The sequence below is a fragment of the Cherax quadricarinatus genome, chromosome 65, assembly GCF_038502225.1.
Source record: "Cherax quadricarinatus isolate ZL_2023a chromosome 65, ASM3850222v1, whole genome shotgun sequence".
Lineage (NCBI taxonomy): Eukaryota > Metazoa > Arthropoda > Malacostraca > Decapoda > Parastacidae > Cherax > Cherax quadricarinatus.
The window spans coordinates 15,431,229-15,503,317 of NC_091356.1; positions in this window are offsets into that span (position 1 = coordinate 15,431,229).

A 72,089-nucleotide genomic window follows, 5' to 3' on the forward strand; every position below is an offset into this window, starting at 1 on the left:
TTCAGGACCCTGTACACCGTGTACGTTAGGCCCATATTGGAGTATGCGGCACCAGTTTGGAACCCACACCTAGCCAAGCACGTAAAGAAACTAGAGAAAGTGCAAAGGTTTGCAACAAGACTAGTCCCAGAGTTAAGAGGTATGTCCTATGAGGAGAGGGTAAGGGAAATCAACCTGACGACACTGGAGGACAGGAGAGATAGGGGGGACATGATAACGACTTACAAAATACTGAGGAATTGACAAGGTGGACAAAGACAGGATGTTCCAGAGACTGGACACAACAACACGGGGACACAGTTGGAAGCTGAAGACACAGATGAATCAAAGGGATGTTACGAAGTATTTCTTCAGCCACAGAGTAGTCAGGAAGTGGAATAGTTTGGGAAGCGATGTAGTGGAGGCAGGATCCATACATAGCTTTAAGCAGAGGTACGATAAAGCTCATGGTTCAGGGAGAGTGACCTAGTAGCGACCAGTGAAGAGGCAGGGCCAGGAGCTTTGACTCGACCCCTGCAACCTCAACTAGGTGAGTACAACTAGGTGAGTACCCACACACACACACACACACACACACACACACCCACACACACACCCACACACACACCCACACACACACCCACACACACACCCACACACACACCCACACACACACCCACACACACACCCACACACACACCCACACACACACCCACACACACACCCACACACACCCACACACCCACATCCACACACACCCACACACACACCCACACACACACCCACACACCCACATCCACACATGTCAAAGACATTTCTGGATAAATCTTGGCTTGTTTTTGAGGCAGAAATATCACAAGTTTCAAGAGAATTGGATATCAAATCATATTTTCAGAATATGAGAAAATGATTTAGAGAAACTGTTTAGAGAGACTGAGTCACTGTCCCGTGATGTAACAAGACCGAGTCACTGTCCCGTGATGTAACAAGACTAAGTCACTTTCCAGTGATATAACAAGAGTCACTGTCCATTGATGTAACACGACTGAGTCACTGTTCAGTGATGTAACAAGAGTGAGTCACTGTCCCGTGATGTAAAAAGAGTCACTGTCCATTGATGTAATACGACTGAGTCACTGTCCCGTGATAAAACGTGACTGAGTCACTGTCCAGTGATGTAACAAGACTGAGTCACTGTCCAGTGATGTAACAAGACTGAGTCACTGTCCAGTGATGTAACAAGACTGAGTCACTGTCCAGTGACGTAACAAGACTGGATCGCTGTCCAGTGATTTAACAAGACTACGTCACTGTCCAGTGACGTAAGAAGACTGCGCCACTGTCCAGTGATGTAACAAGACTACGTCACTGTCCAGTGATGTAACAAGACTACGTCACTGTCCAGTGATGTAACAAGACTGCGTCACTATCCAGTGACGTAAAAAGACTGCGTCACTATCCAGTGACGTAACAAGAAGGAAAATTCAGAAACTCGCATATCTCTTGTAGACTGTGTGTACACTTTCTGCTATGTATGCCATCAAGTGTACATCTTGCAGCAGGTATATTACCCCGTATACACGTCGTATCATGTATACAACCATCATACCATGTGCACAATTTGTGTCACATAAAGGTCAAAGTCTGTCACTATAATACTAACACTAAATATGTGCACATTTTCCGATTTTCACTTGGCTTCTGTGCACATTCAGTAAGCCGATTTATCTGTTACAATCATGTTCCTGGTCTCCAATTAAAAATTTACGCTGTTGAACAACGGCCGGTGTTGCTGTTGCTATTGTTTATACTGTGAGTTTGTCTGCCTTTGGAAATGGGACGTAATCAAGTCCGATCCGTGGACTGAGAGGGTAGGTCCAATTTCTTGGCTGAAGAGCTACCTTCTTTCACTGGAGATCCTTTGAAAGGCCAGTTGTTGGGTCAACCCATCAATGTTACAACCTCAGTAAGTATGTGGTTACAAGGAAGGAATCAGGAGGCAGGAGGCTCGAATCAGGAGGAAGGATGAAATCAAGAGGGAGCAGGATGCTATTAGGAGGCAGGAATCGGAAGAGAGGAGGATGGAATGAGAAGGCAAGATGGAATTAGAAGGCAGGATGATGGAATGACGAGACAAGAGGAAGAAATGAGAAGGCAGAATGAAATGAGGAGGCAGGATGATAGAATGAGGAGGTAGGAGGATAGAATGAGGAGGTAGGAGGATAGAATGAGGAGGTAGGAGGATGGAATGAGGAGGTAGGAGGATGGAATGAGGAGGTAGGAGGATGGAATGAGGAGGTAGGAGGATAGAATGAGGAGGTAGGAGGATAGAATGAGGAGGTAGGAGGATGGAATGAGGAGGTAGGAGGATAGAATGAGGAGGTAGGAGGATAGAATGAGGAGGTAGGAGGATAGAATGAGGAGGTAGGAGGATGGAATGAGGAGGTAGGAGGATGGAATGAGGAGGTAGGAGGATAGAATGAGGAGGTAGGAGGATGGAATGAGGAGGTAGGAGGATAGAATGAGGTAGGAGGATGGAATGAGGAGGTAGAAGGATAGAATGAGGAGGTAGGAGGATAGAATGAGGAGGTAGGAGGATGGAATGAGGAGGTAGGAGGATGGAATGAGGAGGTAGGAGGATAGAATGAGGTAGGAGGATGGAATGAGGAGGTAGAAGGATAGAATGAGGAGGTAGGAGGATAGAATGAGGAGGTAGGAGGATGGAATGAGGAGGTAGGAGGATAGAATGAGGAGGTAGGAGGATAGAATGAGGAGGTAGGAGGATAGAATGAGGAGGTAGGAGGATAGAATGAGGAGGTAGGAGGATGGAATGAGGAGGTAGGAGGATGGAATGAGGAGGTAGGAGGATGGAATGAGGAGGTAGGAGGATGGAATGAGGAGGTAGGAGGATGGAATGAGGAGGTAGGAGGATGGAATGAGGAGGTAGGAGGATGGAATGAGGAGGTAGGAGGATAGAATGAGGAGGTAGGAGGATAGAATGAGGAGGTAGGAGGATAGAATGAGGAGGTAGGAGGATAGAATGAGGAGGTAGGAGGATAGAATGAGGAGGTAGGAGGATAGAATGAGGAGGTAGGAGGATAGAATGAGGAGGTAGGAGGATAGAATGAGGAGGTAGGAGGATAGAATGAGGAGGTAGGAGGATGGAATGAGGAGGTAGGAGGATAGAATGAGGAGGTAGGAGGATGGAATGAGGAGGTAGGAGGATGGAATGAGGAGGTAGGAGGATAGAATGAGGTAGGAGGATGGAATGAGGAGGTAGGAGGATAGAATGAGGAGGTAGGAGGATAGAATGAGGAGGTAGGATAGAATGAGGAGGTAGGAGGATGGAATGAGGAGGTAGGAGGATGGAATGAGGAGGTAGGAGGATGGAATGAGGAGGTAGGAGGATGGAATGAGGAGGTAGGAGGATAGAATGAGGAGGTAGGAGGATAGAATGAGGAGGTAGGAGGATGGAATGAGGAGGTAGGAGGATGGAATGAGGAGGTAGGAGGATGGAATGAGGAGGTAGGAGGATGGAATGAGGAGGTAGGAGGATAGAATGAGGAGGTAGGAGGATGGAATGAGGAGGTAGGAGGATGGAATGAGGAGGTAGGAGGATAGAATGAGGAGGTAGGAGGATGGAATGAGGAGGTAGGAGGATGGAATGAGGAGGCAGGAGGCTTGAATCATGATCATTTTCAAAGGGACTTTCATAAACATGGCAGCGAGCTAGAAGAATTTTTTACCATGTCATTTAGAGGGAAGTAAGTCATAAAGAGGGAAGTCAGGTGAGGAAGGATGACCCTCTGCTGAAGCTGTAATGAAACACGAAGAAGCTTTGAAAACTCTTGAGGGAGATGAAAGGAAAGAGGGGCTGACTACCTCAGTCAAGTGACTGATATGAAGAAAAAAATAAAAGGTGCATAAGAGAGTGTTTCAAAAGAGATCGATGCGAGGTTTGCTGAGAGGTGTATCAACAACATATTGGGGAGAAAAAACGTGAGAGAGCTTTGATTTAACCTCCATGTAAAGTTTACAGGAGACGGGTATGTTCAGAGGAATGTGTGACCCACAAGTTTGGATGAGAGATATATAAGGAAAATAAATGTTAGTGGTGGTGATATGACAAGTTGGGGAACGAGGTTTGGACAAATTGCAGAATATAAGAACAAAAGCAAGAAGGAACACTGCAACAGGCCTACTGGCCTCTGCGAGGCAAGTCCAATTCTCCCATCGGCTTAGGCCAATGCCTTGACCTAGTCAGGTCAGTCAAGTCACTAAGAGAGGAGCACGGCATCCGACCTAGTAACACAAGCTAGTTAGGTCCAACTCACACCCACCCACACCCACTCATGTATTTATCCAACCTATTTTTAAAACCACACAACGTTTCAGCTTCTATGACGGTACTCAGGAGTTTGTTCCACTCATCCACAACTCTATTACCAAACCAGTGCTTTCCTATATCCTTTCTGAATCTGAATCTAACACTGGGCCTAAAATAACATTGATACAGTTGTTCCTCAACACCAGCAGATACTTACAAATTAAGAACACGAAAAGAAAGAATAACAATAAAGCAAATATTGTAACTAGTGCCAAATTAAACAACTTAACCTCCGATAAAAACTTCCTTCAATGGGTGAACGCTAAAAGAATTTTTAAAAAATAACTTGAGTGCCGACACTCACCTCGGTGATTATAGAAACCTTAATGCACGAGGCTGCAACCTTAAAGAAGTATACCTTAATGTTGTTAGTAACCTTAAAGAAGTATACCTTAATGTTGTTAGTAACCTTAAAGAAGTATACCTTAATGTTGTTAGTAACCTTAAAGAAGTATATCTTAATGTTGTTAGTAACCTTAAAGAAGTATACCTGAATGTTGTTAGTAACCTTAAAGAAGTATACCTTAATGTTGTTAGTAACCTTAAAGAAGTATACCTGAATGTTGTTAGTAACCTTAAAGAAGTATACCTTAATGTTATAAGTAGCCTTAAGGAAGTATACCTTAATGTTATTAGTAATCTTAAAGAAGTATACCTTAATGTTATTAGTAGCCTTAAAGAAGTATAATGTTATTAGTAACCTTAAAGTATACCTTAATGTTATTAGTAACCTTAAAGAAGTATGCCTTAAAGCTATTAGTAACCTTAAAGAAGTATACCTTAATGTAATTAGTAACCTTAAAGAAGTATACCTTAATGTTATTAGCAACCTTAAAGAAGTATACCTTAATGTTATTAGTAGCCTTAAAGAAGTATACCTTAATGTTATTAGTAACCTTAAGGAAGTATACCTTAATGTTACAAGTAGCCTAAGAGATGTTAATATTCCTTCACCGTAGACTACCAAAGAATATATCTTCCCTAATTTAGACAGTCTAAATCGTTCCTTGTAAACAAACTTGAAAATAATTCAACACAAAAGAAGATATTTCCATATTCTGTGATATGAGAGTTTCAAGTCCCCGGACAGTAAATAAAGTTAATTATATTAATTTACACTTCCTTGCTTATTTTATAAATGTAATTGTGGAGTCTTAAGAACATGTGAAGATATAAAAATGTTGGGCTTTTGAATTCACGTCACACTAACTTTTAATTATATAATTATGTGAAGTCTTCAAGTTAGTCCTTGAAGGATGTGGAGCTGAGGCCGCGACGCGTAGTCTTCAAGTTAGTCCTTGAAGGATGTGGAGCTGAGGCCGCAACGCGTAGTCTTCAAGTTAGTCCTTGAAGGATGTGGAGCTGAGGCCGCGATGCGTAGTCTTCAAGTTAGTCCTTGAAGGATGTGGAGCTGAGGCCGCGGCGCGTAGTCTTCAAGTTAGTCCTTGAAGGATGTGGAGCTGAGGCCGCGACGCGTAGTCTTCAAGTTAGTCCTTGAAGGATGTGGAGCTGAGGCCGCGACGCGTAGTCTTCAAGTTAGTCCTTGAAGGATGTGGAGCTGAGCCCGCGACGCGTAGTTTTCAAGTTAGTCCTTGAAGGATGTGGAGCTGAGGCCGCGACGCGTAGTCTTCAAGTTAGTCCTTGAAGGATGTGGAGCTGAGGCCGCGACGCGTAGTCTTCAAGTTAGTCCTTGAAGGATGTGGAGCTGAGGCCGCGACGCGTAGTCTTCAAGTTAGTCCTTGAAGGATGTGGAGCTGAGGCCGCGACGCGTAGTCTTCAAGTTAGTCCTTGAAGGATGTGGAGTTGAGGCCGCGACGCGTAGTCTTCAAGTTAGTCCTTGAAGGATGCTCACTTCCTGAAGTCTTAATATGGTGTTCCATACTTCTGAAAGCCTGTCATCCAGGATCGTGAAATAAGAGAAAATTCTGTTAAGATTTAGCAGACGAAACTGCAAAGGTCACTGAAATTATTTTATTTTGTGAAGATTCGAAAATGAGGGACACGATCACGTGAACAATGAAGGACAGCCAGCAGTAACAGTCTCACTGACCAGGAAGCCAAGTCTGAGACCAGGCCTCGGGGGTGGTAACCCAGAGACCATCTGGAGGTTGTCATCCACAGTTAACAGAATAGAGTCTTAAAATAGTCAAAAATAAGATTATCTTTTCCGGGGGAAACCTGATTAATTTAAAATTTGGCGAAGACACAGTTGAATGTAGGCCTTTATATTATAGTCTTTTTCAATTACCGCCACAAGCAATGAGAACATCATGGTAAATATGAGTTTAGAAAGTGGGAAGACGAGTACCTGCACTCTGGAGGGATGAGGATGCAGCAGTTCGGACTGTCATTTGAATTATATCCAAACACTTCTGGCAAGAGTGTAACTGAATGATGGTGAATGAGTTTCCCTCTTACTGCCTCGGTGGAAGATGGTCATGGTGTGTAAAAAATATACTTGTGGCTCAGCATACCCATGGTGTAACCAGCCAGGCACCTGGGTAATCGACATTGTACCTTCCTTTTCTGTAAGAATGTCTACCTGAGGGTGGAGGAGAGCGTCGAGTGCTGCCTCCCTCCAGTCACTGGAGTGTCACCTACTGCGTCGCTCTCATTGCTTCTCCTCCCCCTTGTCGGGAGCACTCTTGTCTCTTTGGAAGCTTCTGAATAGATGCCTCACGCCGCGACAGACTTTTACAGCGGCTGACTTCACACAAAGTGTCTTCGATTCCGGAGTCTCGAGGCTGAGGAAGTACCATTCTGTGCCTCCTCACTTTCAAAGTCAGTATCATCTTATCAGGTCGTCCTCGTTGGCTGAGTGACTAGTGGCGGTGGTGTCGTCCTAGGTGACTGAGTGACTGGTGGCGGTGGTGTCGTCCTAGGTGATTGAGTGACTGGCAGTAATCGACTCTTTCCCCCCTCAATGCGACGATTGTTACCACAGGCTTGCGGATATCTTTCTCCATCCTGCAGGCGACACTACCACTGAAGTCAAGGTTGTTGCCTTGAGGAACGAACAGGCGTGTGTGTGTATATATATATATATATATATATATATATATATATATATATATATATATATATATATATATATATATATATAGATATATATATTACTCTTAGTCATGCACTCACGGAAGGAATATTGGAGGCTTGTCCATCTGTCTTCAATATGTACTCCAGTAAACCAACTATCCACAATTTACACCTGTTGTGTAGACTTTATTTCCACCATGATTTGATTTAGACCCTTTAGACTGCTTAATTACCTCAGCAGCTTGAGGCTGGTGGCATTATCGGTGGAGGACAGCACCGTCGTTAGATGGAAACACTGCACCAGTCTACTTCAAGCACCGTCACTATTTACAAATACTGCACGAGTCTACTTCAAGCACTGTCATTATTTACAAATACTGCACGAGTCTACTTCAAGCACCGTCACTATTTACAAATACTCAGTGGTCAGTCGTCAGTACTCAGTGGTCAGTCGTCACGTGAGGTCACAGACCCTGAGCTGCTTTGGGGATTAGTGTGGACGGTTCCAAAGCATGGCTTGCTTCTGCAGTGTTTTAAAAATTGAGGTTGGAGAGTTGAAGGAGGAGGTCTTGCTTCTCCAGGAGGAGATTAGGAGGCTGAAGGTCCACCTCAATGGGTCTGGGAGAGAGTGTGAGGTGGCTGGAGTTGTGGGGAATGAGGCTTCTAGCAGTGAGGTGCAGTCTGTCTCTCGCTGTGAGGAGGCTGTAGCTGGGGAGGTAGCAACGGCTACCAGCAGTGAGGTGCAGTCCAGCACCTGCTACAAGTGGCGAGTGGTTCACAGTAATGGAAGGCGCATCAGAGTAAGGAAAGTTAAGAGTGAAGATCTGAAGGTAGGAAATCGCTTCTCTGTTCTTCAGGATGAATGTACTTCAGTGGCCAGTGAAGGTAAGGGTACTACTGCCCCTGCTAATGGAGGTAAGCGCATTCTTGTGGTTGGAGACTCTCAGGTAAGATACATTGACCGTGCTTTTTGTAATAGGAATAAGAAGATGAGAGATAGAGTGTGCTTCCCTGGAGCTGGTGTTGGGGACATTGTCAACAGGCTGGATAATATCATGTCAGGTAATGGGAACAAGCCCATTATCTGTCTCAGTGCTGGTGGAAATGATATTGGGAAGGGTAGGAGAGAAGAGCTGCTAGATAAGTACAGGTCAGCTATATATTTCATTAAGTCTAAGGGAGGGATCCCAATCATATGTAGCATCTTGCCTAGAAGGGGAGTAGGAAATGAATGGTTGTCTAGGGCAATTGGTGTAAATTGCTGGCTAGACAGATACTGCAAGGAACTTGCAATCCCATTCATTGACAACTGGAACAACTTTTATGGCAAACATGATATGTATGCAAGGGATGGGGTACATCTCTCTGGGGCTGGGGTGGTAGCACTTGCAGACTCGATTGAGAAGGCCATTGGTGAAATGCCTATGATTTTAAACTGATGGAAGATAGAGGTATGGGTGTGTGTGGGAAACAAGCAGGTTGCAACACTTGGGTTGGAAACAGTAAATGTATAAAAGGCATTCAGCATGAAGTTATCAATAAAGACAATAGATCAGGTCAGCAAACAAAGGGGGACAGCAGAGGGCAGCAAGGGACTAGCTCCCTTAAGGTTTACTATACTAATAGCAGGAGTGTAAGAAATAAGATAGATGAGCTAAGATTAATTGCAAGTGCAGGAAACATAGATATTATTGCTATAACAGAGACCTGGCTCAATCTGAAAGATAGAGAGATGCCCTCTGAATGTCACATACAAGGCTATAAATTATTCCACACTGACAGGGTCAACAGGAAAGGTGGTGGAGTAGCGATGTATGTCAGAGACAATTTAAATTGTTGTGTTAGACAAGATATTAAATTAGAAGCGTCAGCCACTGAATCTGTTTGGTTACAGCTTCTCGAGGGCCGAGAAAAACTAATTTTGGGTGTGATTTACAGGGCCCCAAATCTTGATAGGGAGTGCAGTAAACTTCTATGGGACGAAATTCGTAAGGCATCTACATACGAAAATGTTGTGCTAATGGGAGATTTCAACTATAGACAGATTGACTGGAACAATTTGACAGGAAATTTAGAGTCAGGTGACTTTCTTGATACGATCCAGGATTGTTTTTTAAAACAGTTTGTGACAGAGCCAACTAGAGGAAATAACCTCCTTGACTTGGTTCTTGCCAGTAGGGAAACACTAATTAATAATCTTGAGGTTAATGATGAGCTTGGGGAAAGTGATCACAAATCACTCAGTTTTAATATATCATGGAATTCCCCTAATAATGGCAATCAAGTCTCCGTCCCTGACTTTCGCTTGGCTGATTTCATAGGACTGAAAAATTACTTAGGTGGGCTGAACTGGAATGACCTGACTAAGGGTCAGGTAGGTGGTGATGGTTGCCGATATGATGCTTTCCAGGGCATAGTTCTAGCTGCTCAGTCAAATTATGTTCCAAATAGGGAAATCAGATCAAACAAAAATGATCCTAAATGGATGAACAATAGATTAAAATATCTGATTGGTCAAAAGAGAGGCATATATAGGCAAATCAAAAGAGGAGAGGGGCAATTGAGAAATCGATATATTCAGTTAAAGAGAGAAATAAAAAAGGGAATTAGAAAAGCAAAAAGAGATTATGAGGCTAAAGTTGCAAGAGAATCGAAGACTAACCCAAAAGGATTCTTTCAGGTATACAGAAGTAAGATCAGGGACAAGATAGGCCCACTCAAAAGTTCCTTGGGTCAGCTCACTGACAGTGATAAGGAAATGTGTAGAATTTTTAACACATACTTCCTCTCAGTTTTTACACAGGAGGATACCAGCGATATTCCAGTAATGATAAATTATGTAGAACAGGACGATAATAAACTGTGCACTATTAGGGTCACAAGTGACATGGTCCTTAGGCAAATAGATAAATTAAAACCTAACAAATCCCCAGGCCCTGATGAACTGTATGCAAGGGTTCTAAAGGAATGTAAAGAGGAGCTTAGCACACCTTTGGCTAATCTTTTCAACATATCACTACAAACTGGCATGGTGCCAGATAAGTGGAAAATGGCAAATGTGATACCTATTTTCAAAACAGGTGACAGGTCCTTAGCTTCGAACTATAGACCAATAAGCCTAACCTCCATAGTGGGAAAATTTATGGAATCAATAATTGCCGAGGCAGTTCGTAGCCACCTTGAAAAGCATAAATTAATCAACGAATCTCAGCATGGTTTTACAAAGGGGCGTTCCTGCCTTACGAATTTATTAACTTTTTTCACTAAGGTATTTGAGGAGGTAGATCATGGTAATGAATATGATATTGTGTATATGGACTTCAGTAAGGCTTTTGACAGGGTCCCACATCAGAGACTATTGAGGAAAATTAAAGCACATGGAATAGGAGGAGAGATTTTTTCCTGGATAGAGGCATGGTTGACAAATAGGCAGCAGAGAGTTTGCATAAATGGGGAGAAATCAGAGTGGGGAAGCGTCACGAGCGGTGTTCCACAGGGGTCAGTGTTGGGCCCCCTGCTGTTCACAATCTACATAAACGACATAGATGAGGGCATAAAGAGCGACATCGGCAAGTTTGCCGATGACACCAAAATAGGCCGTCGAATTCATTCTGACGAGGACATTCGAGCACTCCAGGAAGATTTGAATAGACTGATGCAGTGGTCGGAGAAGTGGCAGATGCAGTTTAATATAGACAAATGCAAAGTTCTAAATGTTGGACAGGACAATAACCATGCCACATATAAACTAAATAATGTAGATCTTAATATTACGGATTGCGAAAAAGATTTAGGAGTTCTGGTTAGCAGTAATCTGAAACCAAGACAACAGTGCATAAGTGTTCGCAATAAAGCTAATAGAATCCTTGGCTTCATAACAAGAAGCATAAATAATAGGAGTCCTCAGGTTGTTCTTCAACTCTATACATCCTTGGTTAGGCCTCATTTAGATTATGCTGCACAGTTTTGGTCACCGTATTACAGAATGGATATAAATTCTCTGGAAAATGTACAAAGGAGGATGACAAAGTTGATCCCATGTATCAGAAACCTTCCCTATGAGGATAGACTAAGGGCCCTGAAACTGCACTCTCTAGAAAGACGTAGAATTAGGGGGGATATGATTGAGGTGTATAAATGGAAGACAGGAATAAATAAAGGGGATGTAAATAGTGTGCTGAAAATATCTAGCCTAGACAGGACTCGCAGCAATGGTTTTAAGTTGGAAAAATTCAGATTCAGGAAGGATATAGGAAAGTACTGGTTTGGTAATAGAGTTGTGGATGAGTGGAACAAACTCCCAAGTACCGTTATAGAGGCCAGAACGTTGTGTAGCTTTAAAAATAGGTTGGATAAATACATGAGTAGATGTGGGTGGGTGTGAGTTAGACCTGATAGCTTGTGCTACCAGGTCGGTTGCCGTGTTCCTCCCTTAAGTCAATGTGACCTGACCTGACTAGGTTGGGTGCATTGGCTTAAGCCGGTAGGAGACTTGGACCTGCCTCGCATGGGCCAGTAGGCCTTCTGCAGTGTTCCATCGTTCTTATGTTCTTAAATACTGCACGAGTCTACTTCAAGCACCGTCACTATTTACAAATACTGCACGAGTCTACTTCAAGCACCGTCACTATTTACAAATACTGCACGAGTCTACTTCAAGCACTGTCACTATTTACAAATACTGCACGAGTCTACTTCAAGCACCGTCACTATTTACAAATACTGCAAGAAGATGGGAAGTAATAATGTTTGTCTGGAGGAAAGAGTGTAGTTGCAGTTGATTGGATCATACTACAACAAGGTAAATGCCTTAGAAAACCATCACTCTGAAGCTCTACTCTTGACACAGACTGCCAGACTAATATTAATCAGCAGCAAGATCATTATATTAAAAAGAGAAAGTATTAACTTCAGAGGCTTCTATCAGGGACATTTAAATTCAACAAATTCATTCTAGTAAAAGGCCCATAAGTTCAGACAAGTCAGTGATAAACGAGTTAAATACCCTCAGGGAACCACTGAATGGCGCCACCTACATTAATACTCAAAAAGAAAATACTTTCATCATTCAACACTTTCACCACACTCACACATAATCAATGTTTTTGCAGAGGTGCTCAGAACACAACAGTTTAGAAGCATATACGTATAAAGATACACAACATATCCCTCCAAACTGCCAATATCCCGAACCCCTCCTTTAGAGTGCAGGCATTGTACTTCCCATTTCCAGGACTCAAGTCCGGCTATATAAAAATAACCGGTTTCCCTGAATCCCTTCACTAAATATTACCCTGCTCACACTCCAGCAGATCGTCAGGTCCCAAATACCATTCGTCTCCATTCACTCCTTTCGAACATGCTCATGCACGCCTGCTGAAAGTCCATGCCCCTCGCCCACAAAACCTCTCTTTCCCCTTCCTTCCAACCTTCCTTCCCCTACAGATTTAAATGCTCTCCATGTCATTCTACTTTGATCCATTCTCTCTAATTGACCAAACCACTTCAACAACCCCTCTTCAGCGCTCTAACTTTTATTAACTCCACACCTTCTCCTAATTTCCAAACTCCGAATTTTCTGCATAATATTTACACCACACATTGCCCTTAGACAGGACATCTCCACTGCTTGCAACCGTCTCCTCGCTGCTGCATTCACAACCCAAGCTTCACACCCATATAAGAGTGTTGGTAATACTATACTGTCATACATTCCCTTTTTTTCCTCATAGATAACCTTTTTGTCTATACCTATACCTCAACGCACCACTCACCTTTTTTTCCCTCATCAATTCTATGATTAACCTCATCCTTCATAAATCCATCCGCCGACACGTCAACTCCCAAGCATCTGAAAACATTCACTTGTTCCATACTACTCCTCCCCAATTTGATATTCAATTTTTCTTTATCTAAATCATTTGATACCCTCAACACCTTACTCTTTTCTATATTCACTTTCAACTTTCTACGTTTACACACGCTTCCAAACTCATCCACTAACCTTTGCAATTTTTCTTTAGAATCTCCCATAAGCACAGTATGATCAGCAAAAAGCAACTGTCATTTCCCATTTTGTATTTAATTCCCCATAATTTAATCCCACCCCTCTCCCGAACACCCTAGCATTTACTTCTTTTACAACCCCATCTATAAATATATTAAACAACCATGGTGACATTACACATCCCTGTCTAAGACCTACTTTTACCGGGAAGTAGTCTCCCTCTCTTCTACACACCCTAACCTGAGCCTCACTATCCTCATAAAAACTCTTTACAGCATTTAGTAACTTACCACCTATTCCATATACTTGCAACATCTGCCACATTGCTCCCCTATTCACTCTATCATATGCCTTTTCTAAGTCCATAAATGCAATAAAAACTTCCCTACCTTTATCTAAATACTGTTCACATATATGCTTCAATGTAAACACTTGATCTACACATCCCCTACCCACTCTGAAATCTCCTTGCTCATCCGCAATCCAACTTTCTATCTTACCTCTGATTCTTTCAATTATAATCCTACCGTACACTTTTCCTGGTATACTCAGTAAATTTATTCCTCTATAATTTTTGCAGTCCCTTTTGTCCCCGTTCCCTTTATATAAAGGGACTATACATGCTCTCTGCCAATCCCTAGGGACCTTTCCCTCTTTCATACATTTATTAAACAAAAATACCAACCACTCCAACACTATATCCCCCCCCTGCTTTTAACATTTCTGTCACGATTCCGTCAGTTCCAACTGCTTTACCCCCTTTCATTCTACGTAATGCCTCACGGACCCCCCACCCCCCACACTCACATCCTGTTCTTCTTCACTCCTAAAAGATGGTAAACCTCACAGGCCAGTGCATGAAATTGCCGCTTCCCTTTCTTCGACGACATTTAAAAATTCCTCAAGATATTCTCGCCATCTACCCAAAACCTCCATCTCCCCATCTACTAACTTCCCTTCTGTTTTTAACTGACAAATCCATTCGTTCCCTAGGATTTCTTAACTTGTATAACTCACTCCAAAATTTTTTCTTATTTCTTAGTTCTTTCTTATTTCTTGACAGCACCTCTTCCACTATCATCTGATCTCCTTTTGCACTCTCTCATCACTCTCTTCACCTTTCTTTTACTCTCCATATACTCTACTCTTCTTATAACACTTCTGCTTTGTAAAAGCCTCTCATAAGCAACGTTTTTCTCTTTTATCACACCCTTTACTTCATCATTCCACCAATCACTCCTCTTTCCTCCTGCACCCACCCTCCTATAACCACAAACTTCTACCTCACATTCTAATACTGCATTTTTTTAAAATATTCCAACCTTCTTCAACCCCCCACTACTGATTCTTGCATCAGCCCACCTTCTGCCAATAGTCGCTTATATCTCACCCGAACTTCCTCCTCCCTTAGTTTATACACTTTCACCTCCCTCTTGCTTGTTGCCATTTTCCTCTTTTCACATCTACTTCTTACTCTAACTGTAGCTACAACTAAATAATGATCCGATATATCAGTTGCCCTTCTATAAACGTGTACATCCTGGAGCCTACCCATCAACCTTTTATCCACCCATCAATACATATTCTAACTACTTTTATTACGTGCCTTGTATATATATTTATCTTCCTCCTCATAAAATATGTATTACTTATTACCAAACCTCTTTCTACACAGCTCAATTATAGGCTCTCCATTTTTATTTACCCCTGACATCCCAAATTTACCTACTACTCCCTCCACAACATTTTTGCCCAATTTAGCATTGAAATCCCCAACTACCATTACTCTCACACTTGGTTCAAAACTCCCCACGCATTCACTCAACATTTCCCAAAATCTCTCTCTCTCCTCTACACTTCTCTCTTGTCCAGGTGCATATACGCTTACTATAACCCACTTTTCACATCCAACCTATATTTTACTACACATAATCCTTGAATTAATACATTTATAGTCCCTCTTTTCCTGCCATAACTTATCCTTCAACATTATTGCTAATTGTTTAGCTCTAACTCTATTTGAAACCCCTGACCTAATCCCTTTTATTCCTCTCCACTGAAACTCTCCCACTCCCTTCAGCTTCGCTTCACTTAAAGCCAGGACATCCAGCTTCTCATTCGTAACATACACAATCATCTGTTTCTTATCATTTGCATAACTTCCACGCACATTCAGACTTCCCACTTTGACAATTTTCTTCTCATTCTTTTTAGTAATTAAAGGAAAAGGGGTTACTAGCCCATTGTTACCGGTATATATATATATATATATATATATTTATGAATATAGGTAGTAGGTTGGTAGACAGCAACCGCCCAGGGAGGTACTACCGTCCTGCCAAGCGAGTGTAAAACAAAAGCCTGTAATTGTTTTACATGATGGTAGGATTGCTGGTGTCCTTTTTTCTGTCTCATAAACATGCAAGAATTCAGGTACGTCTTGCTACTTCTACTTACACTTAGGTCACACTACACATACATGTACAAGCATATATGTATAAACACACCCCTCTGGGTTTTCTTCCATTTTTCTTGCTAGTTCTTGTTCTTTTTTATTTCCTCTTACCTTCATGGGGAAGTGGAACAGAATTCTTCCTCCGTAAGCCATGCGTGTTGTAAGAGGCGACTAAAATGCCGGGAGCAAGGGGGTAGTAACCTCTTCTCCTGTATATATTACTAAATGTAAAAGGAGAAACTTTCGTTTTTCCTTTTGGGCCACCCTACCTCGGTGGGATACGCTAGCCAAGGATTCGAACCCATGTTGTACTGGCCTGCCTCATGGTAAGCGAGAACCACATGATGCTTTAAACCACAGGACCACCCAACCCTACAAGAATGGCGCAGCCAGCACACAGCTATCTGTTTGGCCGCCATCCGAGGGCATTCGGAGGTGTGGGAGCTTCTAAGCTAATTTCATTGTCATCTCATAAATGCTGCTCGTAAGGCTAGTACACCAAACAGGGATGAGAATGAAATTAGCAGTACACGTATTAATGCAGCCACGAACAAGTGGTATTTAAGCAGTAACACTGCGGCTAGCCTTGTTGTTTCAAACTGGGAGTAGAATGAAATTTTTATCTATTTCTACTAGTACATGTACAAGGTATACAGTCCTAGCTGACATCAATGACATACTACTATATAGAAAGCCGCTTGTTATGCTGAGGATTTGAGGCAAATTAGGTCAATTTTATCCCAGGATGCGACCCACACTAGTCCACTGACACCCAGGTACCCATTTATACCGATAGGTGAACATAGACAACTGATGTAAGGAAACACGACCAATGTTTTACCCTCGCCGGCAATCGAACCTGGACCCTCGGCGTGTGAAGCGTGAGCTTTGCCACCAGGCCACAAGCTCTGAGGTTGCCACACCAACGTATGTCCTCGTATCATGAAGCAAGCCTAGTTCGCTAGGCTCATGCTGTTTGTAGGATTGTACGGTCCAGCGGTTAAAGCATCATGAGATAAAACAACGCGGGTTCGAGCCCTTGGCTCGCCGCAGTGCGTTATTGCTTACATTATATATATATATATATATATTATATATATATATATATATATATATATGTCGTGCCGAATAGGCAGAACTTGCGATCTTGGCTTAAATAGCAACGCTCATCTTGCCATATAGAACAAGTGAAAATTTGTGTATGCAATAATTTCGTCAAAATCATTCTGAACCTAACGAAAAAAAAATATATTTCACTGTGTTTGTTTAGTATTAAATTATTGTAAAGAAATCTAAAATATATTTAGTTGGGTTAGGATAAAATAAATTGTACTTGTTATAATAAGGTTAGGTAAGTTTTCTAAGATTCTTTTGATGCAAAATTATAAATTTTTACATTAACATTAATGAAAAAAATATATCTTCAAACGTATAAGAGAAAATTTTAGAAAGAACTTAATTTTAAAAGAGTTCTTGCTAATTGACCAGTTTTACATATTCGGCACGACATATATATATGAAGCAAATTGTCTAAATGTAACGAGGACTGAACTAGTGGTTTGATGCAGGAGAATGTGGGAGGCCACTGGACAGGGCCATAAGCTGATGCAAATAATTTGTTAGTTGTGATGCTTGATCTCTGAGTTACTGAGTGTATAATTCCGTAATAATTGGTCATTGCCACTCAACTTACTGAATTCAAGTTGAGTGCTATGTCTGCGGTGTCCCGTAGTTCGATCGTTAGTGCACTCAGCTCACACAATGAGGTCCGGGGATAGATCCCTCGGTATGGCTGGAAAACTTTCGGACATATTTCCATAAGACACCTGCTGTCCCTGTTCACCCATCAGTAAAATGGGTACCTGAGTGTTAGTCAACTGGTGTGAGTGTCAGAGAAAATCGACCTAATTTGCCCGAAATGCTCAACATAACAAGCAGCTTTCTATATAGTAGTATGTCATTGACGTCAGCTAGGACTGTATACCTTGTACATGTACATGTACTCTGCTGTTTCTCACTCATTTGTGACTTGACAATGATCCTGAATTTACAAGAACGTCTTGATAAGCTTCCTCTGATAAGTACGTGTCGTGAATTGTGCTACGATATTGTGACTTTTATTCCCCGCCTTATTTATTCTGACTCTTGACCTGTGAATTTAAAATGATACACCAGTTCACTATACACACATGTTGCCTACTCTTTCCCAAGGAAACGAAATTATTAAACTCCAAGACCAGCAGTGCATTGTGCATCACCAGCACGCATACATCACCAGCACGCATGCATCACCAGCACGCATGCATCACCAGCACGCATACATCACCAGCACGCATGCATCACCAGCACGCATGCATCACCAGCACGCATACATCACCAGCACGCATACATCACCAGCACGCATGCATCACCGGCACGCATACATCACCGGCACGCATACATCACCAGCACGCATGCATCACCGGCACGCATACATCACCGGCACGCATACATCACCGGCACGCATACATCACCGGCACGCATACATCACCAGCACGCATACATCACCGGCACGCATACATCACCGGCACGCATACATCACCGGCACGCATACATCACCAGCACGCATACATCACCAGCACGCATACATCACCAGCACGCATGCATCACCGGCACGCATACATCACCGGCACGCATACATCACCGGCACGCATACATCACCAGCACGCATGCATCACCAGCACGCATACATCACCAGCACGCATGCATCACCAGCACGCATACATCACCAGCACGCATACATCACCAGCACGCATACATCACCAGCACGCATGCATCACCAGCACGCATACATCACCAGCACGCATGCATCACCAGCACGCATACATCACCAGCACGCATACATCACCAGCACGCATGCATCACCAGCACGCATACATCACCAGCACGCATACATCACCAGCACGCATACATCACCAGCACGCATGCATCACCAGCACGCATACATCACCGGCACGCATACATCACCAGCACGCATGCATCACCAGCACGCATACATCACCAGCACGCATGCATCACCAGCACGCATACATCACCAGCACGCATACATCACCAGCACGCATACATCACCAGCACGCATACATCACCAGCACGCATACATCACCAGCACGCATGCATCACCAGCACGCATACATCACCAGCACGCATACATCACCAGCACGCATACATCACCAGCACGCATGCATCACCAGCACGCATACATCACCAGCACGCATGCATCACCAGCACGCATACATCACCAGCACGCATACATCACCAGCACGCATGCATCACCAGCACGCATACATCACCAGCACGCATACATCACCAGCACGCATACATCACCAGCACGCATGCATCACCGGCACGCATACATCACCGGCACGCATACATCACCAGCACGCATGCATCACCAGCACGCATACATCACCAGCACGCATGCATCACCAGCACGCATACATCACCAGCACGCATACATCACCAGCACGCATACATCACCAGCACGCATACATCACCAGCACGCATACATCACCAGCACGCATGCATCACCAGCACGCATACATCACCAGCACGCATACATCACCAGCACGCATACATCACCAGCACGCATACATCACCGGCACGCATACATCACCAGCACGGATACATCACCAGCATGGATACATCACCAGCATGGATACATCACCACGGATACATCACCAGCATGGATACATCACCAGCATGGATACATCACCACGGATACATCACCACCACGGATACATCACCAGCATGGATACATCACCAGCATGGATACATCACCAGGACGCATACATCACCAGCATGGATACATCACCAGCATGGATACATCACCAGCATGGATACATCACCAGCATGGATACATCACCAGCATGGATACATCACCAGCATGGATACATCACCACCACGGATACATCACCAGCATGGATACATCACCAGCATGGATACATCACCAGCATGGATACATCACCAGCATGGATACATCACCAGCATGGATACATCACCAGCATGGATACATCACCAGCATGGATACATCACCAGCATGGATACATCACCACGGATACATCACCAGCATGGATACATCACCACGGATACATCACCAGCATGGATACATCACCAGCATGGATACATCACCACGGATACATCACCAGCATGGATACATCACCAGCATGGATACATCACCAGCACGGATACATCACCAGCATGGATACATCACCAGCACGGATACATCACCACGGATACATCACCAGCATGGATACATCACCAGCATGGATACATCACCAGCACGGATACATCACCACGGATACATCACCAGCATGGATACATCACCAGCACGGATACATCACCACGGATACATCACCAGCACGGATACATCACCACCATGGATACATCACCAGCATGGATACATCACCAGCATGGATACATCACCAGCATGGATACATCACCACGGATACATCACCAGCACGGATACATCACCAGCATGGATACATCACCAGCACGGATACATCACCACGGATACATCACCAGCACGGATACATCACCACCACGGATACATCACCACGGATACATCACCACGGATACATCACCACGGATACATCACCTGCATGGATACATCACCAGCATGGATACATCACCACGGATACATCACCAGCACGGATACATCACCACGGATACATCACCAGCACGGATACATCACCACGGATACATCACCACCATGGATACATCACCAGCATGGATACATCACCACGGATACATCACCAGCACGGATACATCACCACGGATACATCACCAGCATGGATACATCACCAGCACGGATACATCACCACGGATACATCACCAGCATGGATACATCACCACGGATACATCACCAGCATGGATACATCACCACGGATACATCACCAGCATGGATACATCACCACGGATACATCACCAGCATGGATACATCACCAGCACGGATACATCACCAGCATGGATACATCACCAGCATGGATACATCACCACGGATACATCACCAGCATGGATACATCATCATCACGGATACATCACCACCATGGATACATCACCAGCATGGATACATCACCAGCACGGATACATCACCAGCATGGATACATCACCACGGATACATCACCAGCATGGATACATCACCAGCACGGATACATCACTAGCATTTATACATCACCAGCATGGATACATCACCACGGATACATCACCAGCATGGATACATCACCAGCACGGATACATCACCAGCACGGATACATCACCAGCATGGATACATCACCAGCACGGATACATCACCAGCACGGATACATCACCAGCATGGATACATCACCACCATGGATACATCACCACCATGGATACATCACCAGCACGGATACATCACCAGCATGGATACATCACCAGCATGGATACATCACCACGGATACATCACCAGCATGGATACATCACCAGCACGGATACATCACCAGCATGGATACATCACCAGCATGGATACATCACCACGGATACATCACCAGCATGGATACATCACCAGCATGGATACATCACCACCATGGATACATCACCAGCATGGATACATCACCACGGATACATCACCAGCATGGATACATCACCACGGATACATCACCACGGATACATCACCAGCATGGATACATCACCAGCACGGATACATCACCAGCATGGATACATCACCAGCACGGATACATCACCAGCATGGATACATCACCAGCATGGATACATCACCAGCATGGATACATCACCACCATGGATACATCACCAGCATGGATACATCACCACCACGGATACATCACCACCATGGATACATCACCAGCATGGATACATCACCAGCATGGATACATCACCACGGATACATCACCAGCATGGATACATCACCAGCATGGATACATCACCAGCATGGATACATCACCAGCACGGATACATGACCAGCACGGATACATCACCACCATGGATACATCACCAGCATGGATACATCACCACGGATACATCACCAGCATGGATACATCACCAGCACGGATACATCACCAGCATGGATACATCACCAGCACGGATACATCACCAGCATGGATACATCACCAGCACGGATACATCATCATCACGGATACATCACCAGCATGGATACATCACCAGCACGGATACATCACCAGCATGGATACATCACCAGCACGGATACATCACCACGGATACATCACCACCATGGATACATCACCAGCATGGATACATCACCACGGATACATCACCAGCATGGATACATCACCAGCATGGATACATCACCACCATGGATACATCACCAGCATGGATACATCACCACGGATACATCACCAGCATGGATACATCACCAGCATGGATACATCACCAGCATGGATACATCACCAGCATGGATACATCACCAGCATGGATACATCACCAGCATGGATACATCACCAGCACGGATACATCACCAGCATGGATACATCACCACCACGGATACATCACCAGCATGGATACATCACCAGCATGGATACATCACCAGCATGGATACATCACCAGCACGGATACATCACCAGCACGGATACATCACCAGCACGGATACATCACCAGCATGGATACATCACCACGGATACATCACCAGCACGGATACATCACCAGCATGGATACATCACCACGGATACATCACCAGCATGGATACATCACCACGGATACATCACCAGCATGGATACATCACCACCACGGATACATCACCAGCATGGATACATCACCAGCACGGATACATCACCAGCATGGATACATCACCAGCACGGATACATCACCATGGATACATCACCACGGATACATCACCAGCATGGATACATCACCACGGATACATCACCAGCATGGATACATCACCACGGATACATCACCAGCATGGATACATCACCAGCACGGATACATCACCACGGATACATCACCACGGATACATCACCAGCATGGATACATCACCACGGATACATCACCAGCATGGATACATCACCACCACGGATACATCACCAGCATGGATACATCACCACGGATACATCACCAGCATGGATACATCACCACCACGGATACATCACCAGCATGGATACATCACCACGGATACATCACCAGCATGGATACATCACCACCACGGATACATCACCAGCATGGATACATCACCAGCATTCATGCTGAAAACACTAATACATGCTTTAACGTACCACAAGAACATTCAACAACTGACTTGAGAGATTAATAGCTGGAGTATCACATCCAAACTACTCGCTGGAACTGCTTAAACTGCTGACTGGAACTGGTTAATCTGACTGGAGCTGGTTAAACTGACGACTGGAACTGGTTAAACTGACTGGAGCTGGTTAAACTGACGACTGGAACTGGTTAAACTGACTGGAGCTGGTTAAACTGACGACTGAAACTGGTTAATTTGACTAGAGCTGGTTAAACTGGTGACTGGAACAAGTTAATTCACTGATTGGATCAAGTTCAACTACTGACTGAAATAAGTTCAACTGTTGACAGGAGAGCTAGCAAACTTGTGACTTACTGATCTTGCCTAATAACTCAGTAGCTCAAAGGTTAATTCTCACGAGGAAGCGCTAAGCCCGTTGGGGTCATGCAAGGACTAGAGTACGTGAGGCAACCATGTATGATCCACGGAGAGTGAGACTAGCTTCAGTTTAATGGACCATTAGATCAGCAGCAAGATGACTGGAGTAGACTGTGCAAGCTGGCTGGAGTAGGCTGTGCGAGCTGGCTGGAGTAGGCTGTGCGAGCTGGCTGGAGTAGGCTGTGCAATCTGGCTGGAGTAGGCTGTGCAAGCTGGCTGGAGTAGGCTGTGCGAGCTGGCTGGAGTAGGCTGTGCGAGCTGGCTGGAGTAGGCTGTGCGAGCTGGCTGGAGTAGGCTGTGCGAGCTGGCTGGAGTAGGCTGTGCAAGCTGGCTGGAGTAGGCTGTGCAAGCTGGCTGGAGTAGGCTGTGCAAGCTGGCTGCAGTAGGCTGTGCAAGCTGGCTGGAGTAGGCTGTGCAAGCTGGCTGGAATAGGCTGTGCGAGCTGGCTGGAATAGGCTGTGCAAGCTGGCTGGAATAGGCTGTGCAAGCTGGTTGGAGTAGGATGTGCAAGCTGGCTGGAGTAGGCTGTGCAAGCTGGCTGGAGTAGGCTGTGCGAGCTGGCTGGAGTAGGCTGTGCGAGCTGGCTGGAGTAGGCTGTGCAAGCTGGCTGGAGTAGGCTGTGCAAGCTGGCTGGAGTAGGCTGTGCAAGCTGGCTGGAGTAGGCTGTGCAAGCTGGCTGGAGTAGGCTGTGCAAGCTGGCTGGAATAGGCTGTGCAAGCTGGCTGGAATAGGCTGTGCAAGCTGGTTGGAGTAGGATGTGCAAGCTGGCTGGAGTAGGCTGTGCAAGTTGGCTGGAGTAGGCTGTGCAAGCTGGCTGGAGTAGGCTGTGCGAGCCGTCTGGAGTAGGCTGTGCGAGCTGGCTGGAGTAGGCTGTGCAAGCTGGCTTTAGTCGGTTGGCTGGATTAGGCTGGCTGGAGAAGAGCGATCAGGCTCGGGAGGATGAACCGCAGCCTCCAGGAAGTCAAACAGAAGCTAGAAATAAGAGACTCGGCAAGAGGAAGTCAAACAACCAGAGTTTATAAAGGAGAGCAGCGGTACTAGCACAGCCGACTTGTACAGCGGTACTAGCACAGCCGACTTGTACAGCGGTACTAGCACAGCCGACTTGTACAGCGGTACTAGCACAGCCGACTTGTACAGCGGTACTAGCACAGCCGACTTGTACAGCGGTACTAGCACAGCCGACTTGTACAGCGGTACTAGCACAGCCGACTTGTACAGCGGTACTAGCACAGCCGACTTGTACAGCGGTACTAGCACAGCCGACTTGTACAGCGGTACTAGCACAGCCGACTTATACAGCGGTACTAGCACAGCCGACTTATACAGCGGTACTAGCACAGCCGACTTGTACAGCGGTACTAGCACAGCCGACTTGTACAGCGGTACTAGCACAGCCGACTTGTACAGCGGTACTAGCACAGCCGACTTGTACAGCGGTACTAGCACAGCCGACTTGTACAGCGGTACTAGCACAGCCGACTTGTACAGCGGTACTAGCACAGCCGACTTGTACAGCGGTACTAGCACAGCCGACTTGTACAGCGGTACTAGCACAGCCGACTTGTACAGCGGTACTAGCACAGCCGACTTGTACAGCGGTACTAGCACAGCCGACTTATACAGCGGTACTAGCACAGCCGACTTATACAGCGGTACTAGCACAGCCGACTTATACAGCGGTACTAGCACAGCCGACTTGTATAGCGGTACTAGCACAGCCGACTTATATAGCGGTACTAGCACAGCCGACTTGTATAGCGGTACTAGCACAACCGACTTGTATAGCGGTACTAGCACAACCGACTTATACAGCTGTACTAGCACAGCCGACTTATATAGCGGTACTAGCACAGCCGACTTGTACTGCGGTACTAGCACAGCCGACTTATATAGCGGTACTAGCACAGCCGACTTGTACAGCGGTACTAGCACAGCCGACTTGTACAGATGTACTAGTACTCAAAAAAATGAAAGTTCATGAAAATAGGAATAGGTACTGCAGACCGGAGACTGCAAATATCAGAGGGTGACAAAGACCTGTGACGAATATAACACCACGCATATATAACACCTCGCATATATAACACCTCGCATATATAACACCTCGCATATATAACACCTCGCATATATAACACCTCGCATATATCCAGAACTGAATATGAACCATAAAACGGCAGTGATTACCAAACCTGAGAACATAATTCAGGAACAGGAATTAAGACTCCTTCAGAACCTTACATACATACGACAATCGTCAGTGAAGTCAATGAGTACGCGGTGCCAGCGTGCAGCCCACACCTGCTCAGACACTTGAAGAAACTCTGTAAGGTCCTGAAATCTGCCTGCAGATTAGTACCATAAGGATAGGAAAGATCATGAGGTCACATGATCACTACGTACAAAATCTTTAGAGGAATTTATAGGAGAAATAGGAATTTAATATATTTGCATAACCAAAATCTGTTCCAGTAAATTTACATGCAACTGCTACACCTTGGCTACTCAGCTTGTAGCTCAGTGGTAGTGCGTTTGACTTAAAACCGAAGGGCCCGGGAAAGGGTTCAAAAGGACCCCAGTGGAGTTTATTACAGTCATGGGGAGTTATGGTTGGAGTGATTCCGGTGGAAAATAAGCCACACTGCTTGGTTGTCTTAGATTTTCCTGGATAAACTTTCTCGGGTTAATAATCTAAGGAAAATTTTCTACCTCCACTAGTACAGTACAGAACTCTGTTCTAGCCAAACATTTCCTCACTCCTAAACCTGTTCAGAATTTTCCCATTTTAACACAAACACTGTCTTGTTCTGTCATTTATACATGTCCTCCACACAGTCCTGCCACACCTTCCATAACTCTCTCCTACCCACAGCACTGTATGACCCTGGAGGTTTAGCGCTTAGTTTTGATAATAATAATATCTTCCACTAACAGTAAAGCCTTTGATACAATTACTTTCCTCTCAAAATTCATTAAACATTCAATTAACACTTCTCTGAACCTCTCCTCTCTACTAGTTAAAATATCAAACATATTTTAGTTGGACGTCACTCACGCGGGTAACTGATAACAAACTACGAACGATATGACAGACTGTCAAAAATATTTAGTCAGTATATATATCAACGGTCCACTGAGGGACTTCCTCTCTGGGACGGATTTTCCACCGTCACTGTTACACAGTCAAATATCTCAGAATGAAAATTTCAAGTATTAAATTGGAATTAATAAGACTGAGGTTAAAATAACAGGAAAAATATAATCACAGCAATATTATGGACTTTTAAACAAATCACAGTTCGGTGAGAAAACCCAAGATGACGTATATATCCGTCCGGCTTTGTCTAAATTATGGGTTACTTGCGAGTTGTTCTAGCCGCGATATTGTGGATTAGTTTTGAACTGTTCTAGCCATAATATTGATAGTTAACTGTCAATTGTTAAAGCAACGAAATAATGAATTTTATTTTTCATTACTGGTTCCTGATGGACAGACAGCTATTTTTATTATAAAACAAATTACACAAAAGAAAATATTTTGCGCCGGGTTCTTTCCTTATAGGTTAGCACCAGACTCGCACACGCTGCCTTATTTATGTTTGAAAGAATCCAGATAAGACTGAGTGGGAAAAAGAGATCTTGGCCTCCTGGGAGTCGCTAGACTCATCCTATAATTTCCCTTGTGATTTTCATTCTCAACTCTTGCATATATTTTATTCTAAAAATTAAAAAAAAAATCAATGTATTGGGTATATATATATATATATATATATATATATATATATATATATATATATATATATATATATATATATATATATATATATATACACATATAATATACACACGCTGTACACCGGGTACGTCAGTGCCCTAATGGAGTATGCAGCATCAGTTTGGAACCCACACCGGGTCAAGCACGTTAAGAAATTAGAGAAAGTGCAAAGGTTTGAGACAAGGTTAGTTCCAGAGCTAAGGGTCATGTCCTAAGAAAAAAGGTTAAGGGAAATCGGCCTGATGACACATGAGGACAGGAGGGTTAGGGGAGACATAATAACGACATACAAAATACTACGTGGAATAGACAAGGTGGGCAGAGACAAGATGTTCCAGAGACGGGACACACAAACGAGGGGGTCACCCTTGGAAGTTGAAGACTCAGATGAACCACAGGAATGATAGGAAGTATTTCTTCAGTCATAGATTGGTCAGGAAGTGGAACAGTCTGGCGAGTGATATAGTGAAGGCAGGAACCACACACAGCTTTAAGACGAGGAATGATAAAGCTCAGGGAGCAGGGAGAAAGAGGACCTAGTAGCGTTCAGTGAAGAGGCGGGGCCAGGAGCTGAGTCTCGACTCCTGCAATCACAATTAGGTGAGTACAATTAGGCGAAAACACACACACACACACACACACACACACACACACACACACACACACACACACACACAGAGTTGACCCTTTAACAACACGGGGTCAGGGAAGCCGGGGCGCCGATCTCCCCACCCCAACCCAGTCAAAAATCCGCGTTATATCTTTTGACTCGGAAGCTTAACTACTAATGGCCTACTGTTGACTGGAAGCCTTACCGATAGCATAAACAGTCGAATAACACATATTTTGTATAGTTTATGTATTATATACTGTATTCTTACAATAAATTAAGCTAGAGAAAAGAAAATGTCATTAAGAAAATCATGAAGAAGAGAGAGGACATTTACAGTAGTGTAGTGTGTTTATCAGTACTAAGTTTACTTAGTCTGTTTACAAGATTAATCATCTGTTTGTTAGTATCTGCATCAACATTTTCTTATATAATGCAAAACACTGTAGATGTTATACATATTACTAACACTAGATATAACCAGTTTGTTTGGTGATGCTGCAAGTGGGGCGGGGTTAATGATAAGTGTCTTCGGAGGCTTCTTTGTTTTATTTGTAATGTCGTGGTGGGTACACAGGCTTGTGTGTTGTGCCCATGGCCCGGTAGGGCCATGGGCACGAGGGAGAGAGCTAGCAGGACATGTTGACTTGCTGCTAGGCCGCTGAGTGAGTGGGAGCGTGTGGGACCAGAGTCCTACTAACTTTGGGCTGGCCTGGAGGCCAGCTGGCAGACAGCATAGGCTGTCTGTGCAGACAGTACAGGCTGTCTACATACGCTCGGCCACCTACCTCGCGTCGTCCCGACGCGACAATACTAGTGGTAAAAAAAACTCGGTCTCTCTCGTAGGAACAGGGCACAGAACACAAAATAAAAAACATATATATATATACATATGGACATGGGAAAAAAAAACTTCCTACAGGGAGGGAAGAAAAAATACATCTGGGGTGTGCTAAACATCGCGGTCATAGGCAGTGAGCGTCGAAGGGCATCACTGCACGCCTTCCTGCATCAGGACAGATACTGCAACACAAGAAACATTGCTGTGGCTGAGCTGTGACGTAACGGGGTACGGTCTCCTCTAGAGCAGTGAAGCAGTCATCGTAGGAGTCACTACAGGTTTCACTTAACCTGGGGCACGACACGCTGGTGCCCTCGCATGAGGCGTCGTCAAAACTCGGCAACTGGGCAGAACTTCTGGCAAGCGACTCAGGAGGACATTTCTCGACTGGTACTGTCGCTGGGTTGTCACTGCCGGCAAGCGTGGAGCGAGTCGTTGCAGAGATGACTGGGCGAAACATCTGGGAGTCATAACATCATACACCGGACTGCAGTGAGTGAGCTAGCAGTCAAAGTGACATCATCTTTGTGCAGTCTGCTCACTGAAGCTTGTGACACGAGGCTGACACAGCGCCTGCCGACAGGGCTAACTGCAGCTTGACGAGTGTCATTCTCTTGGCAGTTGGAGTTATAGCAGAGGTTAGTCTAAGCATCCCTAGACTTGTTTCTCTGGGTGGCCTGGTGGCTAAAGCTCCCGCTTCACACACAGAGCGCCCTGGTTCGATTCCCGGCGGGTGGAAACAATTCGACACGTTTCCTTACACCTGTTGTCCTGTTCACCTAGCAGCAAATAGGTACCTGGGTGTTAGCCGACTGGTGTGGGTCGCATCCTGGGGGACAAGATTGAGGACCCAATGAAAATAAGTTAGACAGTCCTTGATGACGCACTGACTTTCTTGGGTTATTCTGGGTGGCTAACCCTCTGGGGTTAAAAATCCGAACGAAATCTTATCTTATCTTATCTCTGAAGGTCTGGAGGTGAAGTGAAACAAATCTCGATGGGAATCGTAGCAGGTACGATTCTGCAGAACATAGAAAACCAATACATCAACGTATCCTGGCTAAGATACGTTGATGATGTATTGGTTTTCTATCCGAGACGTCTCAATATCCAGGCCCTTCTCAACAAGATCAATGCAGTTGAACCATCAATAAAGTTTACACTTGAACTCGAAAATGATGGCAAACTTCCTTTCCTCGACGTTCTACTGTGCAGATCCCTTCCGTCATGTCATTCACATATACCAAAAATAGCACTGGTCCTAGGACTGACCCCTGTGGGACCCCGCTCGTCACAGGCACCCACTGTGATACCTATGGTGTGTGTGTGTGTGTGTGTGTGTGCGTGTGTGTGTGTATGTGTGTGTGTGTGTACTCAGTTGTACTCACCTAGTTGAGGTTGCAGGGGTCGAGTCCAAGCTCCTGGCCCCGCCTCTTCACTGGTGGCTACTAGGTCACACACACACACCCTGTGTGTGTACTCACCTATTTGTACTCACCTATTTGTGGTTGCAGGGGTCGAGTCACAGCTCCTGGCCCCGCCTCTTCGCTGATTGCTACTAGGTCCTCTCTCTCCCTGCCCCATGAGCTCTATCATACCTCGCCTTAAAACTATGTATGGTTCCTGCCTCCACCACATCACTTTCTAGGCTATTCCACGGCCTGACTACTCTATGACTGAAGAAATACTTCCTAACATCCCTTTGATTCATCTGAGTCTTCAACTTCCAATTGTGACCTCTTGTGTCTGTGTCCCATCTCTGGAACATCCCGTCTTTGTCCACCTCGTCTATTCCGCGCAGTATTTTATATGTCGTTATCATGTCTCCCCTGACCCTCCTGGCCTCCAGTGTCGTCAGGCCGATTTCCCTCAACCTTTCTTCATAGGACAATCCCCGTAGCTCTGGGACTAGTCTTGTTGCAAACCTTTGCACTTTCTCTAATTTCTTGACGTGCTTGACTAGGTGTGGATTCCAAACTGGTGCTGCATACTCCAGTATGGGCCTGACGTAGATGGTGTACAGAGTCTTAAACGAATCCTTACTGAGGTATCGGAACGCTATCCGTAGGTTTGCCAGGCGCCCGTATGCTGCAGCAGTTATCTGATTGATGTGCGCCTCAGGAGATATGCTCGGTGTTATACTCACCCCCAGATCTTTTTCCTTTAGTGAGGTTTGCAGTCTTTGGCCATCTAAACTATATTGTGTCTGCGGTCTTCTTTGCCCTTCCCCAATCTTCATGACTTTGCATTTGGCAGGGTTAAATTCAAGGAGCCAGTTGCTGGACCAGGCTTGTAGCCTGTCCAGATCTCTTTGTAGTCCTGCCTGATCCTCGTCCGATTCGATTCTTCTCATTAACTTCACATCGTCTGCAAACAAGGACACTTCTGAGTCTATCCCTTCCGTTATGTCGTTCACGTATACCAAGAACAGCACAGGTCCTAGGACTGACCCCTGTGGGACCCCGCTTGTCACAGGCGCCCACTCTGACACCTCGTCGCGTACCATGACTCGTTGTTTCCTCCCTGTCAGGTATTCTCTGATCCATTGCAGTGCCTTTCCTGTTATGTGTGCCTGGTCCTCTAGCTTTTGCAGTAACCTCTTGTGAGGAACTGTGTCGAAAGCCTTCTTGCAGTCCAAAAATACGCAGTCGATCCACCCCTCTCTCTCTTGTCTTACTTCTGTCACCTTGTCATAAAACTCTAGTAGGTTTGTGACACAGGATTTTCCTTCCCTGAAACCATGCTGGTTGTCAATTATACACTTGTTTCTTTCCAGGTGCCCCACCACTCTCCTCCTGATGATCTTCTCCATGACCTTGCATACTATACACGTTAGAGATACAGGTCTGTAGTTTAGTGCCTCATGTCTGTCTCCCTTTTTAAAAATTGGGACTACATTTGCCATTTTCCATACCTCAGGGAGTTGCCCAGTTTCAAATGATGTGTTGAAGATCTTTGTTAATGGCTCACACAATATCTCTGCTCCCTCTTTAAGGACCCATGGAGAGATGTTGTCTGGTCCCACCGCCTTTGAGGTGTCAAGTTCGCATAGCAGCTTCTTCACCTCCTCCTTGGTTATATGTACCTCATCCAGCACTTGCTGGTGTGCCCCCCTGTTCTGATTTCTTGGAGTCCTACTGGTTTCCACTGTAAATACCTCTTTAAATCTTGTGTTGAGCTCCTGACATACCTCTCGGTCGTTTCTTGTGAATTCCCCATCACCCTTCCTCAGTCTGATTACCTGGTCCTTGACTGTTGTTTTCCTCCTGATGTGGCTGTACAACAGCTTTGGGTCAGTCTTTACTTTTGATGCTATGTCATTTTCATATTGTCTCTGAGCCTCCCTTCTTATCTGTGCATATTCGTTTCTGGCTCTTCGGCTGATTTCTCTATTCTCCTGAGTTCTCTGTCTTCTGTACCTTTTCCATTCTCTAGTACACCTAGTTTTTGCCTCCCTACACCTTTGGGTGAACCAAGGACTCGTTCTGTTCTTCCCATTATTTCTGTTTCCCTTGGGAACAAACCTCTCCTCTGCCTCCTTGCATTTTGTTGCTACATAGTCCATCATTTCTTGTACTGGTTTTCCTGTCAGTTCCCTCTCCCACTGAATGTCTTGAAGGAAGTTCCTCATGCCTGAGTAGTTCCCCCTTTTGTAGTTTGGTTTTTCCCAGCCTATTCCTGCTACTCTCTCCACTTGGAGCTCAACTATGTAGTCGAAGCACAGAACCACATGATCACTAGCTCCCAGGGGCGTGTGTGTGTGTGTGTGTGTGTGTGTGTGTGTGTGTGTGTGTGCGCACGCGTGTGTGTGTGCGCGCGTGCGCGTGTGTGTGTGTGTGTGTAAGTTACACACCTTGGCTGGAACTTACTAGGCTCGAGGTTCTCATAATTCTCTCAACCAGAATCTATTTTATCTGCCTCACCTTCCCGACAGTCTTGTTATCACTTTCTCTCGTATTACAACTCACGTCTTTCTCTTCTCTCCTTCACCCTCGATTCTCTTCTAATAATATTCCCATTTTCCTATCTCAAATTCGCTACTGATCTATTTGTTTTTAGGTTTATCCTATATTCTCTTCCTCCTACGTTATCCTCTTCCCAGATTCCTCATATATAGTACGCTGAGGTCAGTGGTCACGTGTGGTCATACCTGCCTAAGCTCTTGGGAGTTAGCGTGGGCTGTTACCAAGCACCATAGTTTGTTGTAGTGTTTTAGAATCTCAGGTTCAAGTGTTGAAGAAGGAGATTCTACTTCTTCAGGAGGAAAATAGGAAGCTGAAGCTTCGCATAGATGAGTTTGGGAGCGAGTGTGAGAAGGATTTAGCTGGTAAGGAAGGAATGGTCACCAGCAGTGATAGTGGCAGCCGCTTTAAGTGGCAAGTGGTTCACAGTTCAGGAAGAAGGAAGATGAGGAGAGTTAATAGAGAAGATGGGAAGGTAGGAAATCGATTCTCTTTTCTCCAAGACGAGTGTACTTCAGTGGTTAGTGAAGTTGAAGGTACCACTGATTCCCCTGCTAATCAAAGAAAGAATATTTTAATAGTAGGCGATTCTCAGGTAAGATATATGGACCGTGCATTTTGTAGCAGACAGAAAAGTCAGACAGTGTGTGCCTTCCTGGAGCTGGTGTTAGTGACATAGTCAGCAGGTTGGATAATATTATGGCAGGTAATGGGAACAAGCCCATTATCTGTCTTAGTGCTGGGGGTAATGATATTGGGAAGGGCAGGAGAGAGAAGCTGCTGGATAAGTACAGGTTAGCCATGGAAGTAGTTAGGTCTAAGGGAGGGATCCCAGTCATATGTAGCATCTTGCCTAGAAAGGGAGTGGGCAATGAATGGATGTCTAGGGCAATTGGTATAAATAGCTGGCTAGACAGGTACTGCAAGAAACTTGCAATCCCATTCATTGATAACTGGGACCTATTCTTTGGCAAACGTGATATGTATGCAAGGGATGGGGTTCATCTCTCTGGGGATGGAGTGGTTGCATTAGCCAATTCAATTGAGAGAGTAATTGATGACTTGTCTACGAATTTAAACTGATAGATTATAGAGGTATGGGTGTTTGTGGGAAACAATCAAGCTGAAGCATTGGGGTTAAAAACAGCAGTTATTACCGGGATACCTCAGGGATATGTTTAAAAGACAATATTCAAAATAAAGTTGCTAGTAATGGCGAATCAATTGATCAACAGAGAGATAGTAAAGGGCAACGAGTGACTAGTTACCTTAAGGTTTATTATACAAATAGTAGGAGTATAAGAAATAAGATTGACGAGCTAAGATTACTTGCAAGTGTAGGTAATATAGATATTATTGGTATAACAGAGACCTGGTTCAACCTGAAAGATAGAGAGATGCCTTCTGAATGCAACATACAGGGTTATAAACTATTCCACACTGATAGGGTCAACAGGAAGGGTGGTGGTGTGGCGATGTATGTCAGAGAAAATTTAAATTGTTGCCTTAAACATGATATAAGATTAGAAACATCGAACACAGAATCTGTTTGGGTACAGATTCTCGAGGAACTTGACAAATTAATTTTGAGTGTGATTTATAGGCCCCCAAACCTTGATAGGGAGTGCAGGAAGCTGTTATGGGACGAAATTCATAAGGCATCTTGATATGAAAATGTTGTGATAATGGGAGATTTTAACTTTAGACAAACTGATTGGAATATGACAGAAAATCTTGAGTCTAGTGACTTTTTTGATACGGTTCAGGATTGCTTTTTAGAACAAGTTGTGACAGAACCAACTAGAGGAAACAATCTGCATGACTTGGTTCTTGCCAACAAAGATTCACTAATTAATATTCTTGAGGTTAATGATGAGCATGGGGAAAGTAATCACAAATCACTTAGTTTCAATATATCATGGAATTACCCAGATAACTGCAATCAAATCTCTGTCCCAGATTTTCGCTTGGCCGACTTCTTGGGACTGAAAAATTACCTGGGTGGGCTAAATTGGGATGTCCTGACTATGAGTCAGGTAGGTGATCTTGGTTGCCAATATGACGTTTTTCAGAGCATAGTTCTTGCTGCCCAGACAACTTTTGTTCCGAGTAGGGAAATTAGATCTAACAAAAATGATCCCAAATGGATGAACAATAGATTAAAACATCTCATTGGTCAAAAGAGAGGCATATATAGGCGTATCAAAAGAGGGGATGGGCAGTTAAGAAATCAATATATTCGATTAAAGAGAGAAATAAAGAAAGGAATAAGAAAAGCAGAAAAGGATTATGAGGCTAAGGTCGCAAGGGATTCAAAGACTAACCCAAAAGGGTTCTTTCAGGTATACAGAAGTAAGATTAGGGACAAGATTGGCCCACTTAAAAGTAACTCTGGTCAGATCACTGACAGTGATAAGGATATGTGTGAAATTCTCAATACCTACTTCCTCTCAATTTTCACCCAGGCAAATACTAGCGATATTCCTGAAATAATAGATTATGTAGAACAGGATGATAATAAACTATGTACAATTGCGGTGACTAGTGACATGGTCCTCAGACAAATAGAGAAACTAAAACCTAACAAATCCCCAGGTCCTGATGAACTGTTTGCAAGGGTGTTAAAGGAATGTTAAGAGGAACTTAGCATACCTTTGGTTAATCTTTTTAACATATCACTACAAACTGGCATAGTGCCTGATAAGTGGAAAATGACAAATGTAATACCTATTTACAAAGCAGGTGACAGGTCCTTGGCTTCGAACTATAGACCAATAAGCCTTACCTCCATAGTGGGAAAATTTATGGAATCAATAATTGCCGAAGCAATTCGTAGCCATCTTGACAGACACAGATTGATTAATGAATCTCAACATGGTTTTACAAAGGGGCGTTCCTGTCTTATGAATTTACTAACTTTTTTCACTAAGGTGTTTGAGGAGGTAGATCACGGTAATGAATATGATATTGTGTATATGGACTTCAGTAAGGCTTTCGATAGAGTTTCTCACCAGATGCTATTGAGGAAACTTAAGGCACACGGAATAGGAGAAATTTTTTTTAGGGCAGAGGCATGGCTGACAAATAGACAGCAGAGAGTTTGCATAAATGGGGAGAAATGAGAATGAGGGCACGTCACAAGCGGTGTTCCTCAGGGGTCAGGGTTGGCCCGTTGTTGTTCACAATTTACATAAACGAGATAGATGAGGGAATAAATAGCGACATAAGTAAATTTGTTGATGACGCCAAAATAGGCCGTCCAATTCATTCTAATGAGGACACTAGAGCACTCCAGGATGATTTGAATAGACTGATGCAATGGTCGGAGAAGTGACAGATGCAGTTTAATATTGATAAATGCAAAGTCCTAAATGTTGGACAGTTAAATAACCATGCCACATATAAACTAAATAATGTAGATCTTAATACTACTGATTGCGAAAAGGATTTAGGAGTTCTGGTTAGCAGTAATCTAAAACCAAGACAACAGTGCATTAGTGTTTGCAATAAAGCTAACAGAATTCTTGGCTTCATATCTAGAAGTATAAATAATAGAAGTCCTCAGGTTGTTCTTCAGCTCTATATATCCTTGGTTAGGCCTCATTTAGACTATGCTGCTCAGTTCTGGTCACCGTATTACAGAGTGGATATAAATGCTCTGGAAAACGTACAGAGGAGGATGACAAAGATGATCCCATGTATCAGAAAACTTCCCTATGAGGATAGACTGAGGGCCCTGAATCTGCACTCTCTCGAAAGGCGTAAAATTAGGGGGGATATGATAGAGGTGTATAAATGGAAAACAGGAATAAATAAAGAGGATGTAAATAGCGTGCTGAAAATTTCCAGCCAAGACAGGACTCGCAGCAATGGTTTCAAATTGGAAAAATTCTGATTCAGGAAGGATATAGGAAAGCACTGGATTGGTAATAGAGTTGTGGATGAGTGGAACAAACTCCCGAGTACAGTTATTGAGACTAAAACGTTGTGTAGTTTTAAAAATAGGTTAGATAAATACATGAGTGGGTGTGGGTGGGTGTGAGTTGGACCTGACTAGCTTTTGCTGCTGGGTCTGGTGCCGTGCTCCTTCCTTGAGTGGAGGTGACCAGACTTGGTGGGTCACTGGGCTAATCCGGGGAAGGGTCATTGCTCTAATCCGGGAGGGGGGAAACATGGACCTGCTCCGCATGAGTCAGTAGGCCTGTTGCAGTGTTCCTTCTTTCTTATGTTCTTATATAATGACCCCACATACGAGGTTCTCTCTCTTACCTACCACTGTTTACCCATAAATTCTCTCTCCTGCTCTCATATTATTCCATTCTTATCCATCTATTTTTATTGCATAGACACAACTTATCTAATGTGACAGAACATGTCTGGGCATTAATTAAAGCTAACATTTGTTCCCACTATGTAATTATCATTCAGACTAGTGCAGCAGCACACTGCAGGTGTTATCACTTTGCAACTCGTACAAAGTAGTGTAACATCACACTGCAGGTGTTCAATATATTTAAGTAGAATCTTAAATCTCCATGAAAAATATATTTCCTCCCCAACATCTCTCAAAATTCCTACATTTCTCTTCCTCAAAAACTATTTTACATACAATGTTCTCCCCTTCTCACAACACTCTTCACCACGAATCTAGCCATTCCCCCAAATACATGTTTGGAGGGAGCGTTAAACCGACTGGGGTTATATTGCACATGGGGAATGAGACGTAATCAGGATCGATCCAATAAAAGGGAAAACAGGTAAAATTCTGAGATCAAGGATCCATTACCAGCATCAACACACATTCCTTGATTACAAGTTACACTGGAATTTTCCCCTAAAACTTTCCCCTGCAAACAACTGACTCTACGAGGTCTCCATAGTTTCCCTGCCAACCCAGAATATAACTGATTCGTCACTGTGGAACAAAAACCTCTCCTTTAAAACTCGCCCAAAGTGGTCAGGCCACTTAATCTATCTTCTCTCCTCTTCCATACCCACAACCATTCTTGCCTCTCTCTTTCTGTCTATCCACAACAATTCTTGCCTCTCTCTTCCTGTCTATCCACAACCTTTTTTCACTGCTTTATCCTGTCCTAGTTGTTCTTCCCATTCTTTAGATCCCTCTTACAGTCTAAAAATAAAACCTTGCCATTCTCTTCCCTCCTCCCTCTCCCTTCTTCCCTCCTCCCTCTCCCTTCTTCCCTCCTCCCTCTCCCTTCTTCCCTCCTCCCTCTCCCTTCTTCCCATACTCCCTCTTCCTTCTTCCCTCCTCCCTCTTCCTTCTTCCCTCTTCCCTCCTCCCTCTTCCTTCTTCCCTTCTCCCTCTTCCTTCTTCCCTCCTCCCTCTTCCTTCTTCCCTCCTCCCTCTTCCTTCTTCCCTCCTCCCTCTTCCTTCTTCCCTCCTCCCTCTTCCCTCCTCCCTCTTCCTTCTTCCCTCCTCCCTCTTCCTTCTTCCCTCCTCCCTCTTCCTTCTTCCCTCTTCCTTCTTCACTCCTCCCTCTTCCTTCTTCCCTCCTTCCTTCCTCCCTCTCCCTTCTTCCCTCCCCTTCTCTCTTCCCTTCCCTCTTCCATACTCCCTCTCCCTTCTACCAACCCCCTCTCTCTTCCATCCTCCCTCTCCATTCCTCCCTCTCCCTTCTTCCCTCCTCCCTCTCCATTCTTCCCTCCTCCCTCTCCCTTCTTCAATACTCCCTTTCCCTTCTTCAATACTCCCTCTTCCTTCTTCCCTCCTCCCTCTTCCTTCTTCCCCTCCTCCCTCTTCCTTCTTCCCTTCTCCCTCTTCCTTCTTCCCTCCTCCCTCTTCCTTCTTCCCTTCTCCCTCTTCCTTCTTCCCTCCTCCCTCTTCCTTCCTTCCCTTCCTCCCTCCCTCCTTCCTTCTTCCCTTCCCTCCCTCCTCCCTTCCTTTCCTTCCCTTCCCTTCCTTCCTTCCCTTCCCTCCTCTTCCTTCTTCTCCTCCCTCTTCCCTCCTTCCTTCTTCCCTTCCTTCCTCCTCCCTCTTCCCTTCCTTCCCTCCTTCCTTCTCTTCCCTTCCCTCTTCCTTCTCCTTCCTCCCTTCTACCTCCTCTCTTCCTTCTCCCTCCTTCTTCTTCTTCCATTCTTACCCTCCTCCATTCTTCCCTCCTCCTTCTACTTCCCTCCCTCCCTATTCTTCCCTCCTCCCTTCTTCCCTTCCACCTCCTCTCCATTTCTTCCCTCCTCTCTCATTTCTTCCCTCCTCTCTCATCTCTCCCTCCTTCCTTCCCTCCTCTCTCTCCCTTCCCTTCCTTCCTCCTCTCTCTTCTTTTTCCTCCTCACTCCTTCTTCCCTCCAATCTCCTTTCCCTTCTTCTCTCCTCATCTCCCTCTTCCTTCTTCCCTCCTCCTCTTCCCATCTTCTTCTCCCTTCCTTCCCTCTTCTTCTCCCTCTTCCTTCTTCCTCCTTCCTCTTCCCTTCTTCCTCCTCCTTCTTCCTTCCCCTTCCCTCCCATCTCCTTCTTCCTTCCCTTCCCTCTCCTATTCCCCTACCCTCCTCCTCTTCCATCTTCCCTCCTCCTTCTCCTTCTTCCCTCCTCCTCTCCCCTTCTTCCCTCTCCCTCTCCTCTCCTTCCCTCCTTCTTCCCTCTCCTTCTCCCTCCTCCTCTTCCCTTCTTCCCTTCCTCCTCTTCCTTCTTCCCATCTCTTCCTTCTCACTTCTTCCCTCCTCCTCTCCCTTCTTCTTCCTCCCTCTTCTTCTCCCTCTTCCCTCTATTCTTCCCTCCTCCTCTCATTTCTCCTCCTCCTCACCTTCCCTCCTCCTCTCTTCCTCCCTCCTCCTCCTTCCTCCTCCTCCACTTCCTCCTCCCTTCCCCTTCCTCCTCTATTCTTCCCTCCCCCTCTCCCTTCCCCCTTCCCTCCTTCCCTCTCTTCCCCCTTCCTCCCTCCTTCTCCCTCCCTCTTCTCCTTCTTCCCTCCTCACTTCTTCCCTTCCTTCCCTTCTCCTCTCCCTTCTCCCTCCTCTCTCCCCTTCCTCCTCCTCTTTCTTCCCTCCCCTCTCCCTTCCTCCCTCCTCTCTTCCCTTCCCTTCCTTCTTCCTCCTCCCTCCCTTCCTTCCCTCCTCCTCCCTTCCTTCCCTTCCTCCCTCCTCCCTCTTATCCCTCCTCCTCTTCTTCTCCCTCCTCTCCCTCTTCTTCCTCCTCCTCCTCTTCCCTCCCTCCCTCCTCTTCTCCTTCCCCTCCTCCTCTTCTCCTCCCCCTCCTCTCCCTCCTTCCCTTCCCTCTCTCCCTCTCTTCCCTCCACCTCTCCCTCTCCCTCTTCCTTCTCCCTCCTCCTCTCCTATTCCTCTCCCTTCTTCCCTTCCTCTCCTTCCCTCTTCCCTTCTCCTCCTCCCTCTCCTTCTCCTTCTCTCTCTTCTTCCCTCCTCTCTCCCTTCCCTCCCTCCCTCCTCATCCCTCCCTCCTCCCCTCCTCCCTCCCTCCTCCCTCTCCTCCTCCCTCCTTCTCTCCCCCTTCCCTCCTCTCCTTCTTCCCTCTTCCCTCCCCTCTCTTCCTCTCCATCCCTCCTCCCTCTCCTCCCTCCTCTCCCCCTTCTCCCTTCCCATCCTCCCTCTCCTTCTCCCTCCTTCTCTCTTCTCCCTCCTCCCTCTCTTCTTCTCCCTCCTCTCTTCCCTTCCCTCCTCTCTCCCTTCTCCCCTCCTCCCTCTCCTTCTCCCTCCCCTCTCTTCTTCCTCCTCCCTCTCATTCTTCCCCTCCTCCTCTCCTTCTCCCTCCTCTCTCTTCCTCCTCCTCCCCCTCTCTCTCCCTTCCCTCCCTCCCTCTCTTCCCCTCTCCTCTTTCTTCTTCTTCTCTCTCTTCCTTCTCCCTCCCTCCCTTCTTCCCTCCTCCTCTCTCCTCTTCTCTCCTCTCCCTTCTTCCTCCTCTCTCTTCCCCTTCCCCCTCCCCCTCTCTTCTCCCTCCTCCCCTCTGCTCCCTCCTCCTCTCTTTCTTCCTCCTCCCTCTCCCTTTCTCCCTCCTCCTCCCTCTTTCTTCCCTCCTCTCTCTCCCTTCCCCTTCCATTCCTCTCTCTCTCTCTTCCCTCCTCCTCTCCCTTCTTCCCTCCCTCCCTCTCTCTCTTCCCTACCTCCTCCCTCTCACTTCTTCCCTCCTCCTCCCTCCTCTTCTTCTCCCTCCTCTCCTTCCCTCCCTCCTCTCCCTCCCTTCCCTCCCTCCTCTCCTCCCTCCCTCTCCCTTCTTCCCTCTCCTCTTCTTACCCTCTCCCTCCTCCTCCTCCCTCCCTTCCTCCTCCTCTCCTCCTTCCTCCTCCTCTCCTTCTTCCTCCTCCCTCTCTCTCCTCCTCCTCCCTCCTCTCTCCTCTCCCCTCTCCCTCCTCCCTCTCTCCTTCTTCCCTCCTCCTCTCCTTCCCTCCCTCCTCACTCCCTCCTCTTCCCTCCTCCTCTCCCTTCTCCCTCCCTCCTCCTCCTCTCCTTCCTCCTTCCCCCTCCTCCCTTTCTTCCCTCCCCTCTCCCTTCCCTTCCTCTCCCTCTCCTCCTCTCCTCTCCCTCTCCCTTCTTCCTACTCCTGCCCTCCTCCCTCCTTTCTTCCTTCCTCCCTCCCTCTCTCCTCCCTCCTCCTCCCTCTCCCTCCTTCCTCCTCCCTCCCCTCCCTCCCCCTTCCCTCCACTCCCTCCTCTCCCTTCTCCCTCCTCTCCCTCCCTTCCCTCCCTTCTTCCCCCTCCTCCTCTCCTCCATTCCCTTCCTCCCCTTCTCCTCCTCTCTCCCCTCCTCCTCCTCCCCTCTCCCTTCCCTCTCCTCTCCTCTCTTCTCCTTCCCTTCCCTCCTCCTCCCCTCCCCTTCCCTTCCCTCCTCTCTCCTTCCCTCCTCCTCTCCCCCTTTCTCCCCTCCTCCTCCTCTCTTCCCCCTCTCTTCTTCCTTCCCTCCTCTCCTTCCTCCTCCTTCCCTCTTGCCTCTTCCCTCCTCCTCTCCCTCTCCTCCTTCTTTCTTTTCCCTTCCTCCCTCTCTTCCCTTCCTCCCTCTCTCTTCCCTTCCCTCACTTCCCTCCCTCCTCCTCCTTCCCCTCCTCCTTTTCTTCTTCCCTCCCTCCTCTCCCCTTCCCTCCTCCCTCTCTTCCCTTCCCTCCCTCCTCTTTTCCCTTCCCTCCTCTCTCTTCCCTCTCCCTCTCCCTCCCTCCCTCCCTCCCTCTTTTCTCCTCCTCCCTCTCTTCTTCCTCCACTCTCTCTCTCCCTTCCCCTCCTCCTCCCTCCTTCCCCTCCTCCCCTCTCTCTTCTTCCCTCCTCCCTCCCTCCCCTTCTCCCCTCTTCCCTCCTCCTCTCTCTCCTTCTCCCCTCCCCTCCTCCCTTTCCCTCTTCCCTCCTCTCTCTCCCTTCTTCCCTTCCTCTTCTCCCTTCCCTCCTCCTTCTCTTTTCTTCCCTCCTCCTCCTCTTTTCTTCCCTCCTCCCTCTCTTTTCTTCCCTCCCTCTCTTTTCTTCCCTCCTCCCTCTCTTTTCTTCCCTCCCTCTCTTTTCTTCCCTCCTCCTTCTCTTTTCTTCCCTCCTCCTTCTCTTTTCTTCCCTCCTCCCTCTCTTTTCTTCCCTCCTCCCTCTCTTTTCTTCCCTCCTCCCTCTCTTTTCTTCCCTCCTCCCTCTCTTTTCTTCCCTTCTTGCTCTCCCTTCTTCCCTCCTCCCTCTCCCTTCCATCCTCCCTCTTTCTTCTTCCCTCCTTCCTCTCCCTTCTTCCCTTCCCCCTCTCCCTTTTTCCCTTCCCCTCTCCCTTTCCCCCTCTCCCTTCTTCCTTTCTCCCTCTCCTTTCTTCCCTCCTCCCTCTCCCTTCTTCCCTCCTCCCTCTCTTTTCTTCCCTCCTCCCTCTCCCTTCTTCCCTCCTCCCTCTCCCTTCTTCCCTCCTCCCTCTCCCTTCTTCCCTCCTCCCTCTCCCTTCTTCCCTCCTCCCTCTCCCTTCTTCCCTCCTCTCTCTCCCTTCTTCCCTCCTCCCTCTTCCCTCCTCCCTCTCCCTTCTTCAATCCTCCCTTTCCCTTCTTCAATCCTCCCTCTCCCTTCTTCCCTCCTCCCTCTCCCTTCTTCCCTCTCCCTTCTTCCCTCCTCCTTCTTCCCTCCTCCCTCTTCCCTCCTCCCTCTCCCTTCTTCAATCCTCCCTCTCCCTTCTTCAATCCTCCCTCTCCCCTCTTTCCTCTTCCCTCAACTTGAGCATCACTCAAGTTGGTTCTCTGTCCCTGGCTTCAGCCAAGTTAAAATGGCAAATTCTGGTCGTTCTCTTGCGGTGGTGAGTTAGCTTCAGTGTAGCACTGACCTAGTAGGGTGCGGTGAGGGGCGAGTCGCAGGTCGTAGCATGTTGAGCTTCATGTCGTTCCAGACCATGGAGCTGGACTCTTCTTCAGGCTGAGGGACTGACTACCTCAAATACCTTTTCTCCAAGGTTGATGGACTGATTACGTCGTCTTTCTTTATTTCATTTCTACTTCTCCCTTCGTATTTGACTGAAGAAGCCTACTGTGTAGGCGAAACATTTCATCACTAAAGATACCCAACTGTTGCACATGTGTATTTATCTTCAAAATTTTGTTTTGTTTAGAGCTTAATCAAGCTTGGTAAAACCTACACAGAGCAAAATATTACTTGCTAAAGCTCTACACAGAATGAAGCATTGCTTGGTCCGCAACCTCTTCTGTGCCCAAAACTCTCCTTACGACCTATCATGTGTACATTATCACTCCTTACGACCCTATCACGCATTCATCACCACTTTCTTACGACCTATCACACATTACCACTCTCCATACAACCCTATCACGCATTCATCACCACTTTCTTACGACCTATCACACATTACCACTCTCCATACAACCCTATCACGCATTAATTACCAATCACCTTACAACCATCTACCTTCCTCACACACAAATTGGCAAAATCTCATTAATGGAACAAAGCCCATTAGTCCCAAACCGAACAATGAAATCGCATTCAATTAGCAAAGTATTTACCTTCAGGCACGAGTGTTGCCTCTTGTTGAACGATATTGCAGAATATTTGTGAAAATGCTGAGAAGAAGTTTTTGCAAGGTTTTATTCACGAGTTTAAAAAGGACAGGATAGAAAATAGGCGAATAACTATTCATATAGAATGGAAGTGATCTCTGTATTCATCTGCAAACAAATATTGATATTATAGACAGCGGAGTATTAATACAAAATCTTGCCCATGGAGAGCTGTTCAGAGATACAGTGATTTGCCTTGTCTTTGTAACACACAACACTGTATACCGTCATCCTTAAATATATGTACAAAAGAAAAACAACAGATCCATCGACATAGGAAGGCGAGGTGCCACCATTTCTGACAGTCTTATTAAAATTTAGTAATAGTTAAACGATAAAGGTTCAAAAAGATACGGATTTTATTAAGAACACAAAAAGTATATTGTAAACAATGAGAGAAGCTTAAGACGAAGTACTGGTGGATGGAGGATGTTAGTGTTATGGTTACCCGATGGCAAGAGCCTGGTTGAAGGTACGGTAGGAAAACCCTTGAATTTCACAGGCATGTTTGCCTCGTAAACAAGTAACTGTGAGGAGTGAAGTGAAAGGACTCGTCCCCTCAGCTAACCTTGAAGGGGACATAATTAATGAGAGGGTAGGGATGAGGATGACATATGGTAGAGAGGAGGGTGAGGAAGGCAAGACAAAAAGGGGTAAATGGAGGAAAGTGTAGGAAAAGCTGGACACAGTCATAAGGGAGGAAGAAGGGGAAGGTAGAGGGGAAATATGCTCAGTAATGAGAGGGGAAACAATAGATGTCGCTGCACTTTCACAGAGGGAAAGACAATTTTTCCGCCTCCAATTTGCTTTTTAGTTCTGTGGTTTCTATTGTAATGACCAGAGGGAGACTCATCCTACCTGACGTAATAAAAATGAATTTACATTAATATCTAAATTAAGTTAGCCATGGTTGGTGGTGTATCAGCGGCAGTGTGTCCATCTTAGTGCTGCCTCACATAATACACTCCATACATTTACGTACTATTATATCACTGTGTTTAGTTTCAATAGAATCAAATTTCGAAGTGTATAATGCACGATGACAAACACACGTAAACACCGATATGCCGGAAATAAAGCACAGTTATAAAAATGTTTTACGCAGATGGGTAAACGACATTTTCCTTTGTTAAAAAGCATTTGATAATATACCACACAGGAGTCTGATATACAAGCTAGAAAACCAGATAAGAGTAAGGGAAGGTGATCAGCAGGATGCAGGAACACACGAACAACAACAGTGCAGGCACTGCGCTTCCCATCTCCAGGACTTTAGTCCGACTAACCAGTTTCCCTAAATCCCTTCATAATTACAATAAAAACCAAGCGTTAAACCAATAAAAAACATTTGACTCCACTCTGATACACTGCTCTTACACAACCTTCTGGATGTTCTAGCTTCTGATGCTCAAAACCTCATTTAGCACCTCCCTAAAGCCAGTCCTGGGACGACCCTCAATCCTCCTTCCCTCCCCCAAGCCAATCCTAGGACGGCCCTCACTCCTTCCCTCCCCCTCCTTCAAGCCAATCCTGGGACGACCCTCACTCCTCCCTCCCTCAAGCCAAACCAGGAACGACTATCACTCCTCCTTCCCTCCCCCTCTTTGAAGCCAGTCCTGGGACGACCCTCACTCCTCCATCCCTCCTGCTCCCTCAAGCCAGTCCATGGAGGACCCTCACTCCTTCCCTCCCCCTCCATCAAGCCAGTTCTGGGACGACCCTCACTCCTTCCCTGAAGCCAGTCCTGGTACGACCCTCATTCCTCCTTCCCTTCCCCTCCCTCAAGCCAGTCCTGGGACGACCTTCACTCCTCCTTCACTCCTCTTCCCTCAAGCCAATCCTTGGACGACCCTCACTCTTCCTTCCCTTCTCTCAAGCCAGTCCTGGGACGACCCTCACGCCTTCTTCCCTACCCCTCCCTCAAGCCAGTCCTGGGGCGACCCTCACTCCTCCCCTCCTCCTCCCTCAAGCCAGTCCTGCTACGGTCCTCACTCCTCCTTCCCTCCTCTTCCCTCAATCCAGTCCTGGGACGACCCTCACTCCTCCTCTCCCTTTTCTCTTCACTTCCCTCAAGCCTGTCCTGGGACGACCCTCACTTCTTCCCTCCCTCTCCGTCAAGCTAGCCCTTGGACGACCCTCACTCCTCATTCCCTCCCGTTCCTTCAAGCCAGTCCTGGGACGACCCTCACTCATTCCCTCCCTGAAGCCAGTTCTGGGACAACCCTCACCCATTCCCTCTCCTTCCCTCAAGCCAGCCTTGGGACGACCCTCACTCCTGCATCCCTCCCCTTAAGCCAGTCCTGGGACGACCCTCACTCCTTCCCTTCCTTTCAAACTAGTCCTGTAACGACCGTAACTTTTCCTCCCCTCCCCCAAGCCAGTCCTGGGGCGACCTTTACTCCACAATCCTTTCCCCTCCCTCAAGCCAGTCCTGGGATGACCCTCACTCCTACTTCCCTCCCCTATCCTAAAGCCAGTCCTCGGACGACCCTCACTACTTAATTTCTCCTCCATCAAGCCAGTCCTGGGACGACCCTCACCCCTCCTTCGCTCCCCCTCCCTCAAGCCAGTCCAGGGACGACCGTCACTCATTCCCTCCATGAAGCCAGTTCTGGGACGACCCTCACCCCTTCCCTATCCTTCCCTCAAGCCAGCCTTGGGACGACCCTCACTCCTTCCCTTCCTTTCCCTCAAGCCAGTCCAGGGACGACCCCCACTCCTGCATCCCTCCCCTTAAGCCAGTCCTGGGACGACCCTCACTCCTTCCCTTCAAGCTAGTCCTGTAACGACCGTAACTTTTCCTCCCCTCCCCCTCCCTCAAGCCAGTCCTGGGACGACCTTCACTCCACAACCCCTCCCCTCCCTCAAACCAGTCCTGGGACGACCCTCATTCCTCCTTCCCTCCTTCTCCCTCAAGCCAGTACGGGGACGACTCTCCTTCCCTCACCTCCTTTAAGCCAGTCCTGGGACGACCCTCACTCCTCCTTTCCTTCCCTTCCCTCAAGCCAGTTCTGGGAAGACCCTCACTTTTTCCCCCTCACCCTTTGAAGCCAGTCCTGGGACGATCCTCGTGCCTCCTTCCCCACCCTCAAGCCATTCTTCGGACGACCCTCACTCCTTTTTCCCTTCCCCTTCCTCAAGCCAGTCGTGGGATGACCCTCACTCCTGCATCCCTCCCATCAAGCCAGTCCTGGGACGAGCCTCACTCCTTCCCTCCCCCTCCCTCAAGCCAGTCCTGGGACGACCTTCACTCCTCCTTCCCTCCCCCTCCCTCAAGCCAGTCGTGTGACGATCCACACTTCTCCTTCCCTCCTCCCCCTCAAGCCAATCCTGGGACGACCCTCACTCCTCCTTCGCCCCCCCTCCCTCAAGCCAGTCCTGGAACGACCCTTACTCCTTCCCTCCCCTCCATCAAGCCAGTCCTGGGACGACCCTAACTCCTTCTCTCACCCCCTCAAGCAAGTCCTGTGACGACCTTCACTCTTTCCCTCCCCGTCCCTCAAGCCAGTCCTGAGACGACCCTCACTCCCACCCTCTCCCTCATGCCAGTCCTGGGACGACCCTCACTCCTTCTTTCCTTCCCTTTCCTTCCCTCAAGCCAGTCCTGGGGCGACCATCACTCCATCCCTTCCCCTCCCTAAAGTCAGTTCTGGAATGACCCTCACTTCTTCCTTCCCTCTCCCTCAAGCTAGTCCTTGGACGACCGTCACTCCTTCCCTCCCCTTCTTTCAAGCCAGTCATGAGACGACCCTCACTTATCCTCTCCTCCCCATCTCTCAAGCCAGTCCTGGGACGACCTTCACTCCTTCCCTCCCCCTCCCTCAAGACTGTCCTGGGATGACCCTCACTTCTTCCCTCCCCTACCCTCAGGTCAGTCCTCGGACGACCCTCACTTCTTAGTTTCTCCTCCATCAAGCCAGACCTGGGACGACCCTCACTCCTCCTTCCCTCCTCTTCCCTCAATCCAGTCCTGGGAAGATCTTCACTCCTCCTGTCCCCTTCCCTCAAGCCAGTTCTGGTACGACCTTCACTCCTCCTTCCCTCTTCCCTCAATCCAGTCCTGGTACGACCCTCACTAATCCTTCCCTTCCCTCAAGCCAGTCTTGGGACGACCCTCACTCCTTCCCTCCCCCTCCCTCAAGCCAGTCCTGGAACAACCCTCACTCCTCCTTCCCTCGCCCTTTCTCAAGCCAGTCCTATGACGACCCTCGTTCCTTCCCTCCTACCTCAAGCCAGTCCTGGAACGACCCTCATTCCCCTCCGTCAAGCCAGTTTTGGGACGACCCTCACTCCTCCCCTTCGACGAGCCAGTCTTGGGACGGCCCTCACTCCTCCCCTCCGTCAAGCCAGTCTTGGGACGACCCTCACTCCTCCCCTCCGTCAAGCCAGTCTTGGGACGACCCTCACTCCTCCCCTCCATCAAGCCAGTCGTGGGACGACCCTCACTCCTCCCCTCCGTCAAGCCAGTCCTGGGACGAATCTCACTCCTCCCCTCCGTCAAGCCAGTCCTGGGACGACCCTCACTCCTCCCCTCCGTCAAGCCAGTCCTGGGACGACCCTCACTCCTCCCCTCCGTCAAGCCAGTCCTGGGACGACCCTCGCTCCTCCCCTCCGTCAAGCCAGTCCTGGGACGACCCTCACTCCTCCCCTCCGTCAAGCCAGTCCTGGGACCACCCTCACTCCTCCCCTCCGTCAACCCAGCCCTGGGACGACCCTCACTCCTCCCCTCCGTCAAGCCAGTCCTGGGACGACCCTCACTCCTCCCATCCGCCAAGCAAGTCTTGGGACGACCCTCATCCTCCTCTCCGTCAAGCCAGTCGGGGGACGACTCTCACTCCTCCCCTCCGTCAAGCCAGTCGAAGGACGACTCTCACTCCTCCCCTCCGTGAAGCCAGTCGAGGGACGACCCTCACTCCTCCCCTCCGTCAAGCAAGTCTTGGGACGACCCTCATCCTCCCCTCCGTCAAGCCAGTCGGGGGACGACTCTCACTCCTCCCCTCCGTCAAGCCAGTCGGGGGACGACTCTCACTCCTCCCCTCCGTCAAGCCAGTCGGGGGACGACTCTCACTCCTCCCCTCCGTCAAGCCAGTCGGGGGACGACTCTCACTCCTCCCCTCCGTGAAGCCAGTCGAGGGACGACTCTCACTCCTCCCCTCCGTGAAGCCAGTCGAGGGACGACTCTCACTCCTCCCCTCCGTCAAGCCAGTCGAGGGACGACTCTCACTCCTCCCCTCCGTGAAGCCAGTCGAGGGACGACTCTCACTCCTCCCCTCCGTCAAGCCAGTCGGGGGACGACTCTCACTCCTCCCCTCCGTGAAGCCAGTCGAGGGACGACTCTCACTCCTCCCCTCCGTGAAGCCAGTCGAGGGACGACTCTCACTCCTCCCCTCCGTCAAGCCAGTCGGGGGACGACTCTCACTCCTCCCCTCCGTCAAGCCAGTCGAGGGACGACCCTCACTCCTCCCCTCCGTCAAGCCAGTCGAGGGACGACCCTCACTCCTCCCCTCCGTCAAGCCAGTCGAGGGACGACCCTCACTCCTCCCCTCCGTCAAGCCAGTCGAGGGACGACCCTCACTCCTCCCCTCCGTCAAGCCAGTCGAGGGACGACCCTCACTCCTCCCCTCCGTCAAGCCAGTCGAGGGACGACCCTCACTCCTACAAACAGTAACAACATCAACTTCATCGCTCTGTGATGTGTCTACGAGTTTTTGATGCAAAACACTGAAGAATAAGTGAGGTGTTAATTAGTGAGCTGTTTTCCAAGTGTAGCCAGCACAGTGAGCGTCATTCATGGTCAGTGTTACCAGCACAGTGAGCGTCATTCATGGTCAGTGTTACCAGCACAGTGAGCTTCATTCATGGTCAGTGTTACCAGCACAGTGAGCTTCATTCATGGTCAGTGTTACCAGCACAGTGAGCGTCATTCATGGTCAGTGTTACCAGCACAGTGAGCTTCATTCATGGTCAGTGTTACCAGCACAGTGAGCTTCATTCATGGTCAGTGTTGCCAGCACAGTGAGCTTCATTCATGGTCAGTGTTACCAGCACAGTGAGCTTCATTCATGGTCAGTGTTACCAGCACAGTGAGCTTCATTCATGGTCAGTGTTACCAGCACAGTGAGCTTCATTCATGGTCAGTGTTGCCAGCACAGTGAGCTTCATTCATGGTCAGTGTTACCAGCACAGTGAGCTTCATTCATGGTCAGTGTTACCAGCACAGTGAGCGTCATTCATGGTCAGTGTTACCAGCACAGTGAGCTTCATTCATGGTCAGTGTTACCAGCACAGTGAGCGTCATTCATGGTCAGTGTTACCAGCACAGTGAGCTTCATTCATGGTCAGTGTTACCAGCACAGTGAGCGTCATTCATGGTCAGTGTTACCAGCACAGTGAGCTTCATTCATGGTCAGTGTTATCAGCACAGTGAGCTTCATTCATGGTCAGTGTTACCAGCACAGTGAGCGTCATTCATGGTCAGTGTTACCAGCACAGTGAGCTTCATTCATGGTCAGTGTTACCAGCACAGTGAGCTTCATTCATGGTCAGTGTTACCAGCACAGTGAGCTTCATTCATGGTCAGTGTTACCAGCACAGTGAGCGTCATTCATGGTCAGTGTTACCAGCACAGTGAGCTTCATTCATGGTCAGTGTTGCCAGCACAGTGAGCTTCATTCATGGTCAGTGTTGCCAGCACAGTGAGCTTCATTCATGGTCAGTGTTACCAGCACAGTGAGCTTCATTCATGGTCAGTGTTACCAGCACAGTGAGCTTCATTCATGGTCAGTGTTACCAGCACAGTGAGCTTCATTCATGGTCAGTGTTACCAGCACAGTGAGCTTCATTCATGGTCAGTGTTACCAGCACAGTGAGCTTCATTCATGGTCAGTGTTACCAGCACAGTGAGCTTCATTCATGGTCAGTGTTACCAGCACAGTGAGCTTCATTCATGGTCAGTGTTACCAGCACAGTGAGCGTCATTCATGGTCAGTGTTACCAGCACAGTGAGCTTCATTCATGGTCAGTGTTACCAGCACAGTGAGCTTCATTCATGGTCAGTGTTACCAGCACAGTGAGCTTCATTCATGGTCAGTGTTACCAGCACAGTGAGCTTCATTCATGGTCATTGTTACCAGCACAGTGAGCTTCATTCATGGTCAGTGTTACCAGCACAGTGAGCTTCGTTCATGGTCAGTGTTACCAGCACAGTGAGCTTCGTTCATGGTCAGTGTTACCAGCACAGTGAGCTTCGTTCATGGTCAGTGTTACCAGCACAGTGAGCTTCATTCATGGTCAGTGTTACCAGCACAGTGAGCTTCATTCATGGTCAGTGTTACCAGCACAGTGAGCTTCATTCATGGTCAGTGTTGCCAGCACAGTGAGCTTCATTCATGGTCAGTGTTGCCAGCACAGTGAGCTTCATTCATGGTCAGTGTTGCCAGCACAGTGAGCTTCATTCATGGTCAGTGTTGCCAGCACAGTGAGCTTCATTCATGGTCAGTGTTGTCAGCACAGTGAGTTTCATTCACAGTCAGTGTAGCCAGTACAGTGAGCCTCACTGACAACCAGTGTAGCCAGCACAGTGAGCTTCACTGACAACCAGTGTAGCCAGCACAGTGAGCTTCACTGACAATCAGTGTAGCCAGCACAGTGAGGTTCACTGACAACCAGTGTAGCCAGCACAGTGATCCTCACTGACAACCAGTGTAGCCAGCACAGTGTTCTTCACTGACAACCAGTGTAGCCAGCACAGTGATCCTCAGTGACAACCAGTGTAGCCAGCACAGCGATCTTCACAGACAACCAGTGTAGCCAGCACAGTTGCTGTGTAATCAGTGTAGCCAGCACAATGATCGTTACTGACAGTGTAGCCAGCACTTTTGCTGTGTAATCAGTACAGCCAGCACAAAAATTCATTAAACCAATAATTATATTAATCATTACTGATCCCAACATTATGTACCAGAATGTGGAAGCCACCTCATTCGTTCTTAATAATACCGTTAATTAGCTTAATCAGGTTAGTACTTACCAGCAGTAAGTGTAGCCAGACCAGTGATTCCATGTTACCATCAAGCAGTGATGCCACATAACCGATGCATTTTTCTCCCCTAGCAGCCAAGTTAATTTTCTGTTTAATATTCCCCTCCACCACTAGACAGTGTAGCCAACTCTGCCATATTCCCCCACCACCACAACTAGACAGCATAGCCAATTCTGTGATAACCCCTTCTTCCCTCCTTACTTTATAGTGACTTCAAACATTCTATCTCACATATTATGATGGTGTATCTAAAGTTACATGTTATTCGTCAGTATAATGTAAACTACTCGATGATTTCCCAATATATGTGGTAGATCTTAACAATAACGAGACAATATATGTGGTAGATCTTAACAATAACGAGACAATATATGTGGTAGATCTTAACAATAACGAGACAATATATGTGGTAGATCTTAACAATAACGAGACAATATATGTGGTAGATCTTAACAATAACGAGACAATATATGTGGTAGATCTTAACAATAACGAGACAATATATGTGGTAGATCTTAACAATAACGAGACAATATATGTGGTAGATCTTAACAATAACGAGACAATATATGTGGTAGATCTTAACAATAACGAGACAATATATGTGGTAGATCTTAACAATAACGAGACAATATATGTGGTAGATCTTAACAATAACGAGACAATATATGTGGTAGATCTTAACAATAACGAGACAATATATGTGGTAGATCTTAACAATAACGAGACAATATATGTGGTAGATCTTAACAATAACGAGACAATATATGTGGTAGATCTTAACAATAACGAGACAATATATGTGGTAGATCTTGACAATAACGAGACAATATATGTGGTAGATCTTGACAATAACGAGACTATATGTGGTAGATCTTGACAATAACGAGACAATATATGTGGTAGATCTTGACAATAACGAGACAATATATGTGGTAGATCTTAACAATAACGAGACAATATATGTGGTAGATCTTAACAATAACGAGACAATATATGTGGTAGATCCTAATAAAACTGATTTAATATTTTTATTTACTATTTAATCTAATTCATATATATATATATATATATATATATATATATATATATATATATATATGTGAAGAGAAGAGTGAACCACCAAGCGCTTTCGTGAATTCTCACATTATCAATAATAATGTGAGAAATCACGAAAGCGTTTGGAAGTTCGCTATTTTTGTTAGTGTTTTTTTGCGTATTATCTTATTAGCCAGTCGAGATACTGAACTATCAGTAAACATAGTGAACTACCAGCAAACATAGTGAACTACCAGCAAACATACTGAACTATCAGCAAACATACTGAACTATCAGCAAACATACTGAACTATCAGCAAACATACTGAACTATCAGCAAACATACTGAACTACCAGCAAACATACTGAACTACCAGCAAACATACTGAACTACCAGCAAACATACTGAACTACCAACAAACATACTGAACTACCAGCAAACATACTGAACTATCAGCATACTGAACTATCAGCAAACATACTGAACTATCAGCAAACATGATGAGCTATCAGCAAACATACTGAACTATCAGCAAACATACTGAACTATCAGCAAACATACAGAACTACCAGCAAATATACTGAACTACCAGCAAATATACTGAACTACCAGCAAACATAGTGAACTACCAGCAAACATAGTGAACTACCAGCAAACATACTGAACTATCAGCAAACATACTGAGCTATCAGCAAACATACTGAGCTATCAGCAAACATACTGAGCTATCAGCAAACATACTGAGCTATCAGCAAACATACTGAGCTATCAGCAAACATACTGAACTACCAGCAAACATACTGAACTACCAGCAAACATACTGAACTACCAGCAAACATACTGAACTACCAGCAAACATACTGAACTACCAGCAAACATATTGAACTATCAGCAAACATACTGAACTATCAGCAAACATACTGAACTACCAGCAAATATACTGAACTACCAGCAAACATAGTGAACTACCAGCAAACATATTGAACTATCAGCAAACATACTGAACTATCAGCAAACATACTGAACTATCAGCAAACATAATGAACTATCAGCAAACATAGTGAACTACCAGCAAACATACTGAACTATCAGCAAACATACTGAACTACCAGCAAACATACTGAACTACCAGCAAACATGCTGAACTACCAGCAAACATGCTGAACTACCAGCAAACATACTGAACTACCAGCAAACATACTGAACTACCAGCAAACATACTGAACTACCAGCAAACATACTGAACTACCAGCAAACATACTGAACTACCAGCAAACATACTGAACTACCAGCAAACATACTGAACTACCAGCAAACATACTGAACTACCAGCAAACATATTGAACTATCAGCAAACATACTGAACTATCAGCAAACATACTGAACTACCAGCAAACATACTGAACTACCAGCAAACATATTGAACTCTCAGCAAACATACTGAACTATCAGCAAACATACTGAACTACCAGCAAACATACTGAACTACCAGCAAACATATTGAACTATCAGCAAACATACTGAACTATCAGCAAACATACTGAACTACCAGCAAACATATTGAACTATCAGCAAACATACTGAACTATCAGCAAACATTGTGAACTACCATCCAATAATAACCATCAAGGAACATTGTGAAGATGCAGGTGGGACTAAGAGAGATGGTGTAACGTGTAAATACATGTTTAGATGCCAGAAAACGTTGCAACTCCACCAAACTCCAGAGAATACAACCTCCACATTTTACGCTCTTAGACGCTACCTAAATTAGATGTTCCTTAAGCCTTAATTACACTTAATTAAACAGGCGATGATAGTAATTTACAAGTTAATGTTTATAATAGTTGTTGCAGGCAAAGTTTCCTTCTGAGTGAGAAATATAAGTCGATATACGAGGTTCCAAGACGGCTGCTCATGGCTACTATAATAATAATAATAATAATAATAATAATAATAATAATAAGAAGAAGAAGAAGAAGAAGAAGAAGAAGAAGAAGAAGAAGAAGAAGAAGAAGAAGAAGAAGAAGAAGAAGAAATAATAATAATATAGAACAAAGCAAAGGAAGAATGAATAAATAGTAGTATATAAGCATAACTAAGCTCAAAACCCGCAAGGGCAATAAAAATAATGAAACTGTAAGCATCAATATTTACAGTAGTCAAATATACAATAGATTAATAAGTGTGAATCACTAAACAAAAACAAGTAAAGAAATTTTCCGGCTTCTTAACTTCAATTCCATTTTAAGAGCGTTTTGAATACCTTTTATAAATAATGTTTCAGCTCTCTGGTCTCGCACAATATTTCTCAAGACGTCAACAAAAACTTAAGTCTGAATGTTGCATCTCTAGCAAATATATCAACATTTTCGATGTGCTGGATTATTTTTTTTTTTTATTTACAGACCCGAGTTGGCGAGCATAAAAATATTCTTGCGGAGAGAACCAATATTCAGGTTCTAGACTGAGGATCGAGCCTTCATTACTGCTTGTATTGTATAATAAACACTGGTTTACTGGTTCTTGATAAACAGTTCAGTGTACAGGAATTTATACATACAGTCGGGCAATAATTATGACAAAGTATAATTAAAAATTATTTTTAATATAATCGAGAGTTATGTGAAGAAAATAATTATAAAATGTAAGAAAATGTAATTGACAGAAGTAACATTCACAGAAACGAAATTCAGTTTATCAGTTTAGAATAAAATGATGAAATAAAGACCCGGCGGAAATGTGTGTGTGTGTGTGTGTGTGTGTGTGTGTGTGTGTGTGTGTGTGTGTGTGTGTGTGTGTGTGTGTGTCTGTGTGTGTGTGTCTGTGTGTGTGTGTGTGTGTCTGTGTGTCTGTGTGTGTCTATGTGTGTCTGTGTGTGTCTGTGTGTGTGTGTGTGTGTCTGTGTGTGTGTGTCTGTCTGTGTGTGTGTGTGTGTGTGTGTGTGTGTGTGTGTGTGTCTGTGTGTGTGTGTGTGTGTGTGTGTCTGTGTGTGTCTGTGTGTGTCTATGTGTATCTGTGTGTGTCTGTGTGTGTGTCTGTGTGTGTGTGTGTGTGTGTGTGTCTGTGTGTGTGTGTGTGTGTGTCTGTGTGTGTGTCTGTGTGTGTGTCTGTGTGTGTGTCTGTGTGTGTGTCTGTGTCTGTCTGTGTCTGTCTGTCTGTCTGTGTGTGTGTGTCTGCGTGCGTGTGTGTGTGTGCGTGCGTGTGTGTGTGTGCGCGTGCGTGTGTCTGTGTGTGCGTGCGTGTGTGTGCGTGCGTGTGTGTGCGTGTGCGCGAGTGTGCGTGTGTGCGTGTGTGCGTGTGTGCGTGTGTGCGTGTGTGCGTGTGTGCGTGTGTGCGTGTCTGATTGATGTGCGCCTCAGGCGATATGCTCGGTGTTCTACTCACCCCCAGATCTTTTTCCTTGAGTGAGGTTTGCAGTCTTTGGCCATCTAAACTATATTGTATCTGCGGTCTTCTTTGCACTTCCCCAATTTTCATGACTTTGCATTTGGCAGGGTTAAATTCAAGGAGCCAGTTGCTGGACCAAGCTTGTAGCCTGTCCAGGTCTCTTTGTAGTCCTGCCTGATCCTCATCCGATTTGATTCTTCTCATTAACTTTGCATCATCTGCAAACAAGGACACCTCTGAGTCTATCCCTTCCGTTATGCCGTTCACATATACCAAGAACAGCACAGGTCCTAGGACTGACCCCTGTGGAACCCCGCTTGTCACAGGCGCCCACTCTGACACCTCGTCGCGTACCATGACTCGTTGTTGCCTCCCTGTCAGGTATTCTCTGATCCATTGCAGTGCCTTTCCTGTTATGTGTGCCTGATCCTCTAGCTTTTGCAGTAACCTCTTGTGAGGAACTGTGTCGAAAGCCTTCTTGCAGTCCAAAAATATGCAGTCGATCCACCCCTCTCTCTCTTGTCTTACTTCTGTCACCTTGTCATAAAACTCTAGTAGGTTTGTGACACAGGATTTCCCTTCCCTAAAACCGTGCTGGTTGTCAATTATACACTAGTTTCTTTCCAGGTGCTCCACCACTCTCCTGATGATCTTCTCCATGACCTTGCATACTATAAACGTTAGTGATACAGGTCTGTAGTTTAGTGCCTCATGTCTGTCTCCCTTTTTAAAAATTGGGACTACATTTGCCATTTTCCATACCTCAGGGAGTTGCCCAGTTTCAAATGATGTGTTGAAGATCTTTGTTAATGGCTCACACAATATCTCTGCTCCCTCTTTAAGGACCCATGGAGAGATGTTGTCTGGTCCCACCGCCTTTGAGGTGTCAAGTTCGCGTAGCAGCTTCTTCACCTCCTCCTTGGTTATATGTACCTCATCCAGCACTTGCTGGTGTGCCCCCCTGTTCTGATTTCCTGGAGTCCTACTGGTTTCCACTGTAAATACCTCTTTAAATCTTGTGTTGAGCTCCTCACATACCTCTCGGTCGTTTCTTGTGAATTCCCCATCACCCTTCCTCAGTCTGATTACCTTGTCCTTGACTGTTGTTTTCCTCCTGATGTGGCTGTGCAACAGCTTCGGGTCAGTCTTTACTTTTGATGCTATGTCATTTTCATATTGTCTCTGAGCCTCCCTTCTTATCTGTGCATATTCGTTTCTGGCTCTTCGGCTAATCTCTTTATTTTCCTGAGTTCTCTGTCTTCTGTACGTTTTCCATTCTCTAGTACACCTAGTTTTTGCCTCCCTACACCTTTGGGTGAACCAAGGACTCGTTCTGTTCTTCCCATTATTTCTGTTTCCCTTGGGAACAAACCTCTCCTCTGCCTCCTTGCATTTTGTTGCCACATAGTCCATCATTTCTTGTACTGGTTTTCCTGTCAGTTCCCTCTCCCACTGAATGTCTTGAAGGAAGTTCCTCATGCCTGAGTAGTTTCCCCTTTTGTAGTTAGGTTTTTCCCAGCCTATTCCTGCTACTCTCTCCACTTGGAGCTCAACTATGTAGTCAAAGCACAGAACCACATGATCACTAGCTCCCAGGGGCATTTCATACATGATACCCTCGATGTCCAAACTACTCAAGGTGAATACAAGGTCCAGTCTTGCTTGTTCATCCTCTCCTCTCTCTCTGGTAGTGTCTCTAACATGTTGATGCATGAGGTTTTCCAGTACCACATCCATCATCTTGGCTCTCCATGTTTCGGGACCCCCATGGGGCTGCAGGTTTTCCCAGTCAATCTCCTTGTGATTGAAATCACCCATAACTAGTAACTTTGCTCCCCCCATGTGTGCTCTCCTGGCCACCTCGGCTAGTGTGTCGATCATTGCTCTGTTGCTCTCATCATATTCTTCTCTTGGCCTCCTGCAGTTCTGTGGTGGGTTGTACATTACTGCAATTATCACCTTATGTCCCTCAGACTGGATTGTTCCTACTAAGTAGTCCCTTTCGCCCATGCCATCCATTCCTTCCATTTTCTCAAAACCCCACTGGTTTTTAATGAGCAGTGCAACTCCTCCTCTCCCTCTCCTCCCTCTGCCTTTTCTGAGGATTTGATATCCGGATGGAAAGATTGAATCTGTTATTCTGGTGAGTTTTGTTTCTGTGAGTGCTATTATGTCTGGGGATGTCTCCTTGATTCTTTCGTGCCACTCCTCATACTTGTTTGTTATTCCATCTGCATTTGTATACCACACCTTCAACTTCTTTTCTAAGATTGTGGTCTGGGAGGTGTATTGGGGTTGGGGAAGTGGGAGACCTGGTAAAGAACTATGGGTTGTTGCTGTGGGGGTGGAGTTTGTAATGTAGTGGGTGGGGGCATTGGATGTGGCATGGGTGTTTTGATTTAGAGTGTTTGGTTGCACTGGGGTTGACCTGGTTGGGAGGCTTCTATAGGAAGTTGTGAGGGAGGCTGTATTTGATCTTCCTGGGTCTGGGATCTCCTGTCTGTCTTCTCCATCCCCTCTCTTTCCTCCTTTCACCTTTGTACCATCTCTCTCAGTTTCTGCCTTTCTTCTTGTGTTCTGTCGCAGTCGAGATACACCTTCCTGTATGCCGGCATGTCCCTTAATCATGCTTTCTCCTGCAGGATACTGTTCCGAGTCGCTTCTGCCTTGAAGGTCACTTTCACTGGCTGGGTTCTTTTTTTTACAAACCCCCCTATTCTCCGAAAATTTTCCAGCTGGGTCATGTCTTCTCCTACTGCTTTAATGATGCTTTCAATTGTTTTTTTTTCCCTTGTTTTCTTGCTTCATATGTTTCCCCTTCAACTTCCTGGAGCCCATACACAAAGACTGGCCTCACCCTTTCATTCTGCCACTGCATATCCCTGTGTATCCCCTCATTTAATTTGGTTTCCTCCACTGCAGCTTTCCTTCCTTCAGTTTCACTGGCTAATGTACTTGGGCTCAGCGGCCTGTCATTTTCCCTTCTCGGCTTTCCTTGGGCTCTGTTGTCTGTTAGGGCCTCCACATAAAGCTTAGCTATTTCATTTACTACAGTCTCCTTTGATAGAGCCTCTCCATGCAGTTGTGCTCCTTCTTTCCCTACTGTCCCCTTATTTGTGGCTGAGGTAGCAGTCTCTGTTGCCAATCCCAAAATGTTCTTTAGTTCTTTAGGCTGTTTCAGATTTTTCAGTTCCTCTTCTAAACTCTGTATTCTAGCCTCTGCTGCTTTGACATGCACCTCCCACTTCCTGCTTTCCATATCCATTATCATGCTAAGTTCTTCTAGTTTCTTTTCCCATTCATGATCCCTTTTTATGAGCTCTGCTGCCCAGTCTTCCTTTGCAGCTTCCTCCTCCTGTCCCTTGGTTTTTCTTGTTGCTCTCTGGCAACCCATTTTTGTTTTATCCTGATTGCCTCAGAGTGGGAAACCTATGTAGTTCTGTATGTTATGTTAGTAGTGTGTATGTCAGAGTGTGGGGGGGGAGGTAGTGGAGGAACTGTGGCTATGTGGGAGAGGAGTGGGGAGGGGTGGGGAGGGGGAGGGTGAACGAGTGTGTGTGTGTGTGTGTGTGTGTGTGTGTGTGTGTGTGTGTGTGTGTGTGTGTGTGTGTGTGTGTGTTATTTTTGTGTGAAATTATGTGTGGGTTTATGTACTGAAAGGTAGGTGGCTTGTGCGTTGTAGAGTTACAGTGGTCCTTGGCTGCCCACTTCTTGTGACCTGACCCCCAACCTCCTGGGACTTGACCTGCACGTACTTACAGTGTGTGTGTGTGTGTGTGTGTGTGTGTGTGTGTGTGTGTGTGTGTGTGTGTATATGTGTGTGTGTATGTGCACGTGTGCGTGTGTATGAGGGGGAGATACTATTAATACATACCAGTAATTCTGGGTTATAAAAAGCGGAAATTGCTACTAGGGTCTAAAGCTTCTATGAGTGTCTGCCCTTGTGTGTGTATGTGTGTGTGTGTGTGTGTGTGTGTGTGTGTGTGTGTGTGTGTGTGTGTGTGTGAGAAGGAGGGATGGTTAGGGGGGGTAGGTGGTGTGTGTGTGTGTGTGTGTACTCACCTATTTGTACTCACCTATTTGTGGTTGCAGGGGTCGAGTCCTAGCTCCTGGCCCCGCCTCTTCACCGGTTGCTACTAGGCCCTCTCTCTCCCCGCTCCATGAGCTTTATCAAACCTCGTCTTAAAACTGTGTATGGTTCCTGCCTCCACTACGTCATTTTCTAGGCTATTCCACTGCCTTACAACTCTATGACTGAAGAAATACTTCCTACTATCTCTCTGACTCATTTGTGTCTTCAACTTCCAATTGTGGCCTCTTGTTTCTGTGTCCCCTCGCTGGAACATCCTGTCCTTGTCCACCTTGTCTATTCCACGCAGTATTTTATATGTCGTTATCATGTCTCCCCTGACCCTCCTGTCCTCCAGTGTCGTCAGTGTGTGTGTGTGTGTGTGTGTGTGTGTGTGTGTGTGTGTGTGTAAAATTGTGTCGAATTATGTGTGGGTTTGTGTGTCTGAAAAGTAGGTGGATTCTCAGTGGTCGCTTGTGTCCACAACCTCTTGTGACCTGACTCCCACCCTCCTGGGACTTACGCTCACCTACTTACAATGTTGCCCATGCCTGACCTGCCACCTAACTTATAGTAAGCTAATCGCCTTGTTCAATGGATTACCAATTGCTATTCCTTATTGAATACTTGAGTGCCTATTCTTTATCGTGCTATGAGAGTTACACCATTCACATTCAGCTTGGCGGTTAATTGGAACCTGGAACCCCACACCCAAACCACTCATAGGTGGATACAGTACTCGTAGTGCAGCTGTAGCAGCCTGTAGATTGTCCAGCTCGATGTGACGTCCTGGCGTAGATCCACCTCAATTTCTTCTCGTTAATAATGTAGCCTATTCACTGTATTTCTCTCACTGGTCACACGATTGTTTCACTTTATTATCTTTCTTGGGTGACACTTGACAACGTCGCCTTACCACCCACACTAGCCTGCCCACTCTGCGCCACAACGTTTTTATTTTCTAGATCACTTACAAAATTGTGGCTCTCCCCACACTTATGTGGCTCAGGCAGATTAAAAATCACTTCCAGGATTGTTCACTACCCTGACACACTTAGCAACGCTTGCAGAACACTTGGGTAGCCCTCAAAAACACTTATATTCCTGGAGCACGGAAGGCGTGACTCAAGCGCTCGCTGTCCCTACCCTGTGTGTGTGTGTGTGTGTCTGTGCGTCTGTGTGTATGTGTACTCACCTATTTGTGGTTGCAGGGGTCGATTCACAGCTCCTGGCCCCGCCTTTTCACTGATCGCTACTAGGTCCTGTCTCTCCCTGCTCCATGAGCTTTATCATACCTCGTCTTAAAACTATGTATGGTTCCTGCCTCCACTACGTCACTTTCTAGGCTATTTCATTTCTTGGCAAGTCTATGACTGAGGAAATATTTCCTAACATTCCTTTGACTCACAGGAATCTTCAACTTCCAAATGTGACCCTTTCTTTCTTTGTCCCCTCTCTGGAACATCCTGTCTTTGTCCGCCTTGTCAATTCCTCGCAGTATATGTCGTCATCATGTCTCCCTTAACCCTCCTGTCCTCTAGTGTCATTAGGCCGATTTCCCTTAATCTCTTCTAGTAGGATATGCCCCTTAGCTCCGGGACTTGTCATTTTGCAAACCGTTGCACTTTCTCTAATTTCTTGAGGTGCTTTACCAGGTGTGGGTTCCAAACTGGTGTTGCGTACTCCAGTATGGGCCTGACGTACATGGTGTACAGTGTTCTGAACGATTTCGTACTGAGATATCGGAACACTATTCTTAGGTTTGCCAGGCGTCCATATGCTGCAGCAGTTATCTGGTTGATGTGCGCCTCAGGAGATGTGCTCGGTATTATACTCACCCCAAGATCTTTTTTCTTGAGTGAGATTTGCAGTCTTTGGCCACCTAGACTATACTGTGTCTGTAGTCTTCTTTGCCCTTCCCCGATCTTCATGACTTTGCATTTGGCGGGCTTAAACTCAAGGAGCCAGTTGCTGGACCAGGCTTTTACCCTGTCCAAGTTTCTTTTTAGTTCTGCCTGATCCTCATCCGATTTAATTCTCCTTAACTTCACATCATTTGAAAATAGGGACAATTCAGAGCCTATCCCTTCCGTCATGTCATTCACATATACCAACAACAGCACAGGTCCTAGGACTGACCCCTGTGGAACCTTGCTCGTCACAGGCGCCCAATCTGACACCTCGTCACGTACCATGACTTGTTGTTGCCTCCCTGTCAGATACTCTGTGATCCATTGCAATGCCTTTCCTGTTATGCGTGCCTGACCCTCCAGCTTTTGCATTAACCACTTGTGAGGAACTGTGTCGAAGGTCTTTTTGCAGACCAAGAAAATGCAATCTATCCACCCCTCTCTCTCGTGTCTTCTGTCACCTTGTCATAAAACTCCAGTAGGTTTGTGACACAGGATTTTTCTTCCCTGAAACCATGCTGGTTGTCGTTTTTAAGCTTGTTTCTTTCCAGGTGCTCCACCACTCTCTTTCTGACAATCTTATCCACGACTTTGCATATTATACATGTCAGTGACATAGGTGTGTAGTTTTATGCCACGTGTCTGTCTCCTTAAAAATTGGGACTACATTTGCCATCTTCCATGCCTCATGAAGTTGCCCAGTTTCAATGGATGTGCTGAAGAGTGTTGTTAGTGGCACACACAGTATCTCTGCTCCCTCTCTAAGGACCCATGGAGAAACGTCCAGTTCCAGCGCCTTTGAGGCATCAAGTTCACACTGCAGCTTCTTCACCTCCTCGGTTGTGTGTAAACCATCCAGCACTTGTTGGTGTAACCCGTGTTGGTGTACGTCCCTATTCTGACTTCCTAGAGTCTTTCCTGTCTCCACTGTAAATACTTCTTTAAATCTCATGTTGAGCTCCTCACATACTTCATGGTCGTTTCTTGTGAACTTCCCCCCCCCCTTCCTTCCTCATCCTGATTACCTTGTCCTTGTTGTTTTCCTCCTGATGTGGCTATTCAGCAGCTTCGGGTCAGACTTGACTTTCGATGCTGTCTTCCCGTTGTTACTGTTGCCCTTGGGAATAAACCTTTCCACTGCCTCCTTGCATTTTGTTGTTACATATTCCATCATTTCATTTACTGGCTTTCCTGCCAGTTCTCTGTCCCACTGGACCTCCCGCAGGAAGTTCAACCCTATGTAGTCCCCTCTTTTATAGTCAGGCTTTTCCCATTCAACTCCTGTTATTCTCACCACTTGCAGCTCTACTATGTATTCAAAGCACAGAACCACGTGGTCGCTAGCTCCTAGGGGACTCTCATACTTGATGTCCTCAATATCTGAGCTGCCCAGGGTGAACACAAGGTCCAATCTTGCTGGTTCATCCTCCCCTCTCACTCTGGTAGTGTTCTTAACATGTTGGTGCACGAGGTTTTCCAGCACCACGTCCAACATCCTGGCTCTCCATGTTTCGGGACCCCCATGTGGCTCCAGGTTTTCCCAGTCAATCTCCCTGTGGTTGAAATCCCCCATAACCAGCAACTTTGCTCTGCTGGAGTGAGCTCTTCTTGCCACCTCAGCAAGTGTGTCCACCATTGCTCTGTTGCTCTCTTCATATTCCTCTCTTGGCCTCCTGCAGTTCTGAGGTGGATTATACATCACTGCAATGACCACTTTGTGTTCCCTAGACTGAAGTGTACCTGCTATGTAGTCTCTTTCTCCCGTCTCATCTATGCCTTCCATTTTCTCGAATTTCCATCTGTTTTTTACGAGCAGAGCAACCCCCCCCTGCCCCTTCTATCTTTCCTCATGATCTGGTATCCTGGTGTGAAGATTACATCTGTTATTGTCTCCATGAGTTTTGTTTCTGTAATTGCTTTGATGTCTGGGGACTTCTCATTGATTCTTTCTTGCCATTCCTCATGTTTATTCGTTAATGCATCTGCGTTTGTGTACCAAACCTTCAACTTCTGTTCTAATACTGTAACTGTGGTGCGGGGGGTGGAAACAGAGGGATCGGTGTGTGATGGTTGGTTTGGATTGTTCAGTTGCCTTGGGGGTGTCGTGGCTGGAGTCCTTCTGCAGGTGTTTCTGGGGGGTGTGCTTGTCCTTCCATTTGATCCTGGGTTATTCTGCTCTTCTTTTTCATTTCCTCCCATTTCTCCTTTCGTTTTTGAACTCTCTCTTTCATCGTCTTCCTTTCGTCCTGTGTTCTGTCTCGATCGAGGTACACACTCCGGAACTCCTGCTTGCCTCTCAGCCGTGCTTTCTCCTGCAGGATCATGGTTCGGGTTGATTCTGCCTTGAAAATTACTTCGAGAGGCCGATTCCTTTTCTTTGTGAACCACCCAATTCTCCGAAAATTTGCCACCTGGGTCATGTCCCCCTCGCCTATCACCTTCATAATATCTTCAATCGCTTTTTTCTCCTCCTGCTTTCTTTCATCATAAGTTTCCCCTTTAGCTTCGTCTAGCCCATAGACAAACTCGGATCTCTCCCTTTCCACCTCCCACTGTGACTCCCATTGCATCCTCTGATGTGTTTTAGTTCCTTCCCGTGGAGTGTTCCTTAAATCAGTCCCTTCCCTAGTTATGGCCCCTATGGGCCTGTATGTGTCTGGGTCTATGTGTTGGTGTGAATGTGTGTATGTGGAGAACTATGTGAGTGTGGGTTTGTGTTGAAAAGTAGGTGGGATTGTGTGTTATGGTGTATGAGTTTGCCGGTGTATGTGGAGTTTGCGTGAGACGTAGGCTACAGTGGTCCTCTACCTGACCTGACCCACAACCACCTTCTAATAATGTTGGTAGAATTACCGACAATATGTAAAGTAAAAGGACGCAAGTGCAACTAATGTGACTTTTTATTGTGGCAACGTTTCGCTCTCCAGGAGCTTTGTCAAGCCGATACAAACAGTATATGGACACAGAGGGTATATAAAGGCTCAGAGTGAGGTGCCATTTCGATGTTCACTAGTGGTAGTAGTAGTAGTGACAAAAGTTGTAGTGGTAGTAGTAATACAATATGGAAGTGCAATTAATTCGTACAAGAGTAAAAGGATATAAAAGCTATTGGGTAACATAAAAATAGGTTGGACAAATATAGACTGGATAGAGAAGGCCTGTTTCAATGTTCACTCTCTGTAATGTGCTTTGTGTAGTATAACAGGAGAGACTATGTGATGGCAGGGTTTACTGTTTTCAGGAGGATTCTTGCTAAGACTTCAGAGATGGTGAAGCTGCCTTTGTTTTGTTTAATTGTATTCGAAACAGCGATCAGTGCTGATTCGAGGCACTTGCGTCTGCGGAAATTAGTTTCTTTGATCACTAATTGGGCGTCCCTGAATTTCATGAGATGATTGGTGGAATTTCGGTGTTGTACACAAGCGTTGTTCAAGTTATCGTTCCTACATGCGTAAATGTGTTCATTGAGGCGGGTGTCGAGGTTTCTTGCTGTTTCACCTACATAAATCTTGTCAAAGCCTCCACAGGGTATAGTGTAAACTGCATTGACCGGTTCGTGGTGCTTGGATTTTGTCCTGGTTAGATCCTTTATTGAAGTGGTAGAAGCGATGGCGACTCTGGTGTTAGTCTGGTGTTAATTGCTCTACCATATTGTATTACTACTACAACTTTTGTCACTACTACTACTACTACCACTAATGAACATCGAAATGGTACCTCACTAGTATTGTACCTCACTCTGAGCCTTTATATACCCTCTGTGTCCATATACTGTTTGTATCGGCTTGACAAAGCTCCTGGAGAGCGAAACGTTGCCACAATAAAATGTCACATTAGTTGCACTTGTGTCCTTTTACTTTACAACCACCTTCTAGTTTATGTCTTCTATGTTCATCTTTCTTCCTAGTCAAATAGACAGCTGTCTGCTCGCCCTGTTCTGCTATAATTTACCAATTGCTGTTCGTTACTGAGTACTTGACAGCCTATTTTTTTTATCGTACAAACAGCTTGGCGGTTAACTGGAACTCACACCTGACTCCCCGAAAAGCACGCATAGGTAAAATTTTGCGATGCAGCCTATAACAGCCTGTAGCAGCCTTTAGATTGTCCAACTCGATGTGATGTCCTGGCGTATATCCACCTCCGTTTCTTCACGATATGTAATATAAATGAATTCACTGCACTTCTTTCACACGGCAGCCACGCCATGCGATTGCAGGGGTAGAGTCATTGCCGTGTGTGTGTACTCACCTATTTGTGGTTGCAGGGATCAATTCATTGCTCCTGGCCCTGCTTCTTCACTATTAGGTCCTCTCTCTCCCTGCTACACGAGCTTTATCAAACCTCGTCTTAAAACTATGTATGGTTCCTGACTCCACTACGTCACTTTCTAGGCTATTCCACTGCCTGACAACTCTGTGACTTAAGAAATGCTTCCTAACATCCCTTTGACTCATAGGAGTCTTCAACTTCCAATTGTGACCCCTTGTTTCTGTGTCCCATCTCTGGACCATCCTTTCTCCACCTTGTCAGTTCCTCGTAGTATTGTGTGTTGCTATCATGTCTCCTCTGACCCTCCTGTCCTCCAGTTTTGTCAGGCCGATTTCCTTTAACCTTTCTGCATAGGACAATTCCCTTAGCTACGGGACTAGTCTTGTTGCAAATCTTTGCACTTAGTGTGGAATATTAAAATTACCTGGATGAACCTCATAATATACATACCAGTAATTGGTAAAGATAATTGTTCCTTATCAATTGTTATTGAGGCATGTAGGAATTTTTGGTCATTCTAGGTCGCAAGAAATGTCCCCCTTCGAATACCCACTAATCTCATACCTCCACAAGTCACTCTGGACCTATATTAATTTCAAATGAAAATAACATCACCAGTAATTCTGGTAAAGCTATTAATATAAATTATATGGACTGTATGTTAAATTGAATTAATCAATACATATACACATTTATGTATCAGAAGGGGAATTTATACTAATAACTCACCAATTTGTCTGGAGATTACTTGGTGTGTCATCCACAATCCCCTGTCTAAAATATGAAGAAACTATTGGCCAGAAATTTCAATATATGATGGTCCAATTCTCATCCCTTTCGCGTCTAATTTCGGAGTCCTGTCCAGTCGTTGGTTTCTCACATTCTGCAGGACTGTAACTCCAACAATTTCTGCTTCTATTTAAGAGGTTTCAACCATATATTAACCTCCAGAGCGACGAAATATTCTTCCCGTTCACTAGCGTTCCTCCTACCCAATTCAAAACATGGCGTCTCTCCCAAGCGACGCTAATCCTCTCCCTGGTTCCTTTTTTATTTACAAATTAATTTTTATTAACTACAATGTATTTCACTAATTTACATGGAAAATACACTATATTTTCGGAAAATATAATATTTTCCACAATTTCTCTAATTTCTTGACGTGGTTGTCCAGGTGTGGATTCCAAACTGGTGTGTGTGTGTGTGTGTGTGTGTGTGTGTGTGTGTGTGTGTGTGTGTGTGTGTGTGTGTGTACTGCTCTTTGTGTAAATACAAAGAGAAATATGTCACTATAAAAATACCCAACACTACCTTTTATGAACAGAATATATTTCGGCAGGCTTTGATCTAATTCCCTAAGTTTCAATTACATTTTGTAAATATATCACATCATACATTTTCAAAATAAAAGTATTTGTGAACGAGAACAAATCTCATATGCCATTTTTAAATTTTACTTATTTAAATGCACATTTAAATGTACCTCAGCTGTTATCCTACCTCAGGGGTAAACTACCACCCCGTGGGATGCCACCATCAGCCTGCTGCCACCAGGTACCTGCTTACTGCTGGGTGAACTAGGCCAACAGGTATAATGAAACATGTCTGGTGTTTCCACTCGTCACGGGGTCGTACCTGGGTCCGTCAGTCGTGAGCCGAGAACATTACCACTTGAGTCACAGGCACAATAAGAGTATATAAACCCGGTGGTCCCTTTACCTCACATAACACTCTCACAACACCATAAACTCTGGCCACAACCCAGTAATACCCATATTTATCCTGTGTTTCAACACTCACATCTTTACAAAGAGTATATATACCGAGAGGTGTATATACTCTTTAATTTCTATTTTAATATTATTCTCGACAGGTGGCGTAACAGGTGACATGCAGCCTCAATGACCCTCGAAGGTAGTAGATAATATTGAAAAAAACTGAAATGTATTGTAGTTCAGAGCACCGACGGTCTTGTGGAGGATTATTTTACCGCCACAATACCAGTTGCTTGATGACTCTGCCAAACATGGCTGACATCGGAACACTGACAACATTCAACAAGACTTGAAGTCTTGTGTCTGAAATTTAGGTCTATTAGATTACCAGGCACTAAATATAGTCCTACTGGGACATTACATATAAAACACAGGCTTCCTGAAGGATTATGACGCACATTAGGACACACTGTGACGACACACATTAGGACACTGACGACACACATTAGGACACTGTGTGACAACACACATTAGGACACTGTGTGACGACACACATTAGGACACTGACAACACACATTAGGACACTGTGTGACAACACACATTAGGACACTGTGACAACATACATTAGGACACTGTGTGACGACACACAACATTAGGACACTGTAGCGACACAACATTAGGACATTGTGTAGCGACACACATTAGGACATTGTGTAGCGACACAACATTAGGACACTGTGTAGCGACACACAACATTAGGACACTGTGTAGCGACACACAACATTAGGACACTGTGTAGCGACACACAACATTAGGACACTGTGTAGCGACACACAACATTAGGACACTGTGTAGCGACACACAACATTAGGACACTGTGTAGCGACACACAACATTAGGACACTGTGTAGCGACACACAACATTAGGACACTGTGTAGCGACACACAACATTAGGACACTGTGTAGCGACACACAACATTAGGACACTGTGTAGCGACACACAACATTAGGACACTGTGTAGCGACACACAACATTAGGACACTGTGTAGCGACACACAACATTAGGACACTGTGTAGCGACACACAACATTAGGACACTGTGTAGCGACACACAACATTAGGACACTGTGTAGCGACACACATTAGGACATTGTGACGACATACACACAGGACACATTCCCGTGCAATGTGTCAAGCTCTTAGTGCCATGCAATATGTCAAGCTCTTAGCGCCATGCAATATGTCAAGCTCTTAGCGCCATGCAATATGTCAAGCTCTTAGCGCCATGCAATATGTCAAGCTCTTAGTGCCATGCAATATGTCAAGCTCTTAGTGCCATGCAATATGTCAAGCTCTTAGTGCCATGCAATATGTCAAGCTCTTAGTGCCATGCAATATGTCAAGCTCTTATTCCAATGCAATATGGGAAGCTCTTATTCCTATGCAATATGTCAAGCTCATTATGATGCAATATGTCAAGCTCTTAGTGCCATGCAATATGTCAAGCTCTTAGTGTCATGCAATATGACAAGCTCTTAGTGTCATGCAATATGACAAGCTCTTAGTGTCATGCAATATGACAAGCTCTTAGTGTCATGCAATATGACAAGCTCTTATTGCCATGCGATATCACAATCTTTTAGTGCCATGCAATATGACAAGCTCTTAGTGTCATGCAATATGACAAGCTCTTATTGCCATGCGATATCACAATCTTTTAGTGTCATGCAATATGACAAGCTCTTATTGCCATGCAATATGACAAGCTCTTATTGCCATGCAATATGACAAGCTCTCATTCCCATGCAATATGTCAAGCTTCCTCAGAGTCTTCCCAATAATTCAACTATTTCAACTTGGTCTCTTCCCCTTCAATAAAAAAAGCGCACATGCACTGATCATTTTCATGCAACATAGCGCATGATAAAGGAAAACAATGTAACACAATCATTCTAGAGGAGATTACATCTTTTGTTGAGAATTTTTAATTCTGCACCCAAACAAGACTCAGGAACCTCGATTAATCTTGCTATAGTAATGAATAAAATTTAGTCTGGTACTGAGGCATCCAACTTCAACCTAAATTTGTTTAGCTTTTATGAGATTAGTAATTTCCTGATGGCCCATGGCCTGGTAGGCAAAGTTCTCACTTCATAGGCAGAGGGTCCGTGGATCGATTCCCGGCAAAGGTGGAAACAATGGTAGTGTTTCCTTACACCTGTTGTCCACGTTCACCCATCAGTAAATAGGTACCTGGGTGTTAGTAAACTGGCATGGGTCGTATCCTGAGACAAAATTGACGAAATTTGCCCGAAATGCTCTGCATAACAAGCGGCTTTCTATATAGTAGTATGTCAGTGATGTCAGCTGGGACTGTGTACCTTGTACATGTACTTGTACACAATGAAGATATTGTATTATTATTTTCAGATTTAATACAACAATATATTTACTATTTTGCAAAATAATCTTTGTTGTATCAGCAAGGTTCACAAGCTTTGTTGTATCAGCCAGGTTCACAAGCTTTGTTGTATCAGCCAGGTTCACAAGCTTTGTTGTATCAGCAAGATTCACAAGCTTTGTTGTATCAGCAAGGTTCACAAGCTTTGTTGTATCAGCCAGGTTCACAAGCTTTGTTGTATCAGCCAGGTTCACAAGCTTTGTTGTATCAGCCAGGTTCACAAGCTTTGTTGTATCAGCCAGGTTCACAAGCTTTGTTGTATCAGCAAGGTTCACAAGCTTTGTTGTATCAGCCAGGTTCACAAGCTTTGTTGTATCAGCCAGGTTCACAAGCTTTGTTGTATCAGCCAGGTTCACAAGCTTTGTTGTATCAGCCAGGTTCACAAGCTTTGTTGCATCAGCCAGGTTCACAAGCTTTGTTGTATCAGCCAGGTTCACAAGCTTTGTTGTATCAGCCAGGTTCACAAGCTTTGTTGCATCAGCCAGGTTCACAAGCTTTGTTGCATCAGCCAGGTTCACAAGCTTTGTTGCATCAGCCAGGTTCACAAGCTTTGTTGTATCAGCCAGGTTCACAAGCTTTGTTGTATCAGCCAGGTTCACAAGCTTTGTTGTATCAGCCAGGTTCACAAGCTTTGTTGCATCAGCTAGGTTCACAAGCTTTGTTGCATCAGCCAGGTTCACAAGCTTTGTTGTATCAGCAAGGTCCACAAGATTTGTTGTATCAGCCAGGTTTACAAGCTTTGTTGTATCAGCCAGGTTCACAAGCTTTGTTGTATCAGCCAGGTTCACAAGCTTTGTTGTATCAGCCAGGTCCACAAGATTTGTTGTATCAGCCAGGTCCACAAGATTTGTTGTATCAGCCAGGTTCACAAGATCTGTTGTATCGACTAGTGGATGGTACCACTATGACCTCACCTCCTCCTGCTTCGCCTCACCTCACTACAGTATATAAGCCACGTCTACGGCCCTATGCTGTACTTTCTACAAGATTGTTGGACTGAACACATCGACTCCAGACTGAGGGACTGATTACCTCAAACTCCTCCTCACCTTACACCTTTCTGCTTTGTATTGGACTGATGAAGCCACTGTGTGGCGAAACGTTTCCTCAATAAAGATTCCCATATGTTGTATAAGTGTCTCAATCTTCCACTTAACACGGTGCTAGAGGTTAATATCCTAGCTGCTATATTAACTGAAACTTAGCACTTTTGCGACACTCATGTTAGCATGTTAAGTGGAGCATCGCTAACACCCTTAATAGTTATTATACTGAGCCAGCAGTAAAAGCTTGGTTGATCAGGCCCTGATTTATCGCGAGGCCTGTTCACGCACAAGGGCCGCGGGGGCGTTGAACCTTGAAATCCCCTCTAGATATACTCCAGAAGTCAGCTATGATACAGCCATTCAGCCAGCTACACAGTCAGTCAGCCAGCTACACAGTCAGCCAGCCAGCTACAAAGTCAGCCAGCCAGCGACACAGCCAGCCAGCGACACAGCCAGCCAGCGACAC